Raw genomic sequence first — 72089 nt, 5'->3', positions numbered from 1 at the left:
ATGTGGCTGATAGGTTTCCTTTCTGATTCTCTGAAAATTTTTAAAGAATTTTAAAGTATTTTATCGATCTAACCATTCCTTGGTATTCCACGGTAATAATAAACCTGCATCTAGGACCCTAGCAGGATTTGTAAATGTCTAAGTTCTTAGTTATAAAAGAATGAAAACACCCAGTTTAAAGACTTTTAGTGTCATGATGGGAAAAACTTATTACACATCACTCTCTATCCAGGTGCACAGTCTGCTTTGTAGAAAGGATTTCAGAGGAATCTCCACTGCATTAAAAACCACTGTGTGCCTCTCCACCCTGTGGCCTCCTTCCTGAGCCTGCCACTAGCTGAGCAGCTTTCCTCTCCTGGCCTGTTTTCCCATGATGTTCACCTCACCTTGGACCCAGAGCAATGGAGTCAACCACCTGTGGATTGAGACCTCTGAATCATAGGCTTCAAATAAACTTTTCCTCCTCTAAGTTGATTTTGTCAGATCTTTTGGTCCCAGTGACCCAAAACTGACTAAAACAGAAACTGGTACAAGAAGTGCCATTGCTGCTGTGACCAACCTGATCATGTGGTTCAGAAGCCTTTATTGCTGGTTGGGAAGAATTTTGAAAAGTGTAGAGATGCAAGCTGGAAACACTTAAGAATGCTTGAAGCATATCTTAGTGGACAACCTTGGTGGGAACGCAGACCAGAATGCCAATAGAAATGTGGGCTGTGCTTGAGGTTTCAGAGGGAAGGAGGACTCTGTTGGAAATTGGACTGGAGCTATTTGTGTTGCTGTCACAAAGAAGTTGTCTACATTTGATTCCTGTCCCGAGACTTTCTTTGAGGCTAAATTTAAAGGTGGTGGACTAATTAATCTGGAGGAGGAAATTTCTCCAGGTAGCACAGAATCCAGGCAATAGCATGGATATTGCTGGTGGATTTTAGCAAAGTTTACTGTGATAATCAGGAGTAAAAAGTAGAAGAGAAAGGTTGAAAAATTTGCAATTTGACCAGAAAAGTGCATGTAAATCTGGACTCAAGGAAAGTGTGATTGTTGAAAAGATTACAGACCCTAAAGAGATACTAAGTACTTTACACAGTAAAGATAATAGGAAAGATGCTTGAGGGCACCTCAGGAATGTGCAAGACCACACCTAATACAGACTTAAGGATGTAGAAGGGAAAATTCCTTTAAGAATAGGTCATGTGGACTCTTTGCTTGCAGAGGAGGTGAGAAGTCTAGGAATTTGTTTCACAATGCTGAGCCATAGGCACTCAGAGGACACTACAGCCATTTTACCAGGGGTCCAGGTGCTGTGCAAGCTGGTGGCAGACCTTGGCATCATCCATGTGGTACTGCTTCCACAGGAATGCAGGATACCAGAGTTAAGCAGTCATGGAGGCTTCCACCAAGATTTCAAAGTAAGGCCTGGGGGGCCAGGCAATGTGTAGCAGCATCAGAGGACCCACCGGCATCCCCTGAGATGGTGATGCATGAAGCTATGAAAGTAAAACTGAAGCTAGAGTGGAAACCCAGGGATTAAGAGATGCCAATAATGTGGACTGTCTGCCAAGAAAGGCTGCCAGATGCAGACAAAGCCAGGCTAAAGATCAGCCCCTGTGCACCGCAATCTGCAGGACCAACGGGGTGGGGCTGCTCTTTGGAGAGAACATCTCCGGCCACATGTCCTAAGTGTTGTATGCAGAGTAACTGGACCTGTTTGCCTGGCTGGTTTTCAGTCATCCCTTCTTTATATGCTACTTCTACTTTTTGGAATAGGAAGGTTTAGTCTGGACCACTGTGTATTGGATATATGTAACCTGATTTTGATTTTCACAGGGGCTCACAGCAAGAATTTGACCTGAGTCTCAGATGAGATTTTGGACTTGGATTGGACTTCTGGGCAATGCTGGAACTGTTAAGACTATGGGCTTCTTGGAGATGAGCTAAATGCACTTTGCACTGTGAAATGGACACAAGTTTTTTGGAGCCAGAGGCAGAATGCTATGTTTTAGATATAAGGTGTCCCTGAAAATATCCTGTTAATGCAGGAATATTTGGAGTTAAAAAGTATTAGATTATAAGAGCTGTTACCTAAGCAATCCATTCTAGTTTGAATGATTGGGTGTAAGTATGCAGGTGGGGCATGGCTGGAGGAGGTGGGTCATTGGAGGGTGTGTCCTGGAGAACTTATCTTCCTGCAGCTCCTTCCCCTCCCCCACTCCACCCCCACCCTCTCCCTCTCCTTCCTGAACCCACCATGAGCTGAGTGGTTTTCCTCTGCTGGGCTCTTCCACATGATGTGCTACCTCTCTTGGGCCCAGAGCAATGGTATCAGCCATCTATGGACTGAGACCTCTGAAACTGTGAACCACAAATAAACTTTTCCTCCTTCAAAAAAAATTAAAATTAAAAAATAAAGTCTTTTATGCACAAGATGTACATATTTCTTCCTATTCTAGTTTTTTCCAGTCAGTATTGATAATATATTACACATTAGTACCTAAAAAGCTTGTAAGAATGGGAATCATATTTTCTTTGCTCAGCATTTTATCTTGTTCATTGACTAATGTAGGACTGGTCATACTAGGGATGCCGTAGGAATGAGTTGGCTCATTGTTATGCACTGGCAGGTAAGGGCCATGAGGAGAGAGCAGTAGGAAGGAACAAGTGACTGGGGATCAGGATTATCCAAAAGTGCTCACATACTTCAGGTAACAAATTGGTCTGGCCATCTTTGGCTCAAATATATTTATATATTTGTGTGAAAATTGAAAGCAGAATATTGTATGTAAGTTGAGAGTCTAGGCCTTTAACAATTAATTATGTAGTGGATAAAACTACATATGTGTGGTATGTGTGCATGTGTGTGCATTTGTGCTATTTATGTGTATACATGTGTGCATGCATGTGTGTGCTTGTGAGCAAATGTCTGTGCATGTTTATATTTGTGTGTATGAGCATGCATATATGTATAGATACATGTGTGTGCATGTATTTCTGTGTGTGTTGTGTGCAAGTGTGTGCATGTGCAATGTGTGCTCGTGTGCATGGGTATGCACACGTGTGCATGTGTTCATGTGTATGTGCATGTACATGTTTAATTGCAAATCAGGGGTGCTCTCTTGTTTAGTATAAAGAAGGTGAAGATACAAAAGCTGAGCCCAGATGGCCTTGTTAAAATCAAGAACGACAAAGCACTGGGCAGCTAACTTGTTCTGTATCAGAAAGGAAGAAGACTGAGCAGAAGACAGGGAGGAAAGGGAGAAGAAGAAACGGGAGATTGGTCTCATGCAGAGGCTGGAGGAAGCTCCAAACAGCAGGAAGGAGGCCTGAAGGATTTACAATAACGGCCAAGATTCAGCTTTAATCTCCACACTTCGCTGTGATATAAAGCTCCCCAGTTTTCCACCAATGTCTCCATGGTCTGCTGCAAAGAAAGTGGCCTGGCTTTGGTCTTGTATTTGTTCAAAAATAAATCACAAAATCCAGGACAACAGCATCCAAAACCCAAGCCAAGGACAGAGACTGAGCTCGCATGTGGGGCCAGGGAAAGAGAACAGCCAACTCTCAGGGGAAGACCACGAAGTCCACAGCCCAGCAGGGTCTTGGCCACACAAACATTCAGGATTTTGCAGAAAACCTATGAAATGCTTTAACAAGTTGGGGTAGGGAACTGCAGCTTACATCATGACATCTCAAGGGCACAGTGACCCCCCTTTTCTTCTGGCTGCAGCTGTTCAACTCCCTCCAGCCTGACCGGAGGGTCTCCGAGAGCCACAGTACAGAGCGTGACTTTAGAAACAAAGGCCAGCCTTCCCAGGCCTCTGATGAGCACACATGTTCAGGATGCAAGGGATCACAGGGATCTTCTTTTGTCACCTCCTGAAATGTTTCAAAGGCTTAGCAACTCTGAACAAGTGCTTTTTCCCCTTTACATCCAGGTTTTAAGTAACCAGAATAGAAAGTCTCCTCCAGATTGTATAACTTTGTCATGGCCTCAAAAACCTTTAATGTTCCATACATATTTTTAGTAAATAGAGATTGAGCATCTACCGTGGGCCAGAAATTGTTCTCAATATGAGTAATGAACAAAAAAGCAGAGCTTGTCTCAAGGAAGATTAAATGCAGCACAATAAATCCAAACGATCTCATCAAAATTGTCAGATAAGCTTTGTAAACAGGGAGATTCCAAGAACCCAGCAGACCTGGTTTTGATGGCTGTGCCTTTTGATTTGTCAGTAAGCAAGAGTGACTTGTTTGAGGAAGGAAAATAGGCTGTATTGGAAGTAGAGCAGGAAGAGTACCACAGCCACCAACCCAGAGCTGTGCCTGGCTGAGTTCAGCCCGGAACTCTGCAAAATTCTGCATTAACCTCAGTGATGTAGCACCTCACGCCTGCTACGATGGTGAGGTCACAGTGACGGTAAATGATGAACGTTAGCAAGGATGTGGTGAAATTGATCCCTCCAACTTGCTGGTGGGAATGGAAACGGTGCATCCAGTTTGCGGGATAATCTAGCAGTTCCTCAAGAAGTTAAACGTCAAATTATCATATGCCCCAGCAAGGCCACTCATAGGCATACACCTAAGAGGTATGAAAACACACACCTGTGTAAAAATTTATCCATGAATATTTGTAGCAGCATTATTCCAAACAGTCAAAATGTGGAAAGAACTCAAACATCTAACAACTGATGAATCAATAAACAATGTGTTGTATATTCGTGCAATGGAATATTATTCAGCCATAAAAAGGAATTAAGAACTGATACAAACTGTAACATAAATCAAGATTGAAAACATTAAGAGAAAGAAACAAGGCACAAGAGGTCACATGTGATATGATTCTACTTAGATTAAGTGTTCAAAATAGATAAATCCATAAACCAAGTAAATTAGTGGTTCCCAGGAGCTGGGGGGAGACAGAACAGGGAGGATGCCAATGGTACAAGGATGCTTTGGGGGGTGACAAAAAGGTTCCGAAATCAGAGAGCAGTTATGTTGGCACAATCTTATAAATATACTAAAACCACTGAATTGCATACCTTAAAAAAAGTAAATATTGCATAGCATGTTAAGCTATATCTCAACTAAAATATATATTAAAATTTATAATGGCATGATAAAAATAATTTTATTCCATTTTGATGCCCATTCTAGTAGAGGGAGGGCAGTAGGAAATGGGAAGAAAGTTCTTAAACTGAACTCAGACTTTGATTATGTCTCACCTAGGACCTATGTAAGCTTAGGAGTCGTTGTGTTTTCTAGACCATATACTATGCCCTCTGCATGTGTTAAGATACTATGCATTATCAGTTAAGAAAAATGCAACTCAAACTCACCTAAACAATACAGGAATCACTGGTTCACTTGACAAAAAAGTCCAGATCAAGACTTCAGGCAAAGCATGGTCACCAAAGACCCAACTTCTCATCTCAAGTCTGTTCTTCTTGGGCAACTTTGACATGTGACTGGATTCCTTCTTGTTCCTAAGATGACTTCCAGTATCTTCTAGAGCTAAACACGTCCTCATTTAGGTTCCTAGTCGTTTACTCAAAATCCAGCAAGTCATAACTGTTGGTCTTTACTGGGTTGACTTAAGTCTTGTGCCAAAATAAAATACGTCACTGAATTCAGGAGGAGTTTTTCAAAAAATAAAGCAAAGTAACAGGCTGAGTCTGTCTTCTGACCCCATTTAAGAAAGCTACTTGCTCAAAACCAGCTTTAAAGGAGCTGCAGGTGTGGTTTAGAGGTCTCGCACCCACGAGACCTGGGTTCCATCCCAGCACACACACAAAAAATAACTGGTCAAAAGAAAAAGGGACAGATATGCAGGAATAAGGGGGTATTCATTCTATATGAAGGAGCAATCCTAGGCTTTAAAGTACTCACTAGGTAGGGTAGCGGGGATTGACGGCTCCTCTTGATGGCTCATTTCTAAAATGTATGTGAAAAGTACCTGCATAATTCTCAAAGAGAGCTCAGGTGAGCCACCTCAGGCTCTGCCTGGCTCCCTCAGCAGGCACTCTCCTAGGTGCAAGCCTAGTACCTGGCAATTTTCTTACTTTAGCAATGTAAGCATTTACTGTTTCAAATCAGTGAGGGTTCGTCCCAGGATATAAGGTGGGAGCAAGGTCCCCAATATGGCTCCCTGTCAGAAAGAATGCAGAGGGGTCACTGGAGGGGCAATAACACACACTACCTGTCCTCTGTAGGGGGTTTTGATCACTTGCATGAAGAAGACAACAAAACGACAGGGTGACTTTGACAGCAGTGCAAGAAAGACAAGTACACACAGAGAGAGAAATCAGGTTGTGTGGGAAGCCTCCACTTCTTGCAGAAGGTTTTCTAGGCAAGAGACAACTTTAAAAATGGGCCAGTTTTACCTTAAGTAATTTGTGCACTGTACTGTATTTTGTTACTATGATTAAATGTATGGGACAGGCTGACTTTATAAAGTAAATAAGTTTCTTTAGCTCCCAAGGGCAAGTCACCAGCACTGACGGCTCTGGTGAGGTCCTCATGGCAGATGGTGGGTGATGTCAAACAGCAGGAGCATGGGGTGGGGTTGGGGAGCAGGGACTCACATTCCTAAACAGGAAGCCAGATAGAGACTGAGTTTCCACAATGTCTGTTTAAGGGACAATGACCTAAGGACCTTGTACCAGGCTCCACCTCTTAAAGTGCCCACCACCTGCCAACACCACCATGCTGGGGACCACATTTCCAACCCATGAACATTTAGGGGATACACTTAAACCATGGTACCACTAATATCCTCACCTATCTATATTTATAAATTTGCAACTTTAAAAATTTACTGACATGCCATCCAGAGATGATTCTTTATATCTTTAACCAGGATAACTAGGAGTTCATTTTCATAGGACAAAATCTTTGTGTTAGCAACAGCATAAGAAGCAAGAGATTTTCTCAAGGAAAACTGTGCAGAGGAAATCCAGTGAGTTCTCACTGTGAGAGGGCACACGGACAGCCAGAACTTTCCAGCACCAGCTTCTTCAACAGCTATCTTGCCTTTCTGTTTCCAAATTTTTTCCAAATGTAAAACTGATTATTAATCTTAATTATTGCATTTTTCTTAAAGGAAGTAGCAGACACACTGAGTTAATAAATATGCTCTCATACTGCAAGAGGCAGCATTCAGCAAACTTCCAAGAGAACAAATTCTGCCTTTGCTGCTCATTGGCCAAGAGACCTGGAGCAGACTTCTCAATCTCTCCATCCTGCTCCCTTAAAATTGTGGGGACACAAAGACCAACCAAAATGATGCCCATACAGCACTTAGCCCATGCCCCGATCACTGAATAATTCCCTGTTGCCAATGTTATCATTATCATAATTTGTAGCAAATGTGTTCTAAATACCTGAAATGCAGCCATTAATTATTCAATGTCCCCCACTCAAGTCTAAAATGCACATATCTGAGAAATGAGGCATGACTTTCCTCACTAATCAAATGCAAAAACTGAGGACGCACTAATCAAGACCACATACTAATAGAGATAAATCTATGGCAGAACAAAAAAAATGAAAATCTCTTTTATCAATTGTCTATGCAAGCTAAAACTACTGATTCACAGGAACACGGATTCTCCGAGTCAGAAGAGAATGCATTGACGAATCCCCTTACTCAGCTGGAGACAACCATCAGGGTCCAGAAAGTCATACAGAGCCAAATTCAGACCAAATATGTATTTAATGACCTGGCTAATTAAAATGAACCTCATTTTGAAAAATGGACCTTGTATCTTCCTAAAAAAAGTAAAAAATAATGACAAACTTGTGTATAAATACAGATGATACATATGTATATTTCTAAGTACTTTCCAGCGTCACTCATTCCTCTTCCGCACATCGCCTCACTCCGTGGACTCAAGGCATGATTTCCCAGATGTGGACTCCATTCGTGCCTCACTCTTCAAGACGCTCTTACAGCTGGTGACACCACGGAGCTGGCAATTAAGAGATGAGTGAGGGTATGTCTGCACAGCCTTGCCCAGTGGTCACTTGTGGCCATATTTAAACTTTAAATTAGTTTAATTAAAATTAAACAAAATTACAATCCCAATTCTCCCACCACACCAGCCAGAGTTGAAGGGTGCAGTTGGGCATGTGAGCTGAGGCCTCTGTGGGACAGCTCAGATGCAGAACATCGCCATCGTCCCAGAGAGTTCCCTGGAGCAGCACGACACAGAGCCTTGCAGTTTCGAGCTCCTGACCAGGACACCGCATGCTTCCCGGGCTCTACCAGTCTATCTCCTCTGAGGTCTGTTTAATAGTTTCCCTTGAATTCCAAAAAAATCTCCCCAATTTTTCATTCATTTACTGAAAACGTTTACTTAGGATCTTACCCAAGTATTCAATATAACATATCAAAAGTCACAAATCAACTAAAAACCACATTCCTAGATGACAAAAATTTGGAAAATACTTCTCAGTCTCTCTTGCTTATCACAATTGGGCAATGCTGTATTCTGGTGAAATAAATGTACAGGAGATTAAAAAGCATCATATTATAGGCAAATATGATGGTGAGTTGGCATTAATCAGCAAGTTAATGAATTTTTTTTGCCAAATATTTTCTTGTATTCTTGTGGGTTAGAATTTTAAATGCATTCCCCACAGAATCTTTGACACATATCATTGTTCAGTCCATTTCATCTCAGGAGAGCCTGTGAATGTAATCTGTGATTTACCTGAAGCACATTATCATTTGCTATATTATATTATATATAATAAATATACCTCCTCAGTACATCCTCACTCTGAGATTCTCTCACCCTTGTGGGACAATAATTTTACAACTATTATTTGTAAGTAGGCCCAAAATTAAGGCCAGGTAGGAGTCAAGAAAGGGGGAGGACCTGTGTAAGGGTGAGGCTGGGTGGGGCTGTGGTGGGCAGGCCAAATCAAGCAGTGGAATCAAACTGCACCTCGTTGGTGATCTTGTATGCCTAACTAAAGAACTTATGGAGATACTTGATGATCCTGAGTCTTTCCATCAGCATCTCTTCTCTATACTCCTCTTCTTTCCATCTTCCATTCTTCTACTTCATTTTTTCTTTTTTTCTAAGATCATCTCCACTTAGATCAGAAAGAGGGCCAGTCTTTCCAGAATTCAAGTTTTCCATGTTTTACCAGGAGACTTAGGAATGTGTTCTTCTTTTAAATCTCCTTTTCTTAGCCAGGCACAGTGGCACACACCTGGAATTCCAGCTACTTTGGAGGCTGAGGCACAAGGATTGCAAGCCTGAGGCTAGTGAGACCCTCCCTTAAAGTAAAAAATAAAATGGGCTGGCATTATAGCTCAGTGGTAGAGCACCCCTGATATCAATCCCCAGTAATAGATTAAAAAAAAAAAAAAAAAACTCCTTCTCTTTCTACACCTCCTTTTCCTCCATCTTATTAATAACAGCTACCCTAATGGGGAACTTATATGCTAAAGCATTGTGTAGTATTATGATAATAATTATTATATTCATTATTATTATTAATATTGCATTTAATCTCAGAACAACTTCTACCCTAAGCCTTATGTCTGAGAGGATCCTAAAACCCATTCAGTAGAGAGAATGCCAAGTGTAATTTACTTGGGCCTCATAAAAAGAGGTAGAGAGCGGCTGAGCCTCCTCCTCCGTCTGCCTGACGGCGTGCTCCATTGCTGCAGAGGCTTCTCCAGAATGCTACGGCGGGATTGCCTGGGCCAGTGCAAAGCGCTTTACCAGGGGACGTAAAAAACCTCAGTTCTCATCCTATTCCACAATAATTCACGTGTAATTGTAGGGAAATTATTTGTCTGTTTTTTTATTTGTAGGATGAGGAATTGAGGTAGGCAACTTTTGAAGTCCCTTCCAGCTCAAAACTGGAACCTATTCTACTAACAGATGGACTAATTTTTCTCCTAAGTGTATCATTTTGGCCATGTTTTAACGGATGACAACTTGTATGTGTTCTAATTGTCACTCTGAGCCAGGCAGCTTATGCACACTTTTTCATCGAACGTTAGGTAAATGCCTGAAACAAAGGTCCAACTTTGACTTGCTTCATTTAACCTTGAGTAACATCTTAGTGCCGAGATGCAGAAAAGGAGGCACAAAATGCCTGCCTTGCTCCTCCTGGGAAGGACCGAGCCTGGACCCACCCCAGGACACCGACTCCAAACTCAAAATGGTCTATCCTCACCCCTGTACTGTAGCTGACTTTTTCCCGGCCATGACTAAAGGACCCATCCAGCACAACTGTTCAGGAGGATAAGTTTATTGAGGTCTCACAGTTTCAGAGGTCTCCATCCATAGACATCAGGCTCCATTCCTTGGGGCTCGAAGCGAGGCTGAACATCATGGAGGAAGAATGTGGCAGAGGGAAGCAGCCCATAAGGTGATCAGGAAGCAGAGGCTCCACTTGCCAGATACAAATATGCACCCGAAGCCACACCCCCAATACCCCACCTCCTCCAGCCACACCCACCACTTCAGTTTCCACTGGGTTATTCACTGACTGGGTTAAGACTCCACAGCTCACTCATTTCTCCTCTAAACCTTCCTACATTGTCTCACAGGTGAGCTTTTGGGAGACACCTCACAGCCAAACCACAGCACCCTGCCTCTGTGGCTAGTGGCCACAGGTTGGAGTTTCCATCCAGAACAAACACCTGGAACTAGAGAGTAAGAATGCAGACTATATCAATACTCAGGGGAAAACAAGCACCTGTGTTTTGGTGACTCCCCTCCTACAGCGTTCTAGGTAGTACCATACCCAACTTTCACATGCTCCATTTACCTACAGAACCAACCTTCATTTGTGAATTAACCTGATTTCCATTGAATCTGATGAAAACTCATATTACAAACAATGATTACAGTTGCTTTGTTAAGATTAAAATCCCTACTATAAGTTTTTAATTGGCATGTCCCCAAAAATTTTGATACTGCTTTGTTTTGTTTCTTAATGACCTGGTAATTGCTGGCTCAGTAAGAACTTATACACATGAACCCACCGCATAGCCGCAGCTTCACTGCCTAAAGCCCTGGAACGCTGACAACCTCAGGTGGGATCTGAGCCTTGCTGAGGTTTGGCAATGGTGATTTACAAGGGCAGGTCATCCCCAGACCTGTTGCTCATTATTCTCTTGGTTAGATCTGTCCTCAGGTGTCAGTGGGTTGTAAGTTGTTTATTTTTTTCTTTTTTCTTGTTAGTTCAAATGTGTCTTATGAAAACTTCTCTTGGGGGATGAATCAACAGACAGATATTCAATACAGCAAAGCTAGACTCAGGTAGACTTGTGAATATTCACCATACAATTCTTTAGACTTTTATATTTGAAAATTTTAAAGTGAATTGCTAGGAGAACGTCTCTCTTAGAAAAAAAACTCATTAAATACTGCATAAGAACTTATTGACCCTTACTGTATTCCAGGCACAGGTACGTGCTGGAAAGGAGCTTATACTGTAATGTAACAATCCTGTGGAACTCAGTTCACCTGCACCTGGAACTCAATGCCAAGGACCACAGATTGCTTACCTGGAACACCTGTGAGCCTATGCAGCCTGAGTGGGCTCCCAGGTGTCTATTGAGAGTGAGCCAAAGATTGTCAGATGAATTGGAAAGCCAGTCCAAAAGCTCCCCACCCTCTGCTCATCTCTGCCACCTCCACAATACCAAAAATCTCCCTAAGAGAGAACCACCCACACAGAGCATTTCTGACCCAACACTGTCCTAAGATTTCTTCTTTTACTCTACACAACCCACTGTCCTATTGAAGCCCTGAGTCTCCACCAGAAGGACCTGTGGTAGCTGATTTCCCTGCTGTACAGCGAGCCTTGCTCTTCATCCTTCAGTCTCAACTATAGCCATCCACAAGATCAACTCAAGTCAAAAGCAAATGCAGTGCCTATGTTTTCTCCGAGCGTTCCCTTTCCCCTGTATTGCTTTAAGCAAGAAGGGGATAAGGTTATCAGTAGCTTGCTCAGCCTATAATCCCAGGTGCCTCCTTGGGAGCAGCCTGCTCAAGAAAGTCATCTTCAATGCAGTTCTCCTGGGTGTTGAGTGCAGTGACAGAAGATGGGAGAGCAGTTACTGAGATCAGGGGTTTCTGATGCCCTCATGGCTGTGGCATGCTGGGTTCCTGGGAATGTTTCTGTGCAAGGGCACAGGATGCCTAGCTGCTGTAGCAATGCCCTGCATGAGGAGGCTGTGCAAAAGCCCTATCAGCCCTGACCTTGATCTCAGGCACACAGCTCCCAGGAAGAACTCATGCTAGACAACCACAATGTTTCATCAGCTTTGCTTCTTCCTTCCTGCCCGCCTGATAGCAACTTTTAACAATGGACTTTCTTGAGAGTTACACAGAGCTCCTGACATTGCACTTTGCAACTATGTATTGCTACTGTGGAAAAGTTACATAGATGTGCTAGTTTCTGTAACTTTCCTGAATACAAAGAATAATACTTGCCTAGTCTTTAACCTGATAAGGAGACATATGTAAATAAAGACTGCTGGCGTAACTCTTTAGACCTGCATCTCCATCAGAGAGCAGAGCTCCACCTGATCCCAGCTTAATTTTCAAGATCTGTGTCTGTGAATCTTTATTTTCTAATCCCCCTTCGCCCCTCGCCAGATCCAAGAATTTGATCACTCAGGTCTCAGCACCTGGAAAAAAGTGTTAAGAAACCCTGGGTGTTCGATGTGAGCTCACATCTGTGCATTAAAGGAAAAGGAAGCAACATCAGTAGTGGCTGCTGCATGTCCACCTGAATAGCAGTCACCTGAGAGATTGTGCTCACCTGTGCAGCAGTCACCTAAGAGATGATGCCTGAGCCACTGAAGCAGACTTAAGAAAAACTGCATTTTCCCATCGGTCTATATCCAGTCTCTCCCACCCACCCAAGCAAAGGTTCACCTCTGGGTCCTTCAAGGTGGTCCTTCAAGGACCTAGCTGGTCTTCTCGCCAAGCTTTCTCTCATCATTCCATGCAGGCTGATGAACGTCTTCAAACCTCCACAGTTATAAACAAAAGAAAGAGAGGGAAGAAACAAGATACAACCTGCTTTACAGTCATACTGAAAATAGGAACATATTCAAAGGGATTCACAAAGACATGGCCTCAATGTTTTAACTCTAAAGATGACACTCTGGTGCATCACCTCATCAAATACTCTAGCTCTTCCAGATTTATGCTTCCCTTAAGCAAGTATGAAATGTCCTTCTTTATCCCTTCTGACTAAATTTGGCTTGAAGTCCACATTATCTGATATGAGGATGGATACTCCGGCTTTTTTGCTGAGTCCATGTGCATGGTATGTTTTTCCCCATCCTTCATATATTCTTCTCTGAATTTCCAAAGAGACTCTGAAGCTCTCATTTAATTCTGAATCAACAAACCCTATACAAAAGGGAAAAGCTAGCAATGGGATACCAACCACATTAGTCTTCTTGGTCATTCTGTTAAATGCAATGCTAGCATTTCACGGTTTGCATGATGAGATCTAAGAGGAGACAGGAGCTAATGCAAGAGTTGTCTTTCTTATTACTCAGAACCGGCTGATTTAGGAGATAATGATGTCTCATCTTTATATATCAGTATGTTTATCCTTCCATGATAAACAAAAGCTAAAAGAATTTACTAAAAGAAAGCCGGCATTACAGAACATTCTCAGCAAAATATTCCATGAGGAAGAGATGAAAAACAATGATGCAAATCAGAAAAGGGAGAAACTATTCTAAAGGAATAGCCAAATAAAGGAGAAACCAAGTTGTGTCAAAAACCAAAAATGAGCCAAATGACCAGGAAACCAAATCATATCTCAATAATAACCCTGAATGTTAAATGGCCTGAACTCATCAATCAAAAGACATAGACTGGCAGATTGGATTAAAAAGAAAGATCCAACAATTTGATGCCTGCAAGAGATTCATCTCGTAGAAAGAGATACCCACAGACTAAAGGTGAAAGGATGGGGAGAAACATACCATGCACATGGACTCAGCAAAAAAGCCAGAGTATCCATTCTCATATCAGATAATGTGGACTTCCAGCCAAATTTAGTCAGAAGGGATAAAGAAGGACATTTCATAGTGCTTAAGAGAAGCATAAATCAGCAAGACATAACAATCATGAATATCTATGTCCCAAACATTGGCTCATCCATATACATCAAACAAATCCTTCTCAATTCCAGAAATCAAATAGACCACAACACATTAATACTAGGCAATTTTAACACACCTCTCTCACCACTGTACAGATCTTCCAAACAAAAATTGAACAAAGAAACCATAGATCTCAATAACACAATCAATAATTTAGACTTAACAGACATATATGGAATATACCATCCAACAAAGAGTGAATACACTTTCTTCTCAGCAGCACATGGATCCTTCTCTAAGATAGACCACATTTTAAGCCACAAAGCTACTGTTAGCAAATACAAGAAGATAGAGATACTACCTTGTATTCTATCAGATCATAATGGATTGAAATTAGAAATAAATGACAGAATAAAAAACAGAGACTACTCCAACACCTGGAGATTAAATAATACACTATTTTATGATGAATGGATAACAGAAGGCATCAGGAGGGAAATTAAAAAATTCTTAGAAGTAAACGAGAACAAGGACACATCATATCAAAATCACTGGGACACTATGAAAGCAGTTCTTAATGGAAAATTTATTTCATGGAGCACACTGAATAAAAGAAGAAAAAAATGAACAAATAAACAACTTAACACTATAGCTCAAAGTCCTAGGAAAAGAACAGAGCAACACCAAAAGTAGTAGAAGACAGGAAATAGTTAAAATCAGAGCTGAAATCAATGAAATTGAAGCAAAAGAAACAATAGAAAAAATTGACAAAATAAATAGTTGGTTCTTTGAAAAAATAAACAAAATTGATAAATCCTTAGCCACACTAACAAAGAGAAGGAGAGAGAAAACTCAAATTACTAAAATTCAGAATGAACAAGGAAATATCACAACAGACACGAGTGAAATACAAAACATAATTAGAAATTATTTTGAAAATCTATACTCCAACAAAACAGAAAATCTTGAAGACATCAACAGGTTTCTAGAGACATATGAATTACCTAAATTGAACCAGGAGGACATACACAACTTAAATAGATCAATTTCATGTAATGAAATAGAAGAGGTCATCAAAAGCCTATGAACAAAGAAAAGTCTGGGACCAGACCAGGTTCTCAGCCGAGTTCTACAAAACCTTTAAAGAAGAGCTCATTCCAATACTCCTCAAAGTATTCCATGAAATAGAAGGGGAGGAAATCCTCCCAAACTCTTTGTATGAAGCCAATATTACCCTGAAACCTAAACCAGACAGAGACACATCGAGGAAAGAAAATTTCAGATCAATATCCTTAATGAACATCGACACAAAAATTCTCAACAAAATCTTAGCAAATCACATACAAAAATATATGAAAAAGATAGTGCACCACGATCAAGTGGGTTTTCTCCCAGGGATGCAAGGTTGGTTCAACATCCAGAAATCAATAAATGTAATTCACCATATCAACAGACTTAAAGTCAAGAATCACATGATTATTTTGATAGATGCAGAAAAAGCCTTTGATAAAATACAGCACCCCTTCATGCTCAAAACACTAGAAAAAATAGGGATAATGGGAACATTCCTTAACATTGTAAAGGCCATCTATGCTAAGCCCATGGCCAATATCATTCTAAATGGTGAAAAACTGAAAGCATTCCTCCTAAAAACTGGAACAAGTCAGGGATGCCCTCTTTCACCACTTCTATTCAACATTGTCCTCGAAACTCTAGCCAGAGCAATTAGACAGACCAAGGATATTAACGGGATATGGATAGGAAAAGAAGAACTCAAACTATCCCTATTTGCTGATGACATGATTATATATTTAGAGGAACTGGGAAATTCTACCAGAAGGCTTTTAGAACTCATCAGTGAATTCAGTAAAGTAGCAGGTTACAAGATCAATGCTCATAAATCTAATGCATTTTTATACATAAGTGATGAATCCTCAGAAAGAGAAGTTAGGAAAACTACCCCATCCACAATAACCTCGAAAAAAATAAAATACTTGGGAATCAATCTAAGAGATAAAAGACCTCTACAATGAGACCTACAGAACACTAAAGAAAACCTTAGAAGATGGAAAGATCTCCCATGTTCTTGGATAGGTAGAACTGATATTGTCAAAATGGCCATACTACCAAAAGTGCTACACAGATTCAATGCAATTCCAATTAAAATCCCAATGACGTACCTTACAGAAATAGAGCAAGCAATCATGAAATTCATCTGGAAGAATAAGAAACCCAGAATAGCTAAAGTAATCCTTAGCAGGAAGAGTGAAGCAGGAGGTATCACAATACCAGATCTTCAACTCTACTACAAAGCAATAGTAACAAAAACGGCATTGTATTGGTACCAAAATAGAAAGGTAGATCGATGGTACAGAATAGAGGACATGGACACAAACCCAAATAAATACAATTTTCTCGTACTAGACAAAGGTGCCAAAAACATGCAATGGAGAAAAGATAGCCTCTTCAACAAATAGTGCTGGGAAAACTGGAAATCCATATGCAGCAGGATGAAACTAAACCCTATCTCTCACCCTGCACAAAACTCAACTCAAAATGGATCAAGGACCTTGAAATCAGACCAGAGACCCTGCATCTTATCAATGAAAAAGTAGGTCCAAATCTTCAACATGTTGGCTTAGGATCAGACTTCCTTAACAGGACTCCCATAGCACAAGAATTAAAAGCAAGAATCAATAACTAGAATAGATTCAAACTAAAAAGCTTTCTCTCAGCAAAGGAAACTTCAGCAATGTGAAGAGAGAGCCTATAGAGAAAATCTTTGCCACTCATACTTCAGATAGAGCACTAATTTCCAGAATATATAAAGAACTCAAAAAACTCTACTCCAAGTATACAAATAACCCAATCAGCAAATGGGCTAAGGAAATGAACAGATATTTCACAGAAGAAGATCTTCAAGCAATCAACAGATATATGAAAAAATGTTCAACATCTCTAGTATTAAGAGAAATGCAAATCAAAACTACCCTAAGATTCCATCTCACCCCAATTAGAATGGCTATTATCAAGAATACAAGCAACGATAGGTGTTAGAGAGGATGTGGGGAGAAAGGTACACTCATATATTGCTGGTGGGGTTGCAAATTAGTGCAGCCACTCTGGAAAGCAGTATGGAGATACCTCAGAAAGCTTGGAATGGAACCACCATTTGACCCAGCTATCCACTCCTTGGCCTATACCCAAAGGACTTAAAGTCAGCATACTACAGAGATACAGCCACATCAATGTTCATAGCTGCTCAATTCACAATAGCCCGATTGTGGAACTAACCTGGATGTCCTTCAATTGATGAATGGATAAAGAAACTGTGGTATATATATACAATGGAATATTAATCAACCATAAAGAATGATAAAATTACGGCATTTACAGGCAAATGGATGAAACTGGAGAATATCATGCTAAGTGAGATAAGCCAATCTCAAAAAACCAAAGGCCAAATGATATCGCTGATAAGTGGATGATGACACCTAATGGGGGATGGGAAGGGTGGGCGGAAGGAAAAATAACAGAATGAATCAAACACCATTACCCTATGTAAATGTATGATTACACATATGGTATGCCTCTACTTCATATACAGAGAAACAACATATACCCATTTGTTTACAATAAAAATAAATTAAAAAAAAAAAAGAAAGTAATGACCAGCAAGTGAAATCACAGACATTATAATTTGCCTGATGATGACGGGCTTGTGGCTCACTGCTGGCTGTCTAGGTAAAATCACTTCTCTATTTCGTTCTCATTAAGAGAATTCCAGGCCTGAGAGTACAGCCAATGACAGAGCAATTGCCTGGCAGGTCAGGCTCTGGTCCTATCACTAGCATTGTGAAATATTAAAGAAAAAATTATTAAAATTAAAGAATAATTTCCTCCATTTATGTATGATATGTCAAAATGCATTCTACTGTCATGTAAAACTAATTAGAACAAAAAAAATTTTCGAATTTTAAAAAGAGATAATATCAGTCTTTATAGAATGACAACATGCACAGATACTAAAAAACAAAACAAACAAACAAAAAAACCCCAATACGCTCTTGCAGCCACATGCAGCTATGAGATATGGTAAAGGCAAGATACGTGTTCATTAGGGTTTCTAGAAATGTCTTGATGCAGCCACTTGCCCTCCGGCCTTCATCTGCCTCCTCCTGTGCCACTGACATGACCCCCAGACATTCTGCAGTCACACAGGAAGGGCAGAAAGCTGAAAGGTAGAGTGAGCAGCCCTGCAAACACCACTCTAGACTGAAAATGAGAGCGTCCACAGTCTGCAAGAGAAGTAACCAGTTATTTGTTTGAGCAGCACCAAAGGCATGTGACTCTCAGCCAAGTCAGCCTCTAGGGTGGATCAAGACACATCGCATTTTCTCAAAATTCTCTGGGTTTTACTCACATGGAAAGAAGGGGGTCATCTGCAGAAAGATGGGCTTGTCGGCTTCACACCTCACCTCAACAACCTCACACACCAGGACGAAGACAATTCTGAAGCCTGTCACTGTGGTAGCAAAGGTGAAATGAAGGACAGTTGAACTTAGTCCTCTCCTGAGGTACAATGTTAAAGACGACATTTTACCAAACATGACAACGAGGCCAGTGCATGTTCCAAGTTCCTATGGATGGGATGCTGTTCCGGAGTAAAGACAGAATCAGTTGGATCATCCGTTGCCTGTACGGAATGACATACCATGCTGTTCTCCAACTATTAGAGCAAACAAAATACAAATTTCAGTGTAAAGGCAAGGAAAGCAGACAATGCTGTAGAAAGGGGTCCAAGTGCTTCAGATGAAGAACTGCAGTTCCCTGCGTACCTGCGCGAGGGTCTTAGAAAGCTTACCTTCGGACAGTCAGAGTCTGGAATGGGAGCCTACTCAGTTCCTGGAATCAGAACTCTTGTCCCTTTAGTTGTTCTTCAGCAGGATTAGTGGCTGCTTCCTCCTTGCAAAACTGTGTAAACTCCAACATGATTGACATGATCTGTCCAAACCGCTTCAGCACTGGAGCTGACCATCTTTTAAAACTGCTCTGACAAATTTCTGAATCCGTTTTTTTCTTCCCAGATGGGGAGTACAACTTCCATGACCACAGGTTTGTCAAAGACCACTCCCTACAGGGTGGAGGCTGTGGGCAGGCAATGGTTCCTGCGCATGGGGTGGAAGGGAAAGAAAGAAAAGGACTTGGTAGTCAGGACAGACACACTGGTCAGTCACTCCCCATTCCTCTTCCCTAGCCCACGGTCAGTGTAGACCCTGAGCATGCCAGCCACTCTTCCAGCCCCCCTGCAGCCTGCGGCCATGAGTCCAGTTCTGCTCACTCAGACTCAAGGCTCGGGACTCCAGGGAAAGGCTGGCCTTCCTGGGTAAAAGGAGACAGGCAGGGGAGAAGGGCGTCCTCAGGCCATCTTGGTGAAGCTGTAAGGATGTGTCCCTCTTGGTGACTGTGAAGCATCAAGCCTGTTGGCAAACACTAAACGTGCTACAGATGCTGGAGTCGAGGGGAAGACAGAGCACAGGACACCCATGGCTTAGGCCACCAACCCATCTGAGAACGCCCGCCTCTGGACATCACATTAAGTATCCGAGGAAAGTCCTTTCACTGAGTTGGTCACTCCACCCCGCTCTGGTGTCCTGCAGTCTGAAAGAACATATTCTGGCACAGATAAGGCGTGGGACCTACAAAATCATAGCAAATATAACAAAAAAGAAATTTAAGAACAATGCTTTACAAAGGCCAGTCTAAAAATCAGCATATTAGTTCTTGGAATTATTTTTCTGGCAGAGTAAGAACCAGCTGGAACAATTCTAGGGTTCCTCAGCCTCCGGGTCAATTTCAAATAAAGGTGAGACTTCTCTGGAAAGAATTTCCAAATTTCTCCTTCATAGAGAATGTGCTTCCTTATTGACAGGCACTATTATAAAAAAACAAGGAAATCACAGGGCAAGTTTCTTATATTTACTTAGTAAACTTACCTCTGGAGAGAGTGATAATTTCATTTTGTATGTAATAATTAATCCTTGCAATATCCTGATGTGGAGGTGGAGGGATAAAGAATTATCTCTACCGTTTTCTTAGAAAAAGATAAAAAGAACATAAAGTTAGGTAACTACCTGCAGCCACAGTCAGGAAGCAGACCCATGCAGGCAGTGGTTAGACAGAGAGACCAGACACCTTAGGTCCCCGCCCAGCCCTGTCCCCAGGCTCCCGGTGACTCAGCTGACCCAACTGAGTCACTCCAATCATCGCACCTCCCAGAAACTGGGCTGGGACACTGGGACACCAAGACAATGCAGACCCAAAAGCCCAGCCACAGCAGCTCCTTCCAATCATACTAATGCAGGCATCCTCGCCATTTTCTTGACACGTGAATATTTAGAATAAAAAGGCAGAAACAGAGAAACAGCCATAAGGGAAACACCAGTATGAAGGAATTTATGAAAATAATTGCAAGTCAGAGATACTCTCTAACAACTTCTATAATTGTAAGTGAACACAGGGTAACTAGAAGTAGTAGGGAGGAAAGAAATAATTTGTAAATATGTCAAATGGTTTTGTTAACAGGTTAAGTCAGCACTCTATTTCTACTTGTTAATAAGGCATGCTGCAACTCTTTCCGTGCAATGATGTCTACATAAGCAGAGGGCCTTCAGAGCAGAGCCCAGTGAGGCCACGCCTGACCTCGCCTCGGACCAGCACGTGATTAGCCGCTCACCGCCCCAAGCTCAGCAATCAAGGCACGTGGGAGTCACACTAACCTCCAAGAGCTTGCGCCTCACCCCAGAGTTAATGTTTCTGGGATGGAGCCTGGCCCAGAATAAATATTACCAATTGTTTTATTATTAGATGAATTGAGTGATATAATTAACATAGTTGAAAACATATTTATATATATGACTATACATATATATTAAAAATATAAACATTTGGCTGATTTAAAGAACTTATTATATTTTAGAACACTGTTAATATCTCAACAGATTCTAAACGTTACGAAATACAAAACCCACATTCTCTGGCTACGGTGCAGTAAGTAACCAATAACTTTTTTAAATGGTTGAATTTAAACATGCCCTTCCCACCTCAGCTCTCCACAACTGAGTAAGAATTTTTGTTCTCTGGGGGCAAGAGGCTGGCTGACTATTGGCAGGGGTATTTTTCTTGCCATAAATACAGGAGAAATTTTCACTTTCACTTTTTTTTTTTTTTTTTTTAAGCTACATAGCTGGTCTTAAAGTCCTTGAGTTCTTGATTTTGCTCTAGAAAACATTAATTTTGATTTTAACACACATTAGGGTAAATAAATTTTGTTCTGAGGGTGAGAGAAGAATGGTTCCCCTTTTGGGTAGATTGTCAGATTCCACAGACCTGAAGGCTGGGAGCATCTGCTGGACAGGACCTTTGTTGGGGGCCAGCAAATTCCCTCTGCCAAGAAATGAAAGACACCCGCAGGCCCTGGACATCATCCAGGGACCATTGTTCTGCCTACGACAACCTCCCACTGAATCCCCGAGTCTTTCTGCTCCATGCCAGTGTGTACCACCACCTCTGAATCCTCTCGTTTGCATTAAGCATTAGTGCTGCGGTATTAACCAGTGAGTTATTTTCATAAAGATGGTTACTTTTTGTGCCCACGTACTCTCTCACACATGTTCCCTTCCCCAACCTTGCCTATTTTGTCCTAATTGTTAGAGGTGTTTCATGATAAGCAAGTACACACTTTCATAACCAGGACAGATGCTGTGACACTGTTGTGTCTTCCTTGTTAAACTTTGTGCTATACAACAGCAGTTGTTACCTGCCACATTTCTCTCATTGACTTCATTTTCTATATTGGGTCATCTTTGAAATTTAACAGAATTGAGAATCCTTCTCAATACATTTGAATCCAGCAGCTAATCCATTTGTTTTTCCTCTTCTCTTGAAGACATCTCTGCTTGATCTGATATCCTTTCACTTGAATGTGGATTGGCTGCTCTCTAGTCTGCTACAGCAGGCAACCTAAGCTCCTTTGGTCGCACTTCCAGGATCCCGGGGCCATTTCTCCTACATTGGGGATCATCTCTTTCTTGGATTACTCTCTTTTTGTTCAAGTACATTCTCTAATAGTCCCTTGAGAAAAGACGCATGCTTTCTTTTTTCTAGCTTTACTGTCTTAAAATATTTTTATTCTATTAGTGCATTCATTTAAAGGTTAGTGTCTGCATTGTATTCTGGGTTGGAAATAGTCTTCCTTTCATCTCCAAAATGAAGTGAGATCTAAGTGTGGTTGGGAGGGAGAGTGGCCTACACAGCAACTCACAGTCAGAGTGCCGAGAGGACACTGGGAAGGAGGTCACCTGCGTGGCATCCCCACCCAGGCACAGTCTCAGGCAGGTTCCTTCTAGAAAAGAAAAGACATGGTGCCGGAGGATCTGGGAAATGAAGCCCTGAAACCATCAATGCCTGTGCACTTTATGAGCATCCCGTGCCCTAGACCTCCTCAGATGCTCAACACGAGTTTGAAGGCCCCTGTTCTAAAGCATCACAAGGGTGGGAACCAAGGGTGGAGGGACATAGAAGCCCTGGCTATTCAGTCTCTTCCTTACCTCTCAGGTCCGGAAGCAAAAGGCTTAGCCATCTCCCTCTTCCATATCCACTCCTCCTTCCACCCTGCAGAACCCCAGTCGCATGACGGGGTGGCCTCTGTGTGATATTGATGTTCAATAATGAACTTCTCTAGAGTCTGGAATATGGAATACCAAATACAGCTATTAGTGACAACAATTATCCTTTCTTATTTCTCCTCTTAAAACTTGTATTGGAAACTCACATGGCTCCCTTTGTTATAGATGAAGAATTTAAAATATATATATACACACACATACACACACACTTCTCTTTCTAGAGAAAGAGAGAGAGAGAGAGAGATTTTTAAAGCCTCATAATTTTTAAGGATTCAAGATAAGGAAGAAAAGAAAGACTTCAAGAATTCTCCAACCACCTTTATCTTTATTGTGAACAATTACAGCACATGTGCTTGCTACTGCAAATTGTAAAACTATTATTAATTTTAGTGATATTTTAAAGAAAAAAAAGTCAAGTCCTAGATATTAGGTATCATGGCAAAGTTATAAACTTACTTTCTAGGTTTTTATATCTTCATGGTACAAAGAGAGCTGTACAATAAAGTTAGGCAGACAGATTAATTGCCAAAATGAGAGTTGTAAAGATACAATTTCTGATTCAGTATCATGAAAGATAGGGAATTTGCTCCAGAACTTTATCCTATCATCTACTTAGATGAAGAAAAAAACTAAACTTTATATAAACTGTAAGTTGGTGAGAAATATAATCAAAATATTCATACTAGAATTTAAGCAGATTATCTTAATATACATTCAACTTCTGGATCCAAAAGCTTTCACTTCTACCAACAGTTTCGACCAGAAATAAACATTATGATATTAAAATTAAATTTTCACCCAAAGGTTAACATGGAAATGAAAACTGAAAAAAAAAATATTTCTTTCTTTTAATCAGAGTTTTCTAAGCATTTTTAGTTGCTTGAACATTTATATGCCTTACACTTTAACTTCCTCAGAGAACAATGGAAATATATTCCCACCCTGCTATGGTCTCAGAATCCAGTTCTACAGAGAGAGAAATGCTTCCACTCAAACATTTTTAATAGTAGGGTTAAATCTTAGTTATATAGATTAATGATGAAAGATAGCAATTGAGTAGTTGATAGATGATGTATGTTTGATGTTCTTAATAAACTCTTTCAAGCCCTTGAGTTAATAACTCATATTAATTAAACTATTGATTTAATTAAATGAAGAACTGATAATATTCCCATGACAGAGCAACTGTAGACAGGTTGAAAAGTCCCAAAAGACTGGATACAATTTAAATGTGTAGGTATTTTAGTGTGTAAGGTAGAAAGGAAAAAAAATGATAACCTTGTGTAAATTATTCTAAGAATTCAAGTATAGATTTCCCTTCTAGTTGGCATTCACTGAATTTCTGGATTCCACCAATTGTCTTTAAATTCTAAACAGGGAAAAATCTACTTCCTTAGAAGTAGTTTAAACACACACACACACAAACACACACACACACACACACAAAGAAACATAGCCACTTTTTAAGACGATTCACAAACTACCCATCAACCACCATTATTGGAGAAAAATGCAGTTAGAATTTAAAAACTTTAACCCAAAGGCATAAATCTAAACTGGTACACATCACGCGTTAGCTATACTTGCCAACTGAAAGCTTTAAAAATTACATGGTTTGTAACAAGTGAATTACATTTATACTTTTTCCCATAATCAAAGGATGTAGATCAAAGTTAGGTTCCACATGGAGTTGCTTTCTGAAGAGGCCTTTTCACGTGAAAGGAGGCTATTGCCTGGGTCAATCAAGAGACCTGTCAGTAAGTGATCAAAGCCATGAAAAAATAATTTCATAATTTACTCAGGGGCATGCAAGCACATTCCTGAGAGCCCCAAAGTCCCAGCAGAACAAAATATTGATGTATATGTTTGCTTCCTGTCTTGCATATTTCTTTCATGAAAATGGCATTATTTGGAGATCTATAAGGAAAAGCACTGATATACCAGAAGAAAGAAAAACAGGCTGTAGATTTTAAACATTAATTGTTTCAGTCACTTAAATTTTACCTTTCCCCATTCACAAGTCTGGAAGACTTACTTTGGAATTGAATCCAACCAAAAAATCAAATCTTGTTTTTGAAAAGGGAATTTCATGATGCTGGAACATCGTGTTCAAGTGTGACCCAGAACTAGAAAACTGCTTTTTCTGGAGAGAGGAAAGTGCAGCTGCCTGTGGGGGGACTCCTGGATTTAGGGGTGGCAGGGGCAGAGCAAAGCGAACCGCCCATAGATTTTCACTGCAGATAGTCAGTCTGCTCCGATAACGACAAGAAAAAGTGTCCTCCTGGTTATGAGTTGGTTTGTTCACGATTTTTCAACCACCAGTTGAGTATCACATACACCATGCAGGAAAGCCGTTGTCATTAAAGATGTAACTAAGTGGGAGAAAAAGGGGAGAGTCTGGGGTACAGAAATGGGACAAGAGGCTGGGTCAGAAAGTTGAAGAAGGGGCTCCCAAATATCAGATGAGACCAGAGCCCCTTCCCTCCCGACCCCGCCCTGCTCCTTGGCCGTAGCATCCCCACTGATCCGTGCCAGGTCAGAATTGAGCCTGCAGCTCACTGAGGTCTGTTTTCATCGACCTCCTGAATGAAATCTGTTTCCACCACTCACTACAGCCTGAATGCCTGTGTACCCGCCGCCCACCCATTCCTGTTGAAGCCCTACCCTGCAATGTGATGGCATTCAGAAGCGGTGCCCTTGGGGAGTAATTGGGTTAGATGAGGTCATAAGGGTAGAGGTCTCGTGATGGGCACCAGAGTGCCCTCTGTTTTCTTTTTCCCCTTTCTCTCCCTTCCTTCCCACTGCCTCCATGCACCAAGGATAGGTGTTTTAGTTTGGAACTGGAATGTTCCTCGGAGGCTCATACATTGCGGCTTGGTCCTTCACTGGTGGTGCTACTGAGAGGTGGTGGACTCTTTCAGAGCTGGCATCTGTTTGGAAGAGGCGGGTCATTGGAACATGCATTTGAAGGTGGAGCGCTCTGCCCCTCTCTCTGCTTCCTCGTCTTGAGGCCAGCAGCTTTCCCCACCAACCCTCTGCCCTGGTGTTTCTGCCTCACCACAGGACTGAAAGCAACGGGGCCAGAGCACCACGGACCGCAACCTCCGACACTAGCCAAAGAGAAGCTTTCCTTCTCTAGCTGGCATTCCAGGAAGTTTGTCACCGTGAAGGAAAGACCACCCGCAGAAAGAGCAAGTGAACACACCACAGGAGAGCGCCCAGGAAAGAGCCCTCGCCCGCCACCAACCCTGCTGGCCCTTGATCTGTGGGGAACAGGTGCCTGTTCGCGACAACTGGTCCACAGGACTTGTGACAGCATGTGTTCCTGACTGAGGCACACCCGCCTTCCTACCCAGGCCAGGTCTCTCGCCTCAGCGTCTTGCTCGTTACAGAACACACGACTGGCTCAGCTCTCCACAGACTTACTTTTCTTTGAGGCAAGGTTTGACTTGTTTATTGAGGTTATGCCAAGAGTAAGAACATATTTTATAGAGTGACTATTCTGTCACTGTGAATTTCATTTTGCTTGCCATTTCTCTGGTGTCAACAGTCCTCCCACACCCACACACATGCACTTGCTGAGGGTCAGTGGCTGACAACTGAACACAGTGAAGATTCATTGACTACCTTTCAGATTATTGCCTATCCTGTCAGGAGGTATCGAACAAAATGCTTGTCTGGTAGGGTGTATGTCCTGAGGGCGGGGTAGGGGGCTAAAGACAATAAACATATAAACAAGTGAACAGTATGTCAGATTTCAGTGGGGACTTCTACTTCTGGCCATGAAAAACTACCTCATTTCTGATTAAGCATCCCACCAGAAATAACTATATTCTGCCATGAGGAAAGCAGTGCAGGCAGGAGCTGGCGGGTCCTGGGGCCCAAGACAGGAAAACATGGGCATTGAGCTCCATATTTACCCTGGCTTTTTTCACCCTGAGCATATTTTCCAAACTGCTGTACACAGGAAAAGATTTCAAACTAGAGGTGGCAGCAGCCTTATCAAGTAGAGACAGAGTTAGTGTTTGGAGTAATCAGACCATCTTAGACTTGAGCAAAACCGTAGAAATGAAGAAAACACACAGAAAAAAAAAAAAAAAAAAAAAAAAAAAAGGACTTCATAGAAAATCCCCTAAGTCATTGACTCTGAAATTTTTCATGCATAGGGTAAGACTTCAAGAGCCTTGGAATAAAATAAAAATAAAAGTTTAAAAAGGGAATCCTGGGAGAAATCACCAGCAAGGAGGCTAAAGAGTCAAGGAGAAGATTTACCAGCTGAGAAGTACTGGGGACAGATGCTGGAATTTTAGTGGCATGGTCTTGGTAAACAACATTCTTTGAGATCCCTGACAGGTCATACCTCAGGAGCAAGGGCCATGTCATCGGAATTAGGGAAAACCTAAAAAGACCAGACTAACACTAATACCTACAAGAGTGATTCCACAAGAATCACACTGATCTGCCAGTTATCCAGTTACCTTCAGGAGGAAAACATAAATTTCTTTAGGGAAAGGCAATAATAGTCCAGGGTTTCTAAAAAGTTTTCATCCACAAAGTCCAGCATCCAACAAAACTTTACCAAAAATGCTAAAAAATGGGGCCAAGAGACCCCCAAACCAGATACTGGGAATAAAGACAATAGAAAAGGATCCAGATTTTCCATTTGGAAAAGGAAAAGGATCCAAATGGAAAATCTCCACTGAAAAATGGAAATGCTACAACCAAAAAGTGCAAAATCTGAAATGAAAAATTTATTGCATAGACTTAATAGCAAATTGGAGACTGTAAATTTGAGGGTTGGTTAACCTGTTACTAGATCAACTGAAATTATATTCCTTAGCCTCCCTGATATTGATTTTCCCCTGAATTCTTTTTTTAAACTCTTGTTTTTATGTTTTATTTCAAGGTATTTTAGTCAACTTTTTCACTGCTGTGACCAAAATACCTGACAAGCACAATCAGAGGAGGAAGTTTATTTTATAGCTCACAGTTTCAAAATCTCAGTCCATAGGTAACTGGCTCCATTCCTCAAGGCTTGAGGTGAGGCAGAACATCATGACAGAAGAGTGTGGAGGAGGAAAGTAGCTCAAGACATCAAAACAGGAAGCAGAGAGAGAGCATTTCCAGTCACAAGATACAAAGTATATACCCCAAAGGCACACTCCTCAATGACCCACCTCCTCCTGCTGTACCCTACCTGGATACCGTTACCACTCAGTTAATACCTATCAGGGGATTAATTCACTGACTGGGTTAAGGCTCTCACCACCCAACCCTTTCACCTCTAAACCTTCTTGCATTCTCATAGATGAGTGTTTTGGAGGGACACCGTGCATCCAAACCATAACACAAGATTCTTGGAGTCTCACCCTATGCATGAAAAAATTCAGTCGGTCAATGACTTAAGGGGAATTTCTATGAAGTTCTTTGTGGTTTTCCTTTGTGATTCCTTCACCTCTAATGTTTTGCCACTCAAGTCCAAGATATGTTCACAGCTCTCAACACTGACTCTTATCTCTTTATTAAAGCACAGAAAGATGGTTGAAAAGTATAAAGAGTCCCACTGATATTTAGGAAAACAAAAGTCTAATAAACAAAATTAGAATCTTACAAGCAGAGGAAAGCAAGAAAAAGAATGAAATATTTGAAGAAATAAAGGTAATGTAAGACATAACTTACAGATCCAACAATTAGAACAAATATCAGACAAGATAAATATAGAGAACTATACCCAGGATCATCATAATAATCAGACTACTGAAAATAAAGAGAAATATCTTAAAAGTTTATGGTGGTGAGTATGGATATTACACATCACTTACAGAGAAACAACACTACAAATGACAGCTGACTTCTCATCAGAGGCAATGGAGTCTGAAAGACAATGGAATACCTTTAAAGTGCTAAAAGGGGGCCTGAGACTCTACTTAGAATCCTATATCAAATGAAGATATCTTTAAAAAAGCAAATAGATTCTTTCTGTTAAATGGATGGTGAGGGAATTCACTTCCATGTAGACTTACCCTATGAGAAACATTAAAATGTATTCGAAATAGTCCTTAGCTACTCTGTTTTGCTTAATTGTCCTAATCCCCCAAACTGTCCAAGTTAATCCCATATGCTGACAGCACTTAGGACATTGATTCCACAATTCATGACAAAAAGATTATCTGATTTAATGATGTTGAGGTAGCCCATAATAAATTGCTTTTTTCCAAAGCACAAGTGGGAAAATTTCCCTTAGACTTATCATAAAATGCAGGTGCAATGGCACATGCCTGTAATCCCAGTGGCTTGGGAGGCTGAGGCAGAAGGAACATGAGTTCAAAGCTAGCCTCAGCAAAAGTAAGTCACTAAGCAACTCAGTGAGACCGTTTCTAAAATACAAAATAGAAATGGGCGTGACTCAGGGGTCAAATGCCTCCCCCCAAAAAAAGAATGATCATAACAAATACAATCAAGCTCTCTGAACATAGGCAGCTAATGCTTCTACTTTGGTGCAGGAGAGAAGCCAGGATAGAATGTAGAGGGCATAGCTAGACTACTTCTGAAGGGAAGTCCTCACTCAGGGTGTGCTTATCACAAAACGACAGGAAGTGGAAGAGAACTGGCTGAGCAGAGCACAGGAAAGTCAGAGAATGGCTAGAGTCTTTGGTCTGCTATAAAACGTAACACTCTGGCTCCCTGTAAAACAGGAAACAATGAATGTCTCAGGCAATTGATGTTAGCATTAAATACATTAGCAAAAAAGCAGAATGAGCACTTTTCCTTTTGTGCCAATCACATGGAGAAATCCTTCTCTCAAGTGTTACGATTGACCCCAACCAAATCTTATTCCCATATTAACATATTAGGTAGTTTTCTTAAGTCAATCTTTATAAGGTCAGGAAAAAAAATTGCGTTCCTCTTCCTCATCAATAAAAGATAAAGCCCTTCAGTTATGCTACCATTCAGACCTCCAAATGGTTACCTCTGGCATTACTTACAAAGACATATTCTTTTAAGCTGCAGAATACAATAGTTACCTGGAGGAGAAAGTAGTAATTCGTATACTTACACTAAAGTTCTTTTCTCTGACAATCACACAAATGTCCTAAATAATATAAAACTCTGATTAGAAACACAGTGAATAACAGCACTCAGAACCAGACTGACTGTAACCTAGCTCTGTCACTTACCTTTGTGACTTGGTTTACATCTGTGCTTCAGTTTTCTTACCTATAAAGAGGACAAGGGTACCTGCCTTACTAAGGACTGTTTTTGAAGACATGAGTTATGTATGTTAGGTAATAGCACAGATAATAAACACAGTTACATCTTTGCTATTATGAAGAGTTGGTGCAAATTCCAGCTCTTTAATTTCATCTGTTGATCCTACTACTTGATTCCAGAAAAGCTTTCTTTTATTCTAGAACAATGATTCTTCTATTTGAAAATATGCATCTATTGGTTTTCTAGGAACTTGTCATACCCCAAAGCTACTTTAGAGTGGTAATTCTGACAAACGGGGCTCACCACTTGCCAACCACAAGAAAACAAGGTTGCTGAGGGCTTGCATGACTGGGTTCATGACTGATCTTCCTGTGAGAACTGTATTGTGTAAATGTCATAAACCAATACTTCCATTCCATCAAATCCTTTCTCCGTAGAGAGGCAGGTGGCCTGGAGACAATGACCCTACAGAACTTCTCAGAGTAGGTCTGTGAAAACTGTCCCTGGGGGTTAGCGAGGGGAGGGGACAAAGCAGCAAGTGCCAAAAGAGCTTCTTATCTAGTAGTGAGACAAGTCACACCAAAGGAGAAAAGGGAAACATGGGACAATTTTCTTTTAAACGGTGGTTCAGGTTGGATAACCCTTCAAACTGGAAATGCAAATAAGATTGAAAAAAAAATAGAAAATTATAAGAAAAAATAATAAGTAATGAATTCTAAACAAACCTAAAAATTCACAAAAATACAAAAACTACACTGGAGGTCAAAATAACAGACTCTAAGAGAGCTAAATTCAACTGAAATATGGATTAAACTACTTTTAATCCACAGTTAAAAGCCAAAGAAAAGCAGAAGCAAAAATTATGAGGGGGAAAAAAAAGGTAAGCATAATGACGAATTGTGGATGTTTCAAGGTTGGTCCTTGTTCAGTGAAATATCTGCCATGGGAAGTCTTTCACTTTCACAGATGGGATGTGTGTACATCCACTCTCACCCTCCTGTGGGTGGCCATCTGGGACTGCAAGCACCTCAGCAACCCAGCTGGGCAGCAGCAACTTCCCCCTCTCTCTAGCTGGTTGAATGAATGAACTTCAAGAAGTGGTGAATGAGAACAAAAACTTCATTCAAGGAAGAAAAATCTACAGGGCACAAGACAACTATGAAGAGTTGAACATGGAGACCCATCCACCCAGGCTGCACTGCAAACAAGGCCTCCGCCCTCCAGCTCCGGGACGTGGTGAACACTGGCCTGCACTGCCAGGCAGGGCGACTTGCTGGGGGCTGTATCGTTTTCGCCTTACCTGCTCTTCTAGCAGTAGCCACCCCTTATCTTGCAGGACCTGCAACAGCATTGGGTGGGGTTGGGGACAGTTACAAGCCTCACTATTCTCCTCAGCACATCCTGTGGTTCTGCACCTCCCACTTTGGTCTCCAAACCAATAAAAGCAGTCCAGTCTTGTCCTTGGTGTCCCTCCATAAAAGGCATTCAAAGGAATGACTACTCTTGCTTAACCTGAAGAATGAAGCTACGTATTATTCGGATGCAAGCTTGGGGATCTTTATGACTTAACTACATCAGAAAGGAACTACTTTGGCAATTTTTTTTTTTTTTTTTTTTTTTTTTTTTTACTTCATGTGGGGCTTTAATCATCAAATAGTTACAATGATTGGGAAATAAGAAACTTGTTTTCCTGCAATATTTTATGTATTAAAGAAAATAAACATCTGGTTGTTTTAAAAATCCAGTTTCCTCTCCATGTGTATGCCAAAATACCCTGTACTATCATGTATAACTAAACATTTTTTTAAATGTTTTCCTGCTTGTGGGATACATTTTTAAAAGTCCAGTCTCTTCCACAGTCTTGAGGCCTGACCATTCTCACCTGCTAGCTCAAAAGTATGACACCAATGTGGTCAACTGATGCCAGCTCTGGAGAATGCTAAGGTCACAGCTCCACATTTTCCTGGATTCTACTGAAGTCAAAATTTCTAACATTCTGGGCAAAATCAGGTTAAAATTCATCTTTGAAGTAGCCACAATTTTAAAAAGTGATTTATTAATAAAGTAGGACAAATTTTTAAAACAAATATTCACCCAACACGTTTAAAAACTTTAAAAGCAGAGTTGAATCCAGAGGATTTGGGAATCTCATTTATGAAGGAATTGCTAAATGACTGTTCTACTTTCCCAAAACACTGTGAAGGGCCATGTCCGGCTGCAGTTGTGTCAGTGGTGGAGTGCCTGCCTAGGACGTGTGAGGCACTGGGTTCGAGTCTCAGCAACACATATAGATAAAATAAAGGTCCACTGACAACTAAAAAAAATCAAAAGAAGGGACATGTTTTCCATCACAATTTGAACACTTTATGGCCCATCCTGGACCTCTTTAAGTGAGGTTTCACTATAGTGCTAGTTTGAATTTAGTCTTTGGTAAGATGTTCTGCTTACTCACTCTGGTCAGCACCACTGCCGACTCCTGACATCTTCCTTTACGAAAGGATTTTATTTTTCCCTTTTCACTATAAAATTTAGTAGCTCGCACTCTCCAGTATCTGCCCAGTTCTCAGGACATCTAGAAACTGTTTAGTTAACCAGATACAAATTCAAATTAGACACCACACCAGGAAATTAAACAGACTACCAGACGTCTTGTGAACGAAATTTTTATTTACACACTGTATCTAAGAGCAGATACATAAACTCTTATACAATTAATTTCCAAAAATGTGCAAGAAATTACTATAATTTGTTTACAAACCAAAACACGTATTAAAATCAATGGACTTTGGATAGTTCGTTCTGTGGTGTTCTCAGTACAAATGGCACACACCTGATTTGAAACATACAGAAAAAGTGTAAACTACAGCAATCTGGACTGCAAGTATTGATTTCATGGCACTCCAACGACTATGAAATTTCTTTAACCCAACAATGAATACTATTACAAAATTCTGTAAGGATTTTTCATCATCTCTGGATGTAGCATTTGGATCACTTTTTCAGGAACAGAGACTACACATTTTGCCATGTTATGTTTGAGCAATAAAAAGGATGTTTATAAAATACCTCTTTACAGGATTAAAAAAGTCATTAAAAGAAACCAAATTTGTGATTACTAGCGTACCAATACCTTTAGAATTTTAAAGTTATTTATGGAACTCGCTATTGTTCCTTATTAGAGTATTCAACCAAACTGTCTATTGCTGGTAGTGTGATTTCACTTTCAAATTCATACTTCACATTCAATGAAAAGCAATTAAGATTTAAATCAAAATATATTATTTTGAATCATTCATAAAGCAGTATCTCTCACATACTGTGTGGTATGTACAGTAATTAAAATGGGCATTCCCGAAAGCACTGTTAAAAAGACAGAGCTGTGGCACTAGCAGAGTCAGTGCATGAACCTATTTAAGTTTTTAGTGACTTTTATCCTGTTTCAATAATATTGGCTCAGAAAATATAATGTATACTTTGTGTTTAATTTCCTATATGCCAATGATTTTGCCTTTTGGCACGTGATTTTCTTCAACAGCAAGAGGGCTGCCCTGGGTAGCTGGTTTCCTTAAAACTATTTTTAGTTCTATGGTCATTTCCTGTGATATAATGTGTGACCTTCTAAATTTTTATATTGCACCAAGCAGAAAGAAAACAGTTTTCCTTAGACAGAAAAAGGAGACATTTTTCAAGTACTTTCCATAGCTTTTCTTTCATTTATAAAAATGCATTAAGTGTCACAGCCTCAAAAGAGCTCCCAGCCTCCATCATGCTGTGTTGAAATATTTGATTTAAAAACCCCAACAAACCTCTGATTCATTTATTGTTACAAATGGATACAGCTTTCCTGTTTTCCAAGAGCCCAAATTTCTTTTAAGTACATATTTGAGAATCACTTACAGGTTTTGTGTCCTTATCATCTAAGTTCCCTTTCAAGAGAATCCACAAACTTCCAATAATCAGACTAGACCAAGCTATAGAAAAAAGGTTTCTCTTTTCCCCCTTTTCATTTTTACCAGGTTGTTTCAAATCGAAAAGCCAGTCTTCTACATTATGTTGAGATACCTATGTCAAACAGGTATCTCTCTACACATAAGCAGAGAATTTTGCAATACATGTTTCTGTTTACAAATTTAATTTCTTGGCAAATATTTTGATTTTTATCTGTATACGATCAGAACCTAATAATTTCAAGTTGAATTACAATAGGGCATTTACTTTAAGGTATTTTGCATTATGAATACACAAAATTACATCAAATATTGGCTTTCCAAATTAGAACAATATCAAGACGTGCCCTCCAGAAAACACCAAATACACTTTTAAAAAAACATTTAGATGGAGATCAGAATAATCCTGACACTACGCGGGCAGATGTTAAGCACATGGCGTTACGAGGAAATGGGGGACAGGCTACATCCACAGAGAGGGGTAGGTGTGGTCTCAAGGCCTCTGCACCACCAGTTCCATCGAGGACACACAGACACAGAGAAGCCCTCCCAACACTCACCATGGGCACAAGCACCGTGACAACACCTGCCATCTAACATGGACGCACAAAGACTTCCAACTCACCCTAGATATATTTTAAGTTGTTTAAAAATAAATAGTTTTGCAAAAAAAATAGTTAAATGTCTTGCATCAATTTGATTACAAGCTTACAACTCTGTAATAGTTCTTAATCCAAATAGCTTATAGTGAACACTTAAATTATATTATTACAGTATACGCCATATTCCATCTTACTAGGTGAAAACATCAGAAAATGAGTCTTTGTAATAAGGTATAATCAGCATCCCACCAAAATGAAGTACCTTTCCTCTTTTAAGTCAAAATACCATAACACTGTGATGTGCCTTTTCTTGGTAATATCTCAGTTCTGTCTCTAAAAAAGCAGAGAGGCTGGGGATGTAGATCAGTGGTAAAGCATGTGCCTAGCATAAACCCCAGCAATTCCCCCCTACCCCCACCCCCCCCAAAAAAAAAAAAAAAAAAAAAACTAAGGAAAAAGTGAGGATACAGAGATGTTTGATGACAAAGCCAGCAAGTTTGGACCAAAGGCCTTCATCGTGTTTTAAAGAAGGGAAGACATGGGAAAACTTTAAGTGACCAGGAAGAAATGTCCAGCATTTTGCTTTAAGGCTTGTATAGCTGGAAAGGTTTTCTGAATGGAACAATCTGAAAATACTGCATTGCAGAATCACAAAGTGAACAAACATTCTACATTCCAAAATAACTAAAAATTCTCAGGCATACTATCCCTTCCCATTGACTGATTCAAAGAGAGAAAAAAATGTGAAGCTAAATTCCTCAAGACATGGTTCAATGAAAATAAGAAGCAAATGAAAACCCTGTTCCGAAACTGCAGTGGATACAGAAGAAGCAGGCTTCTGTGTATATGTGATATTGTTTCCACCTTTTTCTCATGTGATGCTCCACAATTTCCAAAAATTTTTCAACTCAAGTCACTAAAGGTTGTTTTATTGGGGGCAGGGGAAAGGAGTAGTCAAATCTAGCACATTTTATTGTGACTACATAAAATAAAAATATAAATCCAACTTTAATACAATCTTTTCTATCCAAATCAATTTCAAACTTTTATATAAACTTTAACATTGTAAGAGAATCCAGTTCATTTATGAAAATTAGTTCAAATCAAGTTCACCCAAGAAAATGTTGACTAAAGAAATCACAGATAAAACATTTAACCAAAGGAACAGTGCAGGCAAAACAAAACAATGCTCTCAAGGGAACTGATCCCATTTCCGTAGTCATCGTTCCAGCTACAGGTCTTTACGCTACGCCAATTTGTACCCGGGTTTAATGACAGAAAAGGCCACGATTGCTAGATTTGTGGTATATATTTCTTTACAATTTTTAAATGTAAGGCCATTATTAAAATGGACAAACCACAAGATGAAAATGAAGGCAACAGAAAAACACAACTTTTCACAACCAAAATAATAGCACAACCTTAAAAATAATTTAGAAGAGTGTTGTAAAGATATGTGGCAGATTTGCATCCCATTAAGATGATGTCAACTCATAATTCTAAATAAATCTTTTTAAAGTATGAGATTAAAAAGTCATTTTCAGTGTATATGTAAATAGTTTTATCACATGTTCATTCAACACTAACTTTTGAAAATGGGTTATTTAAAAAGCAATTTTTATTCTGTAAGTTTCATTCAACTTTACTTAGGGTTGAAGACACATGAAATGTGCTTTTAATGCATAAAAATCACAGTGGATAGCAGCAAAGGACTCGGGGGGCCTTAAGGAGAATCTGATAATTCACATTGTGATTATTCTGCACACTAATGAAAAGATAATTCACACTTCTAGAACCTCAAGACATCCCTTTTTAAAGAACCAAAATAAACCCAAGACACCTTGCAGACAGTTCCCCACCCCTAAACAAACTGATGACTCTTACACATAAAACTAAAAGTTATGGCAGCAAAAGATTCTGATGGCAATGAAAGTTGTAAACTGTACTTCAATCTCTTTTTCTTATTCCCAAAGTGCAAGATGCAGGGTTCTCAATCTTTCAGTAGTGCTTCTCCTGTAAATAATCCTTCATTTTGTTTGGCAAAGGCAGTTTCTGAATTAGGTCTATTCTGGTATACTGACGTATAACGAAACGACACAGGTACTGCAGAGAACGTACCTGCATGAACCGCGACACAGGATTGGTCAGTCTGACAGGGTACGTTGCAGATCCAGGCAACCGAGACCTTGAATAACAAAAAGCTCCATTTTCAGAGTCCCTGATTGAATGCTCAATTAGATCAACTATGGACGTATGTCCTTCCACATCTGGTTGTTCATAAAAGCTAAACCTACCATTCGAGTGCTCTATTCTAGTGTGAAGTGTTTTACCATGGGAACGAAAGCTCAAGCTTAGAAGATAACGGTCGTCAGAACTATCCCGAACGAGAAAAGAACCATCGGGCACGTTTGCTAGCTTCCCCTCAGCTTCCCAGCGTGTGATTGGTCCCCAGTACCATCCTTGTTTTGCAAGTTTCTTCAGCTCCTCGGTAAGGCTTGTAACAACCATGGGACCACTACTTTGCACAGAGTCATAAACCCTTGCCACCCCAGGGACAGAGTTAGGATCAAAATTCAAATGACAGCGCATACTTTCAGCCACGTGGGCATCTGTGCCAGTGAGCCCACCGAAGTTCCTTTGGATCTGATTGGTCTGCATTGGAGGTAGCAATGGCGAGAGTGGGGGGACCTCATCGTGACCTGCTCTGGGGCTCTGCAACATGACTCCTGTGGTGCCAATCAACAAGCCGTTCACTGACTGGTCCACAAAGATCTCTGGGGCAACAACGAGGTCCTGGTCTACCTGATTCTCATCTTCGGCAAAAGAGCTCCCTCCCACTTGAGGAGGAACCGCAGAGACCTCCATGGGCGAAGACGTGTCCAGACAATAGCTGCGCGATCCTTCCAAAGGACACATCCCCTCGTCTAAAGGCACGGTGTACTGAATGTAGTCCTGAGGCACAAGACCGATAACGACAGGCACGTGTTCCTCCAGGCGGAGATGCAGGTCTCCGTGGGGGGAGTCCGAACGCTTGAGGGAACCATTCTGCTCCTGGCACACAGTTTCAGCCTGAAGGTCACGGAAATCCTTTCGAACCCCGTTCAGTGCAGGACTCGGACTGGAAGAGTGGACCAAAGCTTTGACCCTCACCTCCATTTTGATACAGGTCTCCTCAGAGTTTGTGGGTCGGAGGGGCCAGGGCGTGGGGCTGTAGTGGTGACTACGGAGGGAGGTGGACCTGATGGGCCTCTGAGCCCGGACGTCCTTGAAGACCACGGGAGCGGAGGAGGAGGAGAAGGTGTCCTCCTCGGCCAGGCCCCCAGGGGGCGCGCTGCCCTTGCCCTTGGGCTTCTGCTTCACGGAGAGCCGCCTCTTCAAGGTGCCCATCAGGCTCTCGCTCTTGGACCTGCTTTTCCCACCTTTCTCATCTTCGCTGGTAATATCGCAGCTGGCCATTTCTTTACCATAGCAGCTACCAAACAAGGAATCATCTTTCCCAAACTCACTGGCGAGGGACGGCTGCTGTACTACCATGAAATCAGTGTCTTCTTTACTTTTATTCAAGTTAAAAGACTTCCGAAAGGTTTTAAGACTAATTTTCTTCATTATGACCAGTTACCTAATCCAAGGGATCAATTTCTCTCTGGAATATCACACCCGAACATCTGGAGGGGCGGCAATGCTGCATCTATGTATTTTTCCAGCTTTATTTGACCACTGGGGCCATTTTCTAAAAAACAAATAAAAAAAAAAAAAAAAAAAGACAAAACACACACATTAAAAAATTCACACAAGCGAATTTGATTTTTCAAGTGAAACTTTCCAACCAGTTTTCTTTTACTCGGTTTTAACCTTTTAGTTTCTGAACAAGAACCACAAGTCTTTACTTGAGATGTCAGCTCTGTCAGATGGGGATTTTTTCCCTCTTACACCCTGCAGGGTAGATCACTGCCTGCTACAAAAATTGGATAATATTTATGAACAAGCGAGGCTCAGTGGTATAAGCCTGTCACCCTGGCTACTCAGGAAGCTGGGCAAGAGAACTGGGCCAGCCTGGGCAATTTAGCAAGACCCAGTCTCAAAATAAAATAAAACAGGGCCAGGAATGTAGCTCAGTGGTAGAGTACTTGCCCACCATGCGTGAGGCCCCAGGTTCATCAGCATCCCCTCACCAACACACATTAAGAACAAGCCCTCACCTATTTTATCTTCTTGCACCTTGCTTTTCTGTTTTAACATGAGCCAGGGCTGACGCCCCTTCTACCTCCACACAGACTCAGGTGTACCTTTCAACACTCAATCTGACTACTCCCCTCCTCTGCCTACTGGCCAATCCATGAAGACGGTCGATGAAGACACTCACAGAACTGAGAGAATATAACCAGCCAAGTTCATCCCCAACAACGTATACATACCCTAAATAGTTAAACATCTTTAAAAATATATAAATAAAAAGAGTTCCACAATCTGAAAAGTTACCTGAAAACATCCCTTTACACTCATGAGATCCTGCAGGACAGCTCATTCACTGTCGCATTCCCAGATCCTAGTACAGAGAAGCAAAAGGCCACAGGCTGGACCTTTTCACCTCATGCCTCAGCCCTCAGCATCCTGGCAAAAGACAGTACCTTAAACACTGACTGCATTCATTAACTCACTGCATTACTAAGCCCCTGTTCCAAGCACAGCACTGCGCAGTTAAACACAGGTCAATAAATCATTTATGGTCTCCTAATCCAAGAAGTGAGACAGACAGATGAATGGATAAATTATAATGTAAACCCATTAGAAACAATGATAACCTAAGGTTGCAGCTGAGAGAGAAGAGATATCTGACAAACATTTGCTTTTAAAAGGTTTTAGAAAGCACTTGATTGGTGTGTAGCTAGAATCTGTATGAACACATGCTTACTAAGAAAAAACTCAGACCAGACAACCTATCGGGACATCAGCAATACCCTCTCCATTAAATAAAGCAATTTTAAAACAGTCTTATTGCCATGTACTATATCTTTGAACATGATAGAAAAAATAAAATACTAATTAAATACTTGGCACTCCACCTACATTACGCTGTACTCAGGTGAACTCACCACAAACTGTCTTCTACCCAAGCACTAGGTGAGTGTAACCGCCCTCACAGCAGAATCAGTAGCTAATTCCAAAGTGGCAAGTACTGACATTTGAATTAACCCCACTAAAATTGGGGTTCAAATGGTTCTGCTTCCCACTGTCACATCGGTACCACAGACTGGCACCACAGGAAGTAGTCGGCAGTTATCTACTTGAAAATTATTCCCTTTCAACAACCAATCCATATGCAACTCAACAGTAATAAAGAAATAAAATTCAATCCTAGACATTTAAAACTACATAAATTTCTATTAGACCATATGGTCTTTTATCTCTTTCCCACATTTTCTAGGCAAAGATTACTCTGGAATTTTTAAGAGTATCTGTTTTTCTGTTTGCACTTCCAAAAATATATGCCATCTTTTTATAGGATTACCATCTGTCTTAAGCCTAAGTAAATGTTCTGAATTAGTTCTACTGCTTTTCTAATTGTAAAATTTTAAGTTTACACATGGTTTGAAAATATGTATAATGGTTCAAGGGAAAAGGTTTTAGATACTTAGAGTAAACTTTATATATGACAACCTCTTTTTTAAGGAATAACATCAAGACAAATCACACTACTTCCTTCAAGCAAAATGGTCCTATTACTCCCATTCTACAGATGAGGAACCTGGGTCTTGTATTAAGATTTGCCCAGTGAAATAACCTGCTATCAGCAAAGAGCAGATCCAGAATCGGAACATGGTTGGGAAGTGCAAGGCTACACTTCCTACCCCAACTGCCCTGCTTGTCTGACTATTAACTGGTGGTTCTTAAACTTTCAGACCCAGGATCCCTTTACTCTCCTAAAACTTATTAAGAACACAAAATTATGCAGGTTATAGCTACTGAAATTTATCCTACAAGAAATTAAAAATAGAAGATTTAAAAATATTTAATAATTCATCTTAAAACATTATACTCATTATGTGTTAACAAGTAACATTTCATGGAAAAGAACTATACTGCCCCAATAATAGAAGGCAGTGAAGAAGTGGCACTGCTTTACATATCCAGTCTCTTCCGTGACTCAGGAGATGGCTGAGTTGGCGCTGCTTCTGCACTGAATTTCTTACAACATGTTGTTTTAGTTCAAGTGTAAGAAGAAATCCAGCCTAGTTCTGAGCATACTTGGAAACAGAAGAATGTATCTTATTTATAACCTTTCCACATCACTGTGGATATTTCTTTGATATTATACCAAACCTCAACGAGTGAAAATTTCTTAAAAGTTAATCGGTACTGCAAAATCTGAAACTGTTTCGAAAATCGTTTTACTCTTGCGCATCCTGAACTAGCCTTGTACTCCTGCAGGATTCTGTAACACTGTGTATTAGTTACTTCATCACACAGCATCACGTGCTGTATTTGTGAATATCATCAGATTTCCTCAGGAAACTCCTGGTGGCGGCCACGTTGCCAGCAGCAGTGGGTGGGCTCACAGCTGAGACCTATGCTTGCAAGTACGAACTGTGCCACTGGCAACACCACCATCGCCTGTCCTCAGGGAAGCGACAGGCTCACTTTATCATTTACAAAAATATATCTACTGAAACAAGTTGAATAGTGTGTTTCCAATTGTTCTTTTAAGAAAAAGTCATTATTTGCGAAAAAGGCAGTAAGTTCTGCCAGCAACTCAAACAATGGCAGCAAGCACTTCCCCTTGAGCTGGCCTTCCTTCTTGTTTAGGGTGCAGACGCATGTCTGAATACACCTATTTCAAGGTAAGGATTTTAAAAAGATGTGTGCTTAAAATAAAGATTTAATGAAATTAATAGTTTTATAGTTTCGTCAATGGCACAATCAAGTACAATAGGAATTTTTTCTTTCTTTTTAACCAAACTGCTTGGTAATAAAGAACATATGATCATTATTTAAGTTTACTACTGTGACTTAAGTTTGCTACTATTACATTTGGTGCCACCACCTTGATTTGCTTTTGTAGCATCCATAAAACTCAATGTAGTAAGAAAGGCAAATATTTATTATAAAAGGGGATCCACAGAACACATTTTGAGAACTGCAGGCTTAAAAATGTCTGTGAAGACAGTTTCAACAACAAAGAGAAAAATGGATGCATAGGAAGTAAGCAAGTTTGCATGGTTTTAAATACCTCTGTGTATGTAAGAATGCATTATCGGGCTAGGGTTGTGGCTCAGTGGTAGAGTGCTTGCCTTGCATGCATGGGGCACTGGGTTTGAATCTCAGCACCACATAAATAAATAAAATAAAGACCCATATCCATCTACAACAAAAAGAATAAAAAAAAAAAAAAAAAGCATTATCTACTTTTGAGACCCTTCCATTTCAGTATCTTGGATTCTATTCCATTGTTCCTGAATCTGTAAGTACACTATTTGCCATTCCCTTGGCAAAAAAGGAAAAGTAAAGAACAGATACAACAGATACTAAGTTAGCCTATCCAGGTAGAGAGGCAGAAAAAACAAACCACATAATAAGCAAATAAATAACAGTAGTAGCAAGTATAATATGAAATATGCCAGAATTTAGATTCCAACAGATTTGTTATACCAATAAATATGAACAGTATAAATTCAACTCTTAGAATAAATTTTCAGATCTGGTTTAAAAAATTATCCAATCAGATGATATATGGAAATGGACACACTAGTAAAATAAACTGTCTCCGAAAGTTTCAAGACACTGAAACACTAAAGCCTCTATCATGCAGCTGTCCTCTTCCCCAACCCTGAGATGTTCTTATTCCATCAGCTGAACTGTGTTCAGTGTGTTCTACCTGAGGGCAGGAACTCTATAGTATGGTCAGTTACATCCCCAGCATCTAAAATAGTTCCAAGGCATGGCTGGTCCCCAAACCCAACATTTTACAATTTGAATTCATTACATGTAAACACATAAGAATGTTTTAACAAAATTATTCCTCTGACAATAGACCTAAATGATTTGTAAATACTAAAGAGCGATGGCTCAAAATTTTTTCCTATAGAATTAAGTTGTAGGCAACCACTCTAAAAAGACTAATGTAGTGGGCTGGGGTTGTAGCTCAGTGACAGAGCACTCGCCTAGCTTGTGTGAGGCACTGGGTTCCATCCTCAGCACCACATATAAATAAATAAAATAAAGGTATTGTGTCCATTCACAACTAAAAATATTTTTTTTAAAAAAAGACTAAGGTAATAGTATTAATAAAACAAAAAACTTACTTTGTACAAAGATTGCTTTACAAATGCCACTGACTTCTAATTCCACTTAAAAGTACCACCAAACTGGAAATCCTAGGTGACACATTATGTGAAGACTGGAACCATGTAGTTCGGGCTGACACAGAATTCCTTCAATTCATACTTAAAGGCATTTAGAAATTAAAGAGTATATATTTACTTCATTTAAAGTAAAATGATTAAAGTTCACAAGTCCCTAAATAGTGAAGTTTTTCAACGAACCAATCCTGAATAATTAAAAAAAAAAAAAAATCCTCTAATAGAAGTGGGAAAAAAAAAGTATGCTAGCAACAAAAGAACTGAAGTGACGACACAAAATAGTATCACATCCTGGGAAACTAATATTACAGTAGAAAAGAGCACTCTACAAAAGATATAATCCACAAAGAACACAAAAACTGCCAAAAAAATCTTTATACATAAAATGGAACAGCATTAAAATGTATTTTTGTTCACTAAAATGAAGTAAACAAAAGTGAAGAATACGAATTTAAATACCTAATTATTTTATCTGTCAGATATATGGCATACTTTTCAAGACTATATGGACTATTTACTATATGTCACAATATATAAGACTAAAACGCTCAGAAAAATTTCAAAGCTTCAAACATCTACAAACTAAGCAGTAAAGAACTTAAAAAGAAAATAAAGAAGTCAGCAATTAGACAAACAACAAAAAGAAAATGTAGAAAAAGTTAAGATAAAAGCATAAGTTAATGAAACAGAAAAGAAACAGTATTAAACATTAAGAGTTGATTCTTTGATCAAACACCAGAAACCTATTCAATAACTACTGGCATAATGAAGAAAAAAAAAGTCCTCATACAAAATTGGAAATGTAGAAAGCAATAATCACAGGCTCATGAGAAATCAAAATATGTGAGTACTTTGGAAATTCTATGAAAATTAAATTGAAAAACAGATGAAAGGGACAATTTTATAGCAAAATAAATACTGCTAAATTTTCCATCATTGGGAAGTGAAAGAGGTCAATAATTGTCAATTAAAAAAAAAAAAAAACTGAAAAAGTTATCGAAGAGCCACTATGGTCTCTTCCCTTGGGAAGAAAAAGTCACGGATCAAAAAAGAGAAGTTCAGTAATCACTACACCACTGAAGAGGACAGAGCAAAAAAAGCTCCAAATTTATTTTTGAAGTCAAAAGAATACTGATAGCAAAGTCTGATTAAAAACAAAAAAACCCAGTCTCACTTCTGAACACTTAAGTACAAATCTCAACAGCAGCAGAGGTGGGAGCTGCAGGCAACATTCAACCAGATAAGGGGTGCCACAGGAGAGCTAGCACGGCTCTCTATTTGGAAACCACTGTAAGAACCACAGATCAGAGAAGTAAAACCATTAAGATCATAGCTGTAAGTCGCAAAGCAGATCTGAAAAAAATGAAACATCAATTCCTGACCTTCCCCCGCAAAATCACTCTATAAAGAGACAGGCATGACACTAGATACGACAAAACCAGAACTATGGCGAATGACGAGGAAATGACGAGAGCCAGCAACAGGCTGCCAACTATCAATACCACCAGTCAGCACAACTGAACATATCAGCCAATGAATCAACAACAGCAAGAAGTAAGTATAAATGCTGGAAAGGAGGAGACAAAATTGTCATTATTTACAGATGATATAATAAACACCTGAAACACAACAGATGCAGCTGAACAACCATTGGGGGAAAAAGATCTTGGTGAAGTTATCAGTTACAAAATTCAGATGTGAAGATCACTAGGAATCCTCTAATTTGAAAAAGCTGGTAAGAAAATATAATGAGAAATATTAGATCCTATTTATAATCTCTTTTTTTTTTTTTTTTTTTTTTTTTTTTTGGTGGCGCTGGGCATTGAACCCAGGGCCTTGTACATGCAAGGCAAGCACTCTACCAACTGAGCTATGTCCCCAGCTATTTATAATCTCTTCAAAAAGATAAAACATGAAATGTGAAGAACCGACATGAAGAACTTGAAAACCCTCAGAGGACTGTAACAGAGCTAAACATAGAAAAGACGCATCTTGTTCTTTGATAAAGCAATTTGAGATCCCAAGGAAGAATCACATTACATTATTTACATTTTTGCGAGGAACTTGACAAAATGATAGAGAACTTTGGTTATGAACAATTAAAAGAGAAAAATTCTAAAGGACTACATGAAGGCTAGCGAGCTATGCCAGACATTAAACCATACTACAACAGACTGGAACTAGGGAGGAAGCCACGACAGGTCAGGAAGAGGTGGCAGCACACATGAGGGAGGACGGCACGGCCAAGACAGGCTAACTCTTTGGAAAAGGTGTATCCGTAAGCAGTGATGAGCAAGCTGGGGGGCAGGTGGAGGAGGCACAGCTCTTGCTTTTCTAACAAAATAAATTCCAGAAAGATCAAATATGCAACGATTTATTTTTTTAAATGATAAATGTTGGAGAAAAAATATTTTTAAAGAATCTTGCACTACAGAAGAACTGTTAATGCCTAATGCAAAACCTTGACTCATAAAGGAAAAAAATCAGACAAAGCAAAGTGTACACATTTCTGTATAACCAAAAGTGACATAAAGAAAATTAAACTTGAGGAAAACTGCAAACATATATGACAGAGTTAAATTAAGTTCTGTAACACAAGACTATGCTGGTAGCAAGCAGTAAGAGAAAGGCAAAAACCCTACACACAAATGGGAAAAATACACAAATAGTTCACACAAAAAGAACATGAAGGAATGAAGGTCAGCAGGCAAGAAAGTAAGCAAAAAAGAAAAAAGCAAGGAAAACAATGAAGTGGTCAATCAATACCCTAAAACATTCTCAATTCATTCATCACCTAGTCAGTCTGGGTTAATGGAAAATGTCCTGCACCTTAATTGTGGTGCTTCCATGGCTGAACACATTTGTCATAAAGGCAACAAGCTAGGTACTAAGAAAGGTGATCTCACTGTGATTTACATCTCAATTTTTAAAACACACTAAAAAGGAATTCAAACACAAAACAAGAAAGCTAAATCTATGATACAACATTGGGAAGGACATCCCAATCTAGGCATTTATAACTAATGGTTGAAGTGTAAATTGATATATAAACTCGTAAAAGATTATTCAAAAATATTTATTGAAACTAACTTCACATATGCTTTAACCAAGTAATTATTTGACCAGAAATTTGTCTTTTGGATATATACTCATGCCAAAAGAAGACACATGGTCACAATGTTCTCTCTAACACTATTTTTTAATGTTGTATTACTTGCTAATTTGCCTAATAATGGTAAATGTATAACATACTGGCCTGATATGTGCCAAGCCTTGGTTTCAGCTTTGTGAAGATACTGTGGCTCACTGAGCTTCATAACCTATAACCTTATAAATCCAGCACTATGCAGGAGCCAGTTATGACAATGAGGAACTGTCTTTGTATTCATCTAAGTCCCAGCTTCATTTAGGAGTGGATGAGCTTAGAAATAATAGTACCTATGTCTTGGGTTAGCTGTGGAGTTAAATGTGCTACCGTACATGATGTCCTTAAAACAATGCATATGTTAAGCTATACAGTATTTGCAGGGAGCAGTGGTACTAAGATTTCCCAGTGTACAAAAAGGGAAGCAGAGGCACAGGCCAATGAAGTCACGTGCTTAAAATTACAACTGATCAACCACTTCAGAGCCCACTGAATCATTACACATACCTTTTACTACATAATTTATTTTACAAGAAACATGAAATTAACCTAAAATGAAGGAAATAACAGTCCGCATCAAAAATCAGTGGCCTACTTTTCTATTATGTTGACTACAATGGAATGTCAAGAGGTCTCAACATACCTGACTGGACAAAACAAGCTATGAAACAGAACACAAAGATAATCCTACCTGTGTGTGTATTTGTACACCTAAACATGCATGTTCAACGTCACAGCATTTAATTCACAATAGTGAACATACTTCTAAAGAATTCAAAAAGGGATTCGCAAGCCCAGTTGAAGTTCCGGTTCTCATAAATTGTTTCTGTAACAACTGAGCAAGTTTAATTTTACTACAAAACAACTACCCCACTCCACACCTACTAGAGAAAGCAAAGCAGTCTAGATAAAGGAGTGCACGTGTGCGTCTGCTACCTGCTATCAGGGAAGGCAGAACCTGATTTCCTCAGGGCCAGAGGTGATCAGTTCTCAGTTTTTCCTAGTTCTTATTTCATGACACAGAAAGTCCCCTTGATGCCTTGCCTCCATGTTCCCCACACCTGTCCAGCCTTCTGCTCCCCACTTCACCACAACTTGGGCCTCTTCCAGTGGCTCTGCTCCTTGTGACCACCAGGAACAAAAACTTCATCCAGACACATGGTAGTTTTCATCATTCATTACCATTTCCACAAATTTCCTTAATTTTTGCCCAATTCTTTGCATCCTTCATCTCTATTATTTTACAGCTCGCAACTTTGTCTTCACAATTACAAAACACGGCGCTTCCTCGAAAAATCTGAAGACTTCTGCAAACAACGGTTGAAAACGGGTGGACTCAGAAACATTTCCCCTATAAGAGGGCAACTCTACCCCTGGAGGTCAAAATGTAGTAAAAATGTACATTTACCTTCCTCACTGCTCACAAGAACTCCATTTAGCAGAGACTATTTCATCTCCATGTTATAGAAGAACAAACCAAACTTTTGACAGTTTAACACCTTGCCAAAGTCATGAGGAAGCTAGTACATAATGAGTTGGAACATGACGTGCGTCCCTATGACACACAGCAGAGTAAGCAGCAGCCTAGGACTGAGGGCCCTGGGGCCACTCTTCGGAGCTCACGGTGCAGCTGTCACTTCCTAGGGACTCAGATGTCCATGGCCGCTTCAGCGTGTGGAAATGCAGCCGAGGGCGGCATTGCCTAGGGAGATCCACCTCTGGCACGAAGGAGCGGGGAGGTCCACAAATCCCCTCCCCGAAAAGCAACTATAAAGCTGGATTAAACCGCCAAAAGCAACCCTTTCGGCACGGGAGAGATAATCAGCACACCACAAACTAAGACACTTGATGCACAGAAACTGCTGCACCCGAGAGCAAGGCAGAGGGAAGCACCCACACAAAGGGAGCGGACTTCTTATCAGGAACCGGGGAGGCCAGAGGCAGAAGAAAGATACATCAAAAGTGCTGAAAGAAATTTGTAAGAAACTGTTAACCAAGAATTTTATATCCAAAACAATGCAAGAGTTAATAGGAAAAATTAAACATAAAATAAAGATATTCCTCTGTAGAAAAGAGGTTGAGTAAACATGTTGCTAGCAGGCCTGTCTTATTAAAAAAAATTTATCAAAAAGGAAGTGCTTCCAATTCAAAGACAGTAACCCTTGGTGATGACTGTAAATAATAAACACAGGCAAAATAGGTTAATGCAAAATAGTAGGAACACAATGTGTCTCTTCTTCTTTAAGGGATATGAGATGGTGTAAATCAATAACTGTAACTGCTTAAGTCAAAACATGTTACACACGGATGTGATATTGGGAAATGGCACGAAGGAATTCAGGAGGCAACAGGGAAAGTTAAAGTCACATCTTACTAGAACTGATATTATTTTGAAGTAGACTGTAACAACTAACCATACATACAGTGATCTATGGAGGAATCACAAAGAAAACTACTCCAAAAATATTGTTAAAAAAAAAAAAGCCCAGTGATTGAATTTAACTGGTACTAAAAGATGTGCATTGAACACAAAAGAATGCAACACAGGAACAAACAGCAAAATGAAATTTTTAAAAAAAAACCAAAAGCAAAACAACAGGTATAAATCTAACATATCAATTACATTAAGGGCTGGGGTTGTGGTTCAATCCTCAGCACCACATAAATAAAATAAAGGTATTGTGTCCATCTATAACTAAAAAGACTTTTAAAATAATCACATCAAATGTGGTGGGCTGAACCCATTATTTCAGGAGTCAGCAAACTGCAGTACAGGCTACTGACAAAGTCCACCACCATCCTTACTGCAGCGTTCACGCAGATCCTCCTCAGCAAGCCCCATTCGTAATGGTCAAAGGACTGAACGTTCTACCCACAGACTGAGAACAAAGCAAGATGCCTGTGCTCACCGCCTCCAATGGATACTGGACTGAAGGGTTAAGCCAGAAGAAAGTAACATGCGTCCAAACTGGAAAGTAAAATCACAAAACTTATTTTTACTCACAGCTGACACAATTTTTTGTGTAAAGTTTAACACACACAACTACAAGCCTACAAAGCTTGTACCAACAACAGAATTATAAGCAAACAAAATAAATTTAAATTCTTACCTCACACAATATGTAAGAATTAATTAAAAATGCATCATAGACCTAAATGTTAGAGCTAAAACTAAAATTCAAAGAGAAAACTTGTGATGCTGGTTTAGACAGAGTTCTCAAACATAATACCGTAAGGCACAATATTACATTTTAAAAAAAAAACGGATGAGACGTCAATTAAATTTTTAAAAATTAAAAATGTTCATGTTTCAAAACAAACCATTAAGAGAAAGACAAGCTACAGATTTGGAGAAAATACTTGTAAATTGTAACTGAAAAAAGACTTGGGCCAAGTTCTTTAAATACAGAATTCTTGTAACTGAATAAGACAAGTTACCCAATTTTACAAATGAGAGAACAGGTGAGGGTATAGTTCAGTGGCAGAACATTAACTAAATGTGCCAGAGGCGCTGGATTCAGGTCCCAGAAACACTTACACACGAGTGCAGAGTACAAGACCCAGTAGAGCTTTTACCAAAGATTTGCACCAAAGATTTTTACCATGGCTAAAAAGCACATGAAAAGGTCCTTAAACTATTAGTCATTAGGAAAATATAAATCAAAACTGTAAAGAGATACTATTTTTCACACACCCTCTAAAATGAAAACAATATAATATCAAGTGAAATCAAGAATGTAGAGAAAATGGAAACCTGATACATTGCTGATATGTATAAATAAATGAATGACAGGGCTGGTGCATTTCAGACCCCCCAGAAACCAGCCATTATCAGGTCACACAGATCATCTTGTTTCTTACATTTTTATAGTTGCATAGTATTTGCACCTTGACTGGGGGGGGGTTAGTGCCTGAGGAACTCAAGTTTCTCATCTTCATTTCAGTTAAATTTATCTGTCTTCCTTTATTATCTGCTCTTTTAATGTCTAAAGAAACTCCTTCTACACTGAAATACACTTTCTTGTGCATTTCCTGTAAAAAAAAAAAGTACTAAAGCTTTGCTTTTCACATTTAAATAACTAATTAATACAATACTGATTTATGCATGAGGTAGAAATTTCATTTTTCCACATGGATAATAGAAAAATACTGACCCTCATAAGAATCAAAGATATACAAACAGTAATGAGAGTTTCTAATGATGATATTCATTAAATATAACCTTAATATAATTGAAAAATTAATTTCACAATATGCAACTCTTTAAAAACTTATACTTTCACCTAATAATGCTATTTTTATATATCTTAAAGAAATAATACAAAACCAAAGCAAAATAATCTTCCCTGCATTGTGATTTAAAAAGTGAGTTTAAAAAATCAGAAATATCGTAAGTCCAACAGTTATGAGAACAGTAAACAAAATCCTTGCATATCTACACAATGGAACTTTAAGGAACCAAGAAAATTGGTAAGTATACAATTATAAATGACATGGGAGAAAAGTTCATATTGTTCATTTGTTAAATGCAAAAACACAGGAAACAAAATTATATGTAAAGTGTGGTCTCAATTATGTAGAAAGAATAGGGAGGAAAATTGGACCAGAAAGAAGTACAGAACTATTAATGAGATGACAAGTTCTTTGTAAATGTTATTTTCAATATTTCATTTTGAAAATATTCTGCACTGAACATGTAGTATGCTTCTAAGAATAAAGTCTATGAACTTTTCTGTTCTGAAAAGAACATTTTTTAAAGAATGACTGGGTAAATCTACCAAGTTAAAGCAAAGTGAAAGTTTTTTTTTCTTTTTTTGGCCGTTAGTTATATCACAATCACCAAAAAAAAAAAAACAAAAAAAAAAAAACTACTACTAGATGAGACTATTATTTTTGCTTTATTAGGACCTAGAAAGCCTCCTTCTCCTTTTTCCATGCAAAATTATTTTCTGCAAAGCTGAAATGAAAATTTTATACTGGTGTGTGTGTGTACAGCTACCTAGACATAGACAAAGAGACACAAACACATACAACCACATACAGTCAGGGACTGGTCTTAAATATTCAAAGTTTAAATAATAATAAACCCACCAACTTTCGAATAACATTCTATCCTCCTGACTGTTTACATTCCACAATTAATGACTGTAACCATTCCCTGGCATATACCAAACCTTGATTCTCCCTCTACTCCTGGCAAAAGCACAGCTCTGGTTAAACCCAACTCTTGCCTTTGCCAGGTCTCCATCCACACCCATGAATGTGGATGGGAAACAATCACTGACTGCTCTCACTTCATACTCATGACCACACACTTCAGGTGACTGCACTTCCCTGATCCACTCCCTCTCTCCTTTCTGACCATTCCACATCATTGCTCGCCTTTCCTCACCTCTGTAATGACCGCTCCCCATATTCAACCTCAACTAATGCCCAAATCCCAACATGACTGAGAAAACCAAGGACATTAAGAGGACACTTTGGACACCCCCCCCAGCACATCTGCCCACTGGGCCACATCTGTTTCCACATCCACCTCCTCCCTGCTCCTTTCTAAAGACAGCCCTCCACACCGCAGTGTGTTTCCTAGCAGTTCCTGTTTCTCACACAAAAGCCAACTAGTCTTGATCCCACTCCCCTACCCGCTGTGGGTCCACCCTCTGACTCCCCAGCAGCATGCCACCTGGAGGACTGTGTCAACCCGGTTTTCTCCTGCAGCCACAGGGCAGTCTGCTCGACTCCAGTCCCGGTGCTCAGGCCTTCTCTGATGCTCTGCTGAATGACTTTGACCACGCCTCGTTCCCAACACAATCTGACCTCTTCGCTTCAAGGACACCACACTCAAGGTCACTCCTCAGTCTCCTCTGCACGTTTCCGACACTCCACTACTTTGGTCCTCCTCTCCACCTATATTCACTCCCTTCATGATTTCAATCATTCTCATGGTGCTAAACAGCATCTAGGTGCCACCCACTCCCAAATTCTTATCTCTTTATTCAAGACTAATTATATTCAAATCCCTTCCTGATGTTGCCACTTGGGTGTTTTACAGGTATCTGAAACGGCATGTTCAGCACCACACTCTGGATCTTTCCCACCCTATCTCCAAACCTGCTCTGCTTGCAGGCTCTCCCACTTCCACTTATGGCTACTTCATTCTTCCAACTGCTCAGATCAAAACATTCAGAATCAGCTGGGCACAGTGGCACACACCTATCATCTCAGTGGCTGGAGGGGCTGAGGCAGGAGGATCACGAGTTCAAAGCCAGCTTCAGCAACTTGGCAAGAACTTGCCTCAAAATAAAAATAAGAAAGCTGGGGATGTGGCTCAGTGGTTAAACACCCCTGGGTTTAATCCCCAGTACAAAAAAAAAAAAAAAAGTTCAGAATCACCCTTGGTTCCTTTCTTCCCGATATCTCACATCCACAGTCACCAAATCCCACTCTCATCTACCTTCAAAATAAATGCAGAATCCAACCACTTTCTACCACTCTACCCAAGCAACTGTCCTCTCTCACCTGTATCACTGTAATCACCTCCCAATTAGTTTTCTTGCTTTCTCCTTTGGCTGGGTTCACACTTCTCTCCAAATGGCCCCAGTGCTCAGGGAACTGGGACAGACGCTGACACTGGCTACTGCTATTACCCTGAATAATAAAGCCCTTTATCTCTGATTCTGGAGTCTCATGATCTTTGCCAGCATCCATGAAATTTAGCAAGCTAACTTGTTAGCATGTTAGCTTGCATGTAAGACAAAATATGAGATCCTTCTCTGTTCTTTTCTTGGTACCAGGGATTGACCCCAGGGGCTCTTAACTACTAAGCCACATCCCCAGCCCATTTTTATTTTGAGACAGGGTCTCATTAAGTTGCTTAGGTCTTCAAAGTTCTTGACAAGTACATAAAAACAAAAATAAGTGATGTATAATAAACATAATAAAATTGCTGTGACTTCATTCAGGGCCTGTAGATCCTACAATAAGCTCTTCTTTAAAAAGTAGTATGAAGTGTTTACGTCGTTACAAAGGAGTATACAAAAATTAAATACAACCAAATTTATAAAAATGGACTTAAAGTTGCCACATAGTTTTAAACTGAGTAAGAACGAATTTATAATTGCAATTTTCAAGTGGTTCACTCATATTCTGTAGGCTAGTGACACTAAAACATGGGGCAGCTCTCACCTAAGTTTTCAGGATGACACTGAGTGAATCTCCTGAGTCTCAGTTATCCCATATAAAATGAGATCAACCTCTAAGGCATGTTCAGTTCTAGAAGTATCTGATTCAATGAAAATAATAAAAAAAAAAAAAAAATGCAGAGAATTAGCTGTTTAACCTGCAGAAAACTTTTACATGAACGTTTCTTAGCATATTTCACTGTAACTATGCTCAATACATTCCTGTTAAAGTGAATATGAAGCATATTCATAACTTCAATCATCAAAAACTGTTAATGGAGCCAGCTTACAAGAATTAATCAATGAAGTAAGTTCTCAGCTCTCCTCAGACTTTTACACGTTGCACTTAAAAAGCAGTGCACCTGGGTGGGGCTGGAGCTCAGCAGTAGAGCACTTGGGTTCGATCCTCGCCACCACATAAAAATAAAGACACTGTGTCCATCTACAAAAAATATTTTTTTAAAAAAGCAGTGCACCTATGTACCAACACATCACTGTCCTTGTGTAGATACATACTTACTTTCTAGTGTAGACATTTTCACACCTGCCTAGGCACTTACCAATTGAAAGAAGCATGTTTTAAGAAATATTTGGTCTTGTCTCCAGTTCCTGAGACCAATATCCTAAGCCTTTTGAATCTCCCAAGTGACATTAAAATATATTTTGTTATCAATAAAAAGCCTCTTTCAGAGACACCTGAGTTTATAATAATAGGTGATTTAGAGTGGGGCTCCTAGAAAGACCAAGCAATCTCAGTGTGGGAGCTTTCAGCCCCAACCCTACACCACAGAGGGAAGGGGAAAGATGGAGATGGAACAGAGGCTGCAAACACTCTGACCTGATTCAGAAAGCTCTGGACTAAGAGAAGCAGTAAGAGTAGGGTACCAAAGAAGGCACAGAAGCACATCAGCCCATTAACTTGCCCTGCACCTTTTCTGTTTGGCTGCTCCTGAGTTGTATACTTTGTAATAAACCAGTAAATGAAAGTGAAGTGTTTCAGTGAGTCCTACGAACCATCCTAGCAAATTGTCAAGTCTGAGGCTACGGGGAACCTCGGCTACGGGGAACCTGATTTACATTCAAACAGTCAGGAGGAGCAGTTTACAACTGGCACTAAAATGGAGGCAGCTTGGGGTACTGAGCCCTCGACCTGTGGGATCTGTGCTAACTCTGGACAGTTTCAGAACTAAAGAGAAAGCTTTCATGTCAGAGATCTGGTTCAGGTGGCAGTAAACAAGTCTTATTTCTTCACTGTGTATTTTCGACTGGGTTTCCTGTAACTATCATACACTCTGATAAACTGATAGTTTTCTCAATCTGAAATCAGTGAAGACTTGGGAAGAACTGATAAAGGAAATCATGTACATGTTGAAAATATAGCATATCCAACAGGTACATGGGCCCATGTCCACAATCCTAGCTACTTGAAGGACTGGCAGGAGGAGTGCAAGCTCAAGGCCAGTCAAGGCAACTTAGTAAAACTTGTTTCAAAAAATAAAAAGGGCTGGGGATGTAGTTCAGTGATAGAATGCACCTGAGTTCAATCCTCAGTAACATAAAAAAAGAAAAGAAAGAACATATAGCACCCCCAACTCATTAAGATCCTTAATGATCCCCACATCCTCCCTACCTTATTGACTAAGGTACAATCAGGTGACCCTTTGAAATAATGTAATAAATCCTGGCCTCTAGGATGAGGAATGTAAAACACTTTTAATGTAGTTATTTTAATGCAATTCCCCTATAGTCATAACTGACACAAATTAAAATCAATTAACATTTTAACAAACACTAATAAAACCATTTTAGCTGAAAATACTACAAATTCCTTAAAAATCTTACTACTTTCATTGCCTATGGGAAAGTATAACCTCACTGATTAATCTACCAGGCAGAAAAGAACTTTTAAGAATTTCTGACAAACTAAACTATTAACAGGGTCCAAAGAGGAGCTATTCTGCTGTTTCTGTGTTGATTCTGGGTCGGATACTATAGCAAATAGGGCCATGAAGAAGTTCCTTCATTACTTTTCATTCTCTTCAAGACTGAAAAGTAATCTGTTTAGCATACAAAAATCTCTAAAATATACTGAACTATTAAAACAAAACTTTTTAACTTCTGAAAAGCAACATGTACATAACTGAAAGTAACAAAATTGCTTTGACTGCTCCCCAAGCCTTTAGATCATAACACAAAAGCTCCAATTTAAAAAGCAATTTGTTAATTATTCAAATGCTTTTGCATATAGAACATAAGATATTTTCATTTAGTTTGCACTAGAGAATATGTACTTTCAGTTAAAAATAATCTTCTCATTTTCCAAAGTGCTACCCAAATTAAGAATGGGGTTTTAGGATGGCAGATTTGAGATATAAAAAGTAATTCAAGCAAGATTTATTATTAAATGTACATTAAGAGCCAATGTAAAACTCATTCATTGATCATTAGAACTATACGGAATCTTGGACAGCAATAACTATTTAAATTAATAATATAGTCCTGTTAAATAACATAAAAACCTTACCAACTGGAAGGGTTAGTTGCTTTGAAAAATAAATTTGAGTGTTCAAAGTAATCATTTATTGTGAGTTCCCCAAAATGAGATCTCTATGTTTTTAAAAAGACCCAAGTTAACAAAGAACCCAATCAATAAATGGGCTAAGGAACTGGACAGACAATTCATAGAAGATATACAGGTGATCAACAAATATATGCTCATCATCTCTAGTAATTAGAGAAATGCAAATAAAAATCACCCTAAGATTTCATCTCAATCCAATTAGAATGGCTATTATCAAGGATACAAGCAACAACAGGTTTGGTGAGGATGTGGGGGGGGAGGCACACTTGTTGTACATTGCTGGTGGAGTTGCAAATTGGTGCAGCCACTCTGAAAAACAGTATGGAGATTCCTCAGACAACCTGGAATGGACCCCCCATTTGACTGTTACCCCACTCCTTGGCTTATACCTAAAGGACTTAAAAATCAGTATACTACAGTAACGAAGCCACATCAATGTTTATAGCAGCTCAATTCACTAAAGCTATGTTGTGGAACCAACCAAGATGCCCTTCAACAGTTGAATGGATAAAGAAACTGGTATATATACACAATGGAATATTATTCAGTCATAAAGAAGAAAAAATTATGACATTAGTAGGTAAATGGAAGGAGTTGGAGAATATCATGCTAAGTGAAATAAGCCAATCCCCAAACACCAAAGGCCAAATGTTTTCTCTGATAAGTGGATGATGATACACAACGGCGGGGGGAGGGTATAGTAAGAGAAGAATGGAGGAACTTTGAATTGTGTAGAGGGAAATGCGGTGGGGGAAGGAAAGATAGTGGACTGAGACAGACATCATTACCCTACATACACGTATGATTACACAAATGGTGTACATTCAGTACAATCTACATTATGTACAACCATAGAAAGGAAAAGTTGTACCCCATTTGTGTACAATGAATCAAAATTCAGTCTGTAAAAATAAAAAATAAAAGACCCAAGTTAAAAAAATTCGTCTTACCCACTATAGATCAGTAGATATTTCATAAATTAAGTTACCCAGATATCAGTGGCACAGATGTGGTTTCAGGAGATCATGAAATGAAAACACATTATAGTTATTTAAAGAAAAATTAGACCTGGCTTCCCCCAAAATAAAGCACTTAATATTCTCTTATGCTAGGAAAAAAAAAAAAAAAGAGAGAGAGAGAAAGATTTGGGTAATCTCCTGACTAAACATATGCTTCTTAATCTCCACTATCACCCCTAAACACAGAAACAATGAAAGCTGGAAAGCAAAGTATAGTTAATGATAACAGTGTAAACTGGCTTAGACAAACTAGAGGAAACTAAAAGCCAAGCCTGGGCTTGGTGTGTAGCTCAGGGGTTGAACACTTGCTGAGTATGAACAAGGCCTTGAGTTCAAGCCCCAGAATCACAAAAAACAATTAAAAAAAAAAAAATCTAAAGGCCTGGTGGAAAACACCAAAAACAATCTGAAAAAAGGTATCACAAATCTAAAGCAAATCAGATGGTATTCTTATTTAATAAGGGGCAAGGAGAAAATATGAAGAACTATAAGAAACTAAAATCTTTTTCACTGTCATAATTAAAAATTCAATAAAAGAAAAATTAAAGATAGGAAGAAAAGAAAAAAATGAAATTTCCCTGGAACTTATTAAGTTTACAGATTCAAATGATCAATGGAAGGCTTGGTACATTCAAAAAAAGACAAGAACAATGATCAAGCACACCATGTTGAAATTTGTATTTAGGAGATAATACCAAGGTCCTGAAAAACCTATAGAAAGAGAAGAAAAAAGACACACAAATGCTTGGGACATAGGTGGCACCTGACTCAACAGTAACATTTGGAAGCTAGATGACAACAGAGCAATGCCTTCAAAATTCCAAGAGAAAATGTACCTTCAACAACGACACTTGCTTATGGCTCAGTGCTCTCCTTGTGGTCATCCCATTTACTGGACCCTCACAGGACCACATGCCTGGTTCTGGCCAAAGAACTACCAGCCTATAACCCCTCAGCACCCTCGCATCTGCCTGGGGTGACAGGAGGGAGCCTGCAGGTGAAAGTGGACTAATGCAAAGGAAGACAAGCCACCACAGATGTTATGAAAGAAACAAACGTGCAGTTCACACTGAGGTTTCAGTTAAGCTGTCACTGCCACAAAACCTATCCTGTCCAGACTAAAATAAGATGCATCCCTCTCACCATCATTCTCTGAACGGGCAAGGAGGATGAGCTATCAAAGCAAGAGCGTGAACCCAAAAACAAAAACAAGGAGCCCTACTTAGGAAAGAGGAGAGAAGAATTTCCCGATCGGTGGCACAGGCTCCTCCTCTTTTCAGACCCTGACCCTGCCTTCAGTAATCGCTCCCAGTCAAGCCCAAGTCACCCTCCCAGAGCCAGCTTCACTGCACCGTCCTCCAGGAAGCCACAGATCCAGATGCCCAGCTCCCAGGATCACATGATAACATCTGGCCTTGCCGGCAAGGAAACTACATCTGTCAGACCCAATCTGAAATCTGCTAGTGCTGCTCTATGATATGTAACTCTGGGCAAATTGCATAACCTCAATTTCCTCACCAGCTGTGCAAGGACCAGCTATAGTCAATAAGGGTCCTTCTATCTCTAATAAACCGCGGCAATTCTGCAAATGTATTTAAGACCACTAAAATCCTAATACAATTCTGGATGCTGGTACCTGCTTATACATTCTGCCAGACCGTGATGTTTAAAAAATGTTATTCCCTAAAAATGTTTCTTTTTTTAAACTTTTTAAATGCAAAAAATGACTATTGTCAAAGGAGATATTTCAAAAACAAACTTAAGCTTTAACAACACACACTTTCAGTATGATAAGCATTAAATCAAAATTTACATAAGGAAAGTAACACACAAAGTATTAAATATATCAATGAGAATTCATCTTAAAACGACTTAAAATTCATTTTAAAAGTGTCTTCACACTGCAGCCTCAACCATCCAGCATGTTAACAGTATGATCAGAGTAAGGTCTACCACAAAAATCATCATAGGTCCAATCAGCACCCAATATCTGGCCCTCAGAGCTCTTACTGAACATGCCTTGTTTAAACAATTCTAAAGACTGAATGACTGATATTTTATAAAAATCTATTAAGCACAAGTGTGTATATTAAATATAATCTCGTGTTGTCACAAAACTGCTACCCTTAGATTGATGGTACCTTCAGAGGACCAGATTTACTTGCTGGAAAATCAGTATGGCACAGTGACCACAAAGGTCTACGATGTTCAGAGGCTACTGAACTGTCAGAGACATCGTGGCCTTCTCCCTCTCTCTGCTACTATTCAAGAAGCTAGTGCTGGGGAAATAGGTTATTCGACCCCCAGTCTCCAAGGATGGTACCCTTTCAAAAATTTTAAGAAAATATTTTAGTGTGGACACCATGAGAAGCAATAAAACAGCATCAGACTAACATCATCGAGCTGAAGCAGCTGTAGAAGGCAAGGTCTCTCACCAACAAAGTACAAAGGTCCCAATGCCAAATTCTGTCCCAGTGATCACCCAGTGCCAGGTCTAATCAGCCCCACCTTAGCGCTGTGCACACCAGTGACACTCCGCAGATGCCCATTTGCTTCACTCTTTTGTTTTTCTTGTCCCTTTGGTCTCACCACCCTTTTCCCATATTCAATGGACTTCTTTAACAAGAAAACCCAAGGGATCGCTTATTAACTACAATACTCCTTTTGACTAATCACAGTATATCTTGAACTTATTACTATTGACACTTGTATATTCCAGGATCTGGACTAATATATATACTCTCTCTCTTACTTTTTCACACTGAGGAAGACAAAATTATTATTTTTTAACAAAATAAAAGTTTAAAAAATAAAACAAAACCTATAAAACTCAAGTGTTGAAATTCATACCTAGACTCTGCATCCCCATGAGAGACTGCCTGCATTGGTTGCAATCTAAATCTCTGGTTTGTCTAATTCCAAATCAGTTTTTCCTTCTTGCTTGATTCTACATCAGAAAACTGAAGATGCCAGGAAGCTCCTGATACCTGAGGTTTTGCTTTACTAAACTATGTAAGCTAATGCCAAGGAAAATGTGCTTTGCAATGGTTACTTTCCAAACACTAAATAACTACATTTCCAGAAGTGGGAAGATCTGTGCACCCATAGTGAAAGCCAGGTGGGGCCCGGAGTCAACTCAGACATCCTAGGGTTGCACGCTGTGTGGGGCTGTGTGGGCCATGCACTACAGGTCTTTGGTTTATTAGTGCTGTGATTTATTCAGCGGAGCAAATCAGCTAACACAGGGATAAACAAGCAACACAAACACCAATGGCTTTCTAAGATCTACAGACTGCCTTTGCCCTTAACGTGTTGAAGACCATATACACATTTTTATATACCATGTTGCTCCTCAGTGGCCAAGTCCCTAAGGATGTGTTAGGAACAGACAGACCATGGCAGGCATACTGCCCTCAGCTACATGCACTGGGTAGACAAACTAGGAACAAGAACATTAAAAATACAGACAGCATTAAGTATAACGGAGGAAACACATAAGGTGATTACTAGGGATTACTAAAAGAGCCCTGAGGTTGTGATGCTGGCAGGAAGATCTCAAGAAGAACCAACCACACAAAAACCCACTGAAGGCACCGCAGGGAAACAACTACCATGTCAAAGACGGAAGTCAAAACGGCATAGAAAGAACAGTGTGGAAAGGCTAGGGCCTAACTCTGTGGAAAGCAGAAGCAGGCAGAAATCTTGTATTCTAGGAGAGTTTGAATTTTACTTTAAATGAACATATTCTTAGCTGGGCCTGGTGGCACATGCCTGTAATTCCAGTGGCTCAGATAGCTGAAGCAGGAGGATCGCAAGTTCAAAGACATCTCAGCAACTTAAGGAGTCTCTAAGCAACTCATCAAAACCTGCCTCAAAAAATTAAAAGGGCTGGGGATGCGGCTCAATGGTTAAGTGCCTCTGGGTTCAAATCCCTGGTACCAAAAAACACACACGCACACACACATACATATTCTTCCTACAACTGTAAGATGGCTTATTATTGCACTCTAGGAACAAGACTTAGAGAGGATCTAACCCTGCTCTGGTCACAGCTAGTAAATGGAAGCTCTTAACACCTCCTGACATCCTCTGTGTGCAGTGTGGGAACTGAGAGTCTAATGACTATATGAAAACCTCAACAAGACAAACAGCCACCTACTGATAGAGAAAACTGTCCCAAGCAAGGAGACTCTGAAGGCGTGTGGATCATCCACGAAGACCCTGATGTCAGTTTACAGAAATCATGCCCTCAGTCCTGAAACCTTCACTAAGTGACAGCTAAAACAACACACCAAACGGCACACAAATAATGCACACGACATTACGGCCATTCCACTCTCAGGGCAACAGAACACAAGTCCCATCACTGCTTCTCTTTTAACACCTGGACAATTATTTCAATCACTCCATTATTTAAGAAAATTTCCCCCTTAATGACATATACTGATATTAGAAATTTCTTCCTTATAAAAGGAATAATTTTACAAGAGTACTGGGGGGGGGGGGGGCACAGATGTAAATGCCATGTCTAGAAATGGAAGAGATCACAGGTCTGAAGTAGATGATCCTCACTTCCAATAAAGAGGGTAACAAACAAAACATCAAAAAGTTATCTCAGCACTGGGTCACTTGCTTACCTACCCACCTTAAGCAGTGAAACGGAAGGTACCCAAATGCACCAGCTATACTAGATCATAAACATGAGGTATTTGGCCTCCAACTTGCAAAGCATGCATTATACTTCCAATACGTACTTCAGCCTGTTTCTCATAATTGCATATTTTTAAGACGCAATAACAATAACTGCAACAAATTCAGAAATGGACATAGCATTCCCCCCTTTTCAAAGTATGCCATGACTTTTGGATAAGATCACATAATTACTTCTACAAGCAAAATGAAACACAAAGTTGTCTGAAAACTGGCCAAAATGGAGAGAACCAGTAGGGTTTCCTCTGAAGAGTGGAGTCACACAAGGACACAGTCTTAAGGCGACCCTTGCTTTCTGTCTCCAGATGAGGACCACTAAAAAGAACACCTTTTCAACTCTAAAGGGAGACTGCAGGAAAACACGGGTAGGGAAAGTAACCAGCAATCTGGTTGAAAACCCAGACTTTGTCCACACAACACCCAGTGCTGCGCCTGGCACCCAAATCACTTCCCTGCCACTCCCTGCAGATGGCCTTTCAAGGGAGGAAGGCAGGTGACACCCTGAGGGTGTGCCCCTGGGTGGAGAAGGGACTTAAGGCCTACCTGTCTTCCACTATATGGAAAAGGGGCAAAGGGTAAGTGCTTGCTATCAAGTCATTAGTATTTTTAAAAAATAAAAAAAGAGAAAAAGCGTTTTCAGAGAGAGAGGTTCAGACGAATAATCTGGCTGATGGTTACCCAGTCTGGAAATGAAAAGCTCTTGCAAACTCCAGATCATTACATTCTCCTAATAATCCCTATCAAGCCAAGTGCCAGGAGCCAGCATCTAAAACAAGAAGAAAGGAGGAGGGAGGGCATGGAACCAAAGGTTAAGGCCACCTCCCCCACCCCTTTTTGTTTTTTTAACAGGGTTAGATCCTGAACATTCCCACATCCATGAAGGCAGGACTGAGGAGGAATTAGAATGGAAGGCGGACAGTATCGCAGATTGCACTAGGTCTCCTGTGTTTTCTCTGTGAAAGCTGGTAAACAATGCCATTCATGTTTCTAAACAACGCTGACTCTTCCCGGCACTAAATACTCTACTTAAAATTCATTCATTCAAGCCAGCGAGGTGGATTTCACGTTGTGGGTGCGGGTGGGCTAAAAATAAAATCTCAAGGCGAACTGCTGCCCGCTGTGGCTGGGAGCGCAGGCTATTTCACCTTGAAGCAGACTGAAGTTTACTTTGATTACAAATGTATCTTTATTCCCAGGAACCGAGGAAACTGCAGGCGTCTCAGGGAGCGGCCGGCCCGATTCTCGACACCGCCGACCCGGGGACCGAGAGCACAGCGGGGGACCCGCCGACCCGAGCCTCCGCCGCCCGCGCCAGCGCGCCGCCCCCGCCCGCGGCCCCGGTGCCACCGAGTGCGCGGGCGCCCGCTCTCCCACCCGCGCCGGTGCCGGACCTGCCGGGCGCCCGCGGCCCTGCGCAGAGCCAGCCCGGGGACGCGAAGTTGCCAACTCCGGGCGCCCGGGGCCCGCCCCGCGCCCGGCGCCCTCAAACTCCGCCCGCCCCGGGCACGTCGCGGCGGCGGCGCCCGCCCCGCGCCCCCCGGGTCGCGGCCTCCGGCCCGCACGCCGCCGGGAGCAGCGCCGCCAGGCCGCGCCGGCCGCGGGCAACAAAGGCGGCGGCCGGCGGGCGCGGAGGCCGAGGGTCGGCGGCGCCGCCGCGGCCGCGCAGGCCTCGGCCCTCCCGCCGCCGCCGCCCCGCCCCGCCGGCCCCGAGGCGGCCCGGCCTCGCCGCGCTCACCCGCGCCCGCGCCCCCGGCGGAGACGGCCGCGCAGGAACCCGGCGGCGGCGCGAGCCGGGCGGCCCGAGCCCGCCGGCCTCCCGCGGGCCCCGCGACGCTCACCGGCGGCCGCCCGGGCCCGCTCCTCGCCCGCGCCGGCGCGACTGCCGCGCTCGTCCCCTGGCCCGCAGCTCCGCCCCGCGCCGCCCGCCTCCGCCTCCGCCTCGGCCTCGGCCTCCTCCTCCTCCTCCGGCAGGGCGCGCGGCCGCGGCGCCCCGGCCCGAGCCGAGCGCTGCGAGGACCCGGCGGCGCCCCGCGCCCTCTGCTCGCCCGGCGGGCGGGGCTCGGCGCGCGGGGCGGGGCGGCGGGCGCGAGGGGCGGGGGCCGCGCGGCGGGCGGCCCGGCGCGGGGTCTCCCGCCGCCCGGGGCGCGCTCGGGGCCCGCGCGGCCCCGCGGCCGAGCCCGAGCCCCGCGCAGACCCGCGCGGGCAGAGCCACAAGTGGGGCCCGGCCGCGCCCGTTTCACGCCACTCCGCCGTGCCCTCGGTTTTACGGGGACTTGCTGCAAGTTCCCCGTGGCTTGTGCCCTGAATCCAGGACGACTCATGGGAAGTTGTGCATTGGTTACCTGCCTCGTTTCTTCAGAGAAATGTGCTCCCGATGTATGAGCAGTCCCAAAAGATTTCATTATTGTCCATGAGAATCAGCAGGAATTTTTTTATTTCTCTTTTGATGATGAGCAACTAAAGATACATATTCATACCTCAGTAAAGCTGCTGGGAGCATAAACAGCGTTAAAATCTAGTTTAACAGTTACTGTGGGCTTTAAAAGTTGTTTCTTGAATAGCATGGACGTTTTTAAAAGAAAATTAAAAGTGCGAAGAAATAAGGCTGGGGGAAAAAACGTAAAAGTACTCCAGTGTAAATTTCTACTTAAATTATATCTGACTAAAGCAGTTTAAAAAATGTTCAAGTAATTAAATTCCTAAAGTTATCCAATGTACAATACTCATGTAAGCACAAAATCTGGAATAACAGAAAAATTGGGTCTTCCGGTGATTCAATCAGTTTTAATAACTGGATAGGATAGTATATGCAAAGTGGATATCATCTGTTCAGTATTATCTATCAGACTGCCTGATATCATCTTCAGTTTCAACTTGAATTTATTAATAAAGCTACCATTAGTCTTGCCCTGATTTAAACTCAACTCAGTTCTCAGATATCTGATGTTAGTGAATAGCAGAATGTACACTAGAATAGAATTGCTGAAGCAGTTAGTGATAATAACAAGTAGTATTTAGAAAAGCAAACTTTTCCATCCCACCAACTGTTGTGCCAGTGTCTTCTCCTTCCTTCTAGAAAAGGGAACAAGCAGGGGGCTGTGAGGTATGAGCTGGTGCATGATCATACCTGGTCATGAAGTCTGGCAGAGCCGGACCCTCGCACAGCTTTGGCAGTTCATGCAACAATGGGATCTTAAACGAGTTTCTCACTTGTAACTTCTATTTCTGCTTTCATAAAAGGGATGTGGATGGGTTCTGATATTAACTATGTCAAATTTTTTTCACAATTGCAAAATATACAAAAATCACTTGAGGCCTAGTCTGCAACAATTATTATTACCAGGTAATGTATATTTTCTGAGCCAGCTGTTATCTTAAGCTCTTTTGTACATGTTATGTCCTTTAACAGTAGATCTATAAGGTCAGTATTAGCATCACTGTCACGGTCCAGATGAGAAAACTGAGGCTTCTAGTATTAAGTAGTCAATTACTTTCCCAAAGTCACAGCTATCATGGGGCAGAGCTGCAATTCAGACTTACGTCTCTGTGACTCCAGAACATGAGCACAGCCACTAAATTAAGTGATAACTATTAATAATATAGCAACAATTGTAGTGTAGGAATAATAGTGTCAAAATATACGAATGAAATCTTTCTTGGATGAATTCCAAACACTTATTGGCTACAGACATGTTGTAGTGGTTAATTTAAATTGTTAACTTGATTGGATTAAGAGATGTCAATGATTAAGAGGCTTCTGGGTATGTCAATGAGGGTGTGTCTAGGAATGATGAACATGTAGAATAGAGACCTGAAATGGAGACCCTCCCTAAGGGTGGGCAGTACTGTCCAATATGATGGTGCCTTGGATGGAATAAAAGTTGGAAGAACAAGGAAGCAGCAGCAGATGCAAGCTCAATTCTTGAAGGGCTTCTTGATGGCTGCTTCCATTCTCTGAGGATATCTGACTCTCGCTTCTTCACTCTTCCAAAGCAGACTCTGACAGTGATTCTCCAGGGAGTTTCCAGAAGACTTCAGTCTGGGACCAGGGTAGCAGGTCGATCCCTCTTGTTCTAAGACCTCAGCCTCTTGTACTGCACAGCTACTGTTCCCTCTAGCTCTCCAGCCTGCAGATGGCCATTGTGGTCCACCCAGCTTCTGGGCTCATAAACTAATCTAATAATTTCCCTTTTTATAATCCTACTTACTGTTGCTTCTGTTCCTCTAGAGAATCCTGACTAATACACATATGTTCTCTTCTTAGATGACTACCATCCAATCTTTCTTTCTAACAGCAGCTCAGTACTCCTTTGGGGAGAATCTGTCCATCTACCTTCAGTACAGCTGAGAAATATAGTCATTAGACTCTTGACCAGGATTCACTAATGAGCAAGTGATGCCACCAGAGTAATGCATGGGAGAGAAAGAAGATCAGATCCACTGTAACTCGGTACATGCACCAAATTGACCCTAATGCCAACTCCTAGTCGCCACCTAATGTAACCCTGCTTTACTCAGGATCATCTCTTTCTGTCATTTGCAACCACAAACACTGTCTGAAAGATACACCTGCTAAAAGAGTGATGGCCAGAAATCATACTGAGAGTCTATCCTAAAAATGACAAGGGAATATCATTCTGTAACTTCCTCCAAAGAGACCGTCTAGAGGCAGGAGGACCCTTACTGATTATCCTCACATCTTCACTTTGCAAACATGGTCCTAATCTTCAGAAATGCAGACCAAAATTTCACATGTGTTACCCAAAGCGGAGAAGTTAGAAGTTGAGTCATGACTAAGGTCTCTCAATTTCAAGTCCTATTTGATTTCTAATATTAAACTTCTTTTCTTCTCCTAGAAGGGGCAAAGAAGGAGCCTAGATTGGAGAAAATATGATAGAAGCCACTAGGATAAATTGTGTAGCCTCCTACCCCCAATTCTTCAAGAACACCCTCCGTGGTAAAAGGACCCACCGGTCTCCTAGGAAGGGCTTCAAAGTGAGCAAAGTCTAACACCCCCCCACTTCCTCACCCCTTTCCTTTACCCTTCTGCTGCCCCTTCCTGTCTCTGTGGTTCAGAAGCTGCCTGTCTGCCACTCATTCAAAGTTCCCTGATACAAAACTGGTACTGAGTAGAACATGGACCTGTAAGATTCATGTCCTTCCTGGAACCTCAGAATGTGCCTTTGTTGGAAGAGGTGTCTTCACAGCTGTAGTTGAGATGAGGTCATACTGGAGTGGGGTTGGCCCTTAGTCCAGTTCAATTGGTGTCTTTATAAGTCATTAGACAGAAACCGACACACGCAGAGGGGTGACCATGCACAGACACCAAGTGCCACTGAGGCAGTGATTGGAGAGATGCATTCGCAAGCCAAGGAGCACCAAGGATTGCCACCAGGGCCAGAAGTCAGGAAGAGGAAAGGGAGGGTCTTCAGAGAGAGCCTGGCCCTGCTGGTGCCTGGATTTGCACTTCTTGCTTCCAGAACTGTAAAACAATAAGTTTGCCTAATTCTTATTGTCTTAGTCTGTGGTACTCTGTTGTGGCAGCTTTAGGACCTAACACAGCAATCCTAGGTCTGCCCACCTGCTTGCCTGTTCACTGCAATGAACTCAGTCTTCTCAGAATCAAAGCTTCTCTTTGGAGAGTTCTGCAATTACATGTCCCAGTTCTCCAGAACAGTACCAGGTTATAACTGTCATTCTGTCATAACTGTCAACTAGTGATTATGCAACTTTCATCTCAAAACCATCCTGGGTCAGATAGTAAATTCGGTGTTCACCATAACTTCCCTCTAAAATGTCAAATAGCAACTCCGTGACCTCGAAGCTGTCTGAGAGGCCGACCTCCTCACTGCTCCAACACCACAGCTCATGGCTTCTGTACATGATGTCCCAGCCAAAGCTCAGTGACTCCATCTCCATATGGTCCCATCCATGTGCCCTCACTCGTGATTCTCTGCTGACCTAGAACTTTCTTCCTTCTCACAGTCTACCTCTGACTGTCTCTGTATGTTGAAGATCGTGCCTATCTTCACTCATCTGCTGATTTGCCCCATCAGCTGCAGTTTTATTTAGGAACTTGCCCTTGGGTTCATCCTCTTCTAGAATACACTTCACACTGTAATTAATAGCAGTGTGTCTTCTCTCTCCTCCTCCGAATGCAGTTATTTTGTGTTATTCTTGTTCGCATGTGTGTATCCATGCCTTGAACAATATTTCTTCACCCAATACAAGCTCAAGAAATATTGGATGAATAAATATCAATATTCTGTTCCTCTCTCCATCTCCTTGGGAATACCCCTGTGAGAAATGGTCTCAAACCCTTTTATAGATCATTTCAGGTGCTATGGCTGGTTTGTCCTTTGGGAAGCCACACATCAGTTTTGCAGAGCACAGTCATTGAGTGGAAGCATCCGTGCTGTTTGGATGAGCAGCTAGCTTCTGATAGGTGGGAACGTGCTGGAGCCAAAGGGCTAAAAAGGAGGACTTTTAAGACCTGACACAAAGTATGTAGGACTCTGTGGGTACCTGTTTGTTTACTCACAGAGGTATCATCACAGCAAAATATCATTCCTAATAGGAGTACATCTGGCTCAGTTTAATGTTGCTCTGTAATTCACATCAAAGACTCCAGTTTATAGATGGTTGAAAGAAACACTTTACTCTTGCATGCTGTCGCCACTTCTAGGATTCAGGGACCCTCTGGCAGCTTGGCGGCCTTTTGCTATGTAGGGTAACCCTATTGATATAGTGCAAAATCAAGCAAATAACCATTAATGTGAGGAGTTGATGGTATGTCTTTGCCACTTCTAGAAACTTGGTAAATATATTTTAAAATAGAGAATAACAGCATCTATGATTCCCCTGCAATTAATCCAGCCATGGAGGAATGTACTGGAATCAGGCAGAGAGCACAAAATTCCTATGGGAGTTCAGCATGGTCTTGAATAACTACCAACACTGTCCTGCTACTGAGACTGTTAGCTGGGGACCCTGTTCTTCAAGTTCCCCTCTCCAGGCCTGAGAGAGTTGTTCACTCACTGAATCCAAAAGCCAGGAGCTCACAGTGGTGTCAGCATTTTTAAGAGAAAAAGCAAACTTCTACTGTGCTTATGCTTCTAAGCCATTAGGAAGGCCTAACAACCCAGGAAGAAAAAAGAAAACACGGTACCTCCCATGACTTACCTAAAATTCCTTTAGATTTGCAGTTACTGAAGCACAAATACCAGCCCTCAAAGCAATAACACTTACATATCATCAGTCATTTATTACCATGTGACTGTGTATTATGATCATACTGTTATTTGATTTTTGCATCAGTTTTAACTTTTCATATTTCATCATTTCCATGATTCACTTTGCAATCCCTTTCCAAGGGTTTAATTGTAATTTAGCCCTGTATGGTTAGATATTTCTTTAAAAAAATGCCATGTTATAAGTGGCAATTAGATCCCTAGATTAGATTGTGTGTTAGCTTTCCATCACTGTGACAAAACACCTGAGAAAATCAATTTAAAGATCTATTTCAGAGATTTCAGTCCATGGTTGGCTGGCTTCATTGATTTGGGCCCATGGCAAGACAGATCATCATGGCAGGGAGTATGTGGGTGTGGTGAAGTAAGCTACTCATCTCATGGTGGTCAGGAAGCAGAGAGAGAGGGTGCAAGAGGAAGAGATGGGGATGAAATAATGCTGTCAAGGACATACCCCCAGGGACCTAGTTCCCCTCACTAGGGCCCTTTGACCAACCCATAGCACCACCAACTGGCAAACAAGCACATGACCTTTGGCAGACATTCTAGATTCAAACCGTCATTATTCTCTACCGAAGAAAAAGCTTAAAATGCAGTTAACTTATACAACTAGACTGAGTATTAGATCTTTCTAGGGATCTACTAGGGCACACACTGGGTATAAGCTATTCCAGTATATTAATGATAGGCGTTTGAGGAAAGAGTTGTAGCTGAGTCCCAAGGGGACCTACCAGTGCTATTCATGCCTCAGGCCTGAGCTACAAGGAGGAGAGAGTTGGGAGGGCTTAGGCAGGGTGAGAGCTCAGCAAAGTGCAGGAACTATAACCGGGCTGCCTTCCACACTAAGGCAGAAAAGTCAAAGTTGAGGAGGTAAATTTCCCTTTAAAATCCCCAGTGTCGGGCCTGGAGTGTAGCTCAGTGGTAAAGCCCATGCCTCACACTGGGTTTGATCCTCAGCACCACAGAAAAATAATAAAGGCATTGTGTCCATATAAAAAAAAAACCCTAGTGTAAGTACCGTGTGAGATTCTAGAGTACATAGGATTGTATCCCCCAAAGGATATGTCGATGTCCTCACCCCATACTTATAAGTGTAAACTTATTTGGAAATAGAGTCTTAACAGATGCAATTAAGTGAAATGAGGTCATAATAGATTAAGGCGGACCCTAATCCATGACTGGTTCTTATAAGAGGAAACTTTGGACAAAGTCCTTCAGAGAGAATGCCAGATGGTGATGGAGGCAAAGGTTGTGCTGAAATGGTTATATGAATGGTGATTGAGAAATGTCAATCACCAGAAGCTAGAAGAAGCAAGAAAGGAGCATCCTTTGTGGTTTCAGAGGTAGTTTGAGCCTGCCATTACCTTGATTTCTGGCCTCTGGAACTATGAGAATAATTTCTGCTATTTGAAATCACTCAGTTTGTGGAAGCAAATGTTTTGACAAGAGGATTCAAAATAGTGTATGTTTTCAAAATATCTCTTTAATTTCTAATGGAATTTAACAGGACAAAAGCAGAAGTTATGAGAAAAGATAGGATGCCGAGTAAAAGATAGTGGTTTGGACTAGGGTAGTGGTGGTAGAAGTAAAGTGAATGGATTTGGTTGTAGTTAAGAGTTTGACAGGTGAATACAATCAATTTAAGGACAAGAGAAGGGAGTTTTGTGATTATAAAACATATGCAGAAGTTTCCTGAAATGCCTTTATATGTCCCCTCCCCCTGAATCTGAAATGACTTGTGATTGGCTTTTAACTGATAGAAAGCATCAGTGACACTTCATGACTTCTGGATGTTGGATCATAAAAAAGGTGCAACTTCTGCTTTATTTGCTTGAACACTCTCTGGAGCTCTGAAATACATGTAAAATAGTCCAAAGGACCCAAGGCTACCATGTTGTGAGGAAGCCAAAACTACACATCAAAACACAAATACAGACTCATACACAAATTCTGACCAAAAAAAAAAAAAAAAAAAAAAAACAAATCTTAAGAGAAAATCAGAAAATCGCTTAATTGTCAACTTATGGAAACTCAGTTGATTAAAAATCATGAAAATATTCTCAACAGAATTACAAAACTGGATAATAAAAACTGACACACCCCAGAGTTTATAATAACAAGAGCTGATGAGGAGGCTGTAAGGAAATGATAAAAATCACAAACTTAAAATCAGTGATGAGATTAAAATTTCATAAATACTGATGGGATTACAAACTATCTCAACCATATTAGAGAGTTACCTTGAAATATGTAGCTGATGTGAAGACATAAGTAGTCTTTGACTAAGTAGTTCCACTTCCAAGTGTATACAACCAAGAAACTGTCATATATGAAAATAAGGAAAGTTCACTGAAACACTAATTAATAGCAAAAGCCTCCAAACTTTACAATGGGGCATAATGGAGATGTCCACAGTTGGATAATGGAATAAATTAGTTATGTTCAAATAAAAAATGAACAAACCAGATCATGTGTATTGACTGTGGATATATGTTAAAGATTTTAGTTAATCAAATAGAACTAGTTCTATAAGGATATTTAAAGTTTACGTACGTTATGTCATGTATGTAAACTTTAAAACTCTAAAACTAATAATATAGATTTTATGAACACATGCATATACAGAAAAGTATATAAACATGAATTGGAAGGATATACAGGAACTTCAAAATACTTGTTATCTTTGGGGACAGAGATAAATCATCAGTGGTCTACCAAGGGATTTCAACAGTCTATAAAAAATCTGAAGTAAACAAAGCAAAATATAAACATTTATAGATTTTGATGGTAGGTATGTGGGTGTTCATTCTATTCATCCATGTGTTTTTTCTGCATATTTGAAATATTTTTTAAAGTTTTTACATGTGAATTCTGAACCCAAATTTAAAGCCCTTCTCTGTATTGCCACTGGTATAAAAATACAAGTTAAATCACTAGAGAAGATACCAATTAGCAAACACATACCTATGAACAGGAAAATTCCTACTTATTTTCTTTAAATTGGTTGAAAAACAGTTCAGAGCTTTTACCTTACTGAATCTGCAGCAAATTAAACTTTTACTATTGTTGAGTATGAGATTTGCTTTCCTTCTCCAGGCTTACACAAGAATCTGTGAAGGTATTCCTTTTGTTCGGGTTTAAGTGGCCCCTAAAGAGCAGGCTTGGAGGTGGGATTCTTTGCTGTTTTGGGATCCGAAGGTCTAGCTTCCTTTTGTCTTCCTTTTCAACTATTGCACATGACTTTGGTCATTTCTGCTTTTTACACTTCCTGGTTGTGATCCAGAGAAGAGACACAGCGCC

At 40.5% G+C, this 72089-nt stretch overlaps 1 protein-coding gene and 1 long non-coding RNA gene across 3 annotated transcripts in view; one reads left to right on the top strand and one right to left on the bottom strand.

Annotated features, from left to right (window-relative positions):
- LOC306643176 overlaps nt 1-2115 on the top strand; it is a 3749-nt gene extending 1634 nt beyond the window's left edge. The window contains exons 2-3 of the long non-coding RNA XR_013758838.1: nt 233-842; nt 1825-2115. This is a non-coding gene — a long non-coding RNA (uncharacterized lncRNA). The remainder of the gene's footprint in view (nt 1-232; nt 843-1824) is intronic.
- A 30529-nt stretch (nt 2116-32644) lies between these two features.
- Nucleotides 32645-63542, bottom strand: SOCS6 (suppressor of cytokine signaling 6). 2 transcript variants are annotated; one of them, XM_079109402.1, is made up of 2 exons: nt 63378-63542; nt 32645-38276 (listed from the first exon to the last, which is right to left on the bottom strand). In XM_079109402.1, the coding sequence occupies exon 2, from the start codon at nt 38150-38152 to the stop codon at nt 36545-36547; it is 1608 nt and encodes a 535-aa protein (XP_078965528.1). In that variant the 5' UTR covers nt 38153-38276; nt 63378-63542; the 3' UTR covers nt 32645-36544. The 2 variants fall into 2 exon arrangements, with proteins under 2 accessions (XP_078965528.1, XP_078965529.1); XM_079109403.1 differs by having other exon boundaries at nt 63275-63381.
- Between the last annotated feature and the right edge of the window lie 8547 nt (nt 63543-72089).

This window comes from Sciurus vulgaris (genome assembly GCF_902686455.1).
Source record: "Sciurus vulgaris genome assembly, chromosome: 13".
Taxonomy (NCBI): domain Eukaryota; kingdom Metazoa; phylum Chordata; class Mammalia; order Rodentia; family Sciuridae; genus Sciurus; species Sciurus vulgaris.
The sequence above is the reverse complement of the archived record's forward strand: the minus strand, read 5'-3'. Positions and strand labels throughout refer to the sequence as shown.

Excerpts from the sequence above, each read along its gene's own strand:
- SOCS6 (XM_079109402.1), bottom strand. The coding sequence starts at position 38,152 with ATGAAGAAAATTAGTCTTAAAACCTTTCGGAAGTCTTTTAACTTGAAT.